Below are 72089 nucleotides of genomic sequence, written 5' to 3' on the forward strand. Positions count from 1 at the left end.
TATAAATGCACGCATATGTATGTATATACATGTGCATACATGCATGGAAAATGTATATGTATTTTATGTGTGTATATACAGAGTAAATAATAAAGCAAACGGGGCAAAATGTTATTAATAAATCTGCCCTAAAAAGGTGTATAGGTGTTTCTGTAATATTCTCACAATTTCAAAAATTGTTTTCAGGTAAAAAATAATAATTTTAACTATTTTCTTAATTGATTTACAAAAGCGTATGTTGATTTTGATACTATTAATATTTACATTAAATGTTATATATATTTGACACTCACCGAGGCAGTTAGAAAGCTGTTAAAAAGTTATCTCTGGGGAGTGAAACATTGGATTTTTTTTCCTTTTCTATAATTTCCAAGCCTCTATAATCAATCAGTGTAAACGTCACATTCAGAAAATAAAAAAATAAAAAAGTATATCACACTTAACTCAGGCTGCTTACCTTCAAGGATAACGTCCTTCTTTAAAGCACTAATACATTTTCTAATTCAAGATCGTCCATTAAGTAGTTATTAAAACTTTTAAATTCTTACCATCTTTTTGACATATGATTAAAGAACAGAGTAAAAATGCAATTTTAATGTTTATTATGTACAAGAAACTAGCAAGGTTTTAAAAAATGTCTTACAGTCCCTACCATAACCCTACAAAAGAGGAGTATGAAAATCAGTCAGCATCTCTGACAAGAAAGCTGCACTTTGGAGAGGTTCCATCATTTGTTCAAGGGCACGCATCTGGTCAAGGGCGGACCTGAGACCCAAATCCAAGTTCGTCTGTCCTCCGAAACCCACATTAAACGTCCTGCCTCCTCTCTACAGGTGCTTTGTTGCATATATCAGAGAATGCCTTCAAAAGCTACAGAACTAGTTGATGACTTCGAAAATGAAATTTCAAACCTAATACCCACTCTCTGGATAGCTTAATTTTTAACCTCATATAATCAGACAACTGCCCAATTTTCCACCTCAATTGTATGTGAACAATAATTGCTAATATTTGCTGAGCATCCGCTTTGTGCCAAGCTCTGCTCTAGATGCCATGTACTTTTCAATCGTCCTCACACCCACTGAAGTGAAGTAGGCATGGTTAGTATCGTGTCTTAGAGGAGAAAGCTGGGGCACAGAGAAATGAAATGCTCAAGGTCATCCTTAGTAAAGCGAGCCAAAATTATAACCTACAGTGTCACTCCAGACCCCAGGCTCATAACTGGCTCATAACCACTTGGATATGCTTCCTTCCAAAGCTACTCATGCTTAATATTTGAAACTTATAACGGTAAATACCACTTATATTGCCATTAATTCAGGTTAACTGGTTGAAAGTCCTGCTATAAAGAGGCTGAATTTCAAACTACCTTAAATTCCGAAACCAAATTGCAGCCACACCCCAACTTGTAGCCAGTAGTACAGTGTATAAGCTTTATATTATTCTTGATGCCAAAATTGTGAAAGGCAGAAACAATTTAAACTCCCAGTACTCAAGAGTGACTGAGTCCAAAATAAGTTCTGTTATTGAATTGAATACCACTAAGTCAATTTCACAGTATCACACCCCTTTTTTCTCAAAGGCAGCACTGCACAGTGAAGGGACCAACTTAGCTCTTCCACAGTAAGCCTGGACAAATTTATTTCTCCAAGTTCTCTGTTAATAAGTTAGAGAGTTTGTTCTGAAAAGGAGATGGTGTATATAAATGTCCTGACATACAATAGGTAATCCGTAGAAATAGCTTTTATTGCTCCTCATTTTATAGCTGTTTCAATTGACTGTGTTTTGGATATTCTGGGTCCAACCACCTGCCGACTAGGTACAATTCTTTGGTTTTTTTTGCCTCCTAATGATAAAATCCCCTTAGATCCCATGGTCTAGAACTAAATTTCAGTCTAGTATAATCTTGCCCCACCGCCACTCCCACAACTTTCTAGCACAGGGCAAGTACACAATCTTAGTATGTGATGAGTATCTAAACTAGGGGTCACAAATTCAGATGACTACAGGAACTGTGCAGATGATTAATAAGAATATAAAAGAAGGGATGGGAATTTTAAGAGTGGCGGTTTTGTTTCCTGTGGGAATCCCAAGTTGTGTTCCAAATCTTGAATTTTTCACGAGTAGGAATTCCAGATTTGTATGTGACATTTCTCCATTTTCAGAACACGCAAGAAAAACCACTCCCCCCACCCCACCCCTCCACACACAGTCTGCAGCACATGTATATACACACAGAGCAAGGATGCATAGTAACATGACCTCGTGTATACTCATACACCTCATCTCTTTCCTTAGATGTTTTACTTCTAAACAGACACATAGCAGGTGGCTTTTACGGCAATATTTGTCAGACCAATTATCCTCTGGTCATCCTTCATATCTAGAATATAAACCACCATGAGATGTGGCTTCAGCAGCAATGGCAGGGCCTTTGTACGTACTGGTGTCATAATTTTAATCCTAGCATGGGCAGCAACAGAAAACATTACAATGGGTCCAAGCTGGTAGAGCAAAGGAAAAAATGGTGTATCAGTTTATTGGAACACTTATGAAGACAACCCAAGGGATATACTTAGAAGTGTGGGGGCTTCCAAGTAAGAACTTTCAGGTGAGGGTAGAGCTGGATGTTCTGTGTAAAGGACACAACATCACTTTAAAATATGCAAAAGTCATGATATACTATTACATGCATATGTAGTAAAATACTAATGCATGGACAAAAACGCACATAAATTTCAGGTTAGTAGTTTAACAGAGGTAAAGTGATCCGAGAAAGGTTTTAAGGGGATTTGTCATTATCTTTGATGATTTGCTGCTGAAAAGTAGCCAAAAGATTCAAAGCAAATACAGAAATATAAAATTGGTGAAAGCTGGTGAAAACATCGTAATGAACAATAAAAGGAGAAAGAAAACACCATTCTGTGGTCACTACAGCCAATCTCATCCCCACACTACTGTGGGATGGGAAACACATTATGCGAATGTTAAACTTCATTTTTATCAGCACTTGCAATGCACTTTTTGGATTTAAGAGTTCTAAGATGGAAAAAATAGTTTACATATTTAAATAGCTTAAACATTATTTGCTGGGAACATACTCATTTACTACCTCAACTAAAAGCACAGATCCTAAGTACTCTGTATCGGCAGCTGTTTCCTCATATTGTATTGCAATGCAAACATAAGGATGAACACAAATTTTGCAAACCTTTAAGTATACATTTGGTATGCTCACCTTCCTGAAATTCCCATTCCACCCACCATTTATCTTAAAAAGGAACCACTTTATCCAATTATAAATTAAAATTCTTATTAAGGCATTTCCTTATTGCATAATGTAAGGTCTTGGTATGAAACCATGATTTCTTAAGACACAAATTGTCCTCTTGACAAATTCCATAGGAGAAGGCATCTCAAAGTACAAGATGATTTTTCCCTTAGAGAAATGAGAACTCAATAATTGGTAAGTTAAACATGATCGTTCAACTTTAAAAAGAAAATCTAAATTTTGTTTCAGTCTTCATTTTATAAAACTTGATGGCAAAGTACACAAAAGCACCCTAAGAAACACTTTGCAACAAAGCTTTTGATTCATTTATCTTTGACTTTTTAAATGAAATATTTCCCTAAATTCAATTCGAAGGAACTTGATACACATCCTCATACATTTATCTACATACTATACATTTAAGGATATAGACTTTGGATTAAAACAGCACACAAAAGAAAAGCAAGTTTGCCCTCCACTACTACATTAAAACTCCTATCTTTCTTTACTTCTTGCAACAAGAATGTACTAAAATGAGGAATTCTTATTGCTCAGGAATGTAAGATTTCAATTACTCGCAATTTTGACTCCCCATAATTTTTTTGAGACCTTAGGTGTCAATCATTTCAATCAGAATATATTTTTCCTCAAAGTTCTTAAGTGTGTTAGTATCCTTTGTTCTTTGTAGAACTATAAACAATCAAGAATTCTGACCGTGCATTATCAAAATTCACACTTGATTTAAATCATTAAAGAACCATATAGAAGAGTGAGGTCACACTGTTCCTCAGCTCTGAAGGTTACATAAACCCTTTCCATTAATTTCTATAGCTTCCTTGTTATAACACATTAATAAATTTGCTTACTAATGGTCATGTTGGTTTTGTTCAAGAGCTGAGACTGTTAATGGGTGTTCATTTCTCCTCACTTAAGAGATAAAGTCTTAGTCTGAAAATTTTGAAAACCAAGTTTTCAAAGAACAATCAGTAAATACTGCAAATTACCATACTAATTTCCTGTGGAGAGTATTTGACTTGGACCAGGGCATATTTCCTTTGTGTATCAGATTACAACAGTTAAGAGCATGTGCTCTAGCGCCAGCCCATCCAGACCCAACTCCTGCCCGTTACTAAAAACTAAAAACCTGAGCATGTTTATTAATCTGTCACCCTGCATTCCCATACAATGGAGGTAAGAACAATACCTATTTCATAAGATCAGGGAGATGATTAATAGCTGGCACGTGGTGATAAACATCTTGAAAACCATCGCACACTTCGAAAAGTATGAGCAAAATAAATTTCTTAGGTAGGTAAAGATAATCACTTTGGGTATTAGCCAAGTGGTACTTAAAACTAACCTCCATAAAATTTCTCAAATTGTTTTTGTACAGACAGCTCACACTTATTTACAAGTTAAAACTCTTACTGGTGTTCTAAAAATCCTAACTTTACAAAGATAGCTCTTGCATTAAGCAATACCTAAAGGTGACTCCTGCAACTTATTTTTAAAGAATATACAAAGAATTCTGAAAATGCAGCTTCCCTATATTACAGGACTTAAGTCTTGCTTAAACCTATTTTGCACCTGGCTTTGGCATTTAAAAACCTATAAAGCAGCTGCTGGAGGCAGATTAAAATGAACAGAGAGCTTAAAAACAAATGACCATGCCAGGTCTCCACCCCAGACCAAAAGTCAGTATCTCTAAAGAAACTGTTCAAGCATCATTATTTTAAGCCCATCACAAGTTAATGTAACAGTTGCATACAACTAAAAATAAATAAAATGAAGTTATTTTGATAGTTCCTTGCACTTTCTTTAAAGATGGATGGATATTATACATAGGAACTGGGAAAAAAATTTTTTAAGAAATGTGGTAATAGGAGGGCATCCATAACTAGAAAGAGAATTATGTGGCCAATCGAGCTTTAAATTATTATAAAATGTTCATAAACTTATGGTAAAGAGATTGTAAAAATAAAGGTATTTTGCTGTCACTTATGCTTGGTTTTCAATAAATCAGAGAAATGATTAAGAATAGGATACAAAGTTCTTTGTAATTTATGATTATGCTTAAAGAGCACTAATATTATAGGGAAATAGATGCTGCTGGATGTGTTTTTTTTTAAATATAATATAATGTATTTTCCAAATTCGTTAAAATGCACACATTATTTCTACAATCAGAAACATAAGAAGATAAAATTTTCTTTCTCTTAATGATGGATGTTCAAACTTCTTTGCACCAATCTCCAACAGGCTGGGCACTGCCAAGAGGCCACACTGTTCCTGCCTGGAAGCACAGCTTCTAACCATGGGCTATTACATGCAGAACTAACAAACCAGTTCCCAATTCCCTATTAAAAGCACTTACCTTCTAAGTCTCTAAATCGAGACTGCTGTTAGAACTCAAGTCCCAGTCAATGAGTGGCTATTGTTACTTGACAGAACATTAACAACCATCATTATCTGTTGAAATCAAATTCCTTTTTGTTGTTTTTTGAAAAGGAAAATGACACTTCACCACATTTTAAATCAGTTTATTTATTCACGCAACAATTTAATTTTTTTTGAAAGCTAGAAAATAAAGATCATTTATTTACTTTCTCATTTTGTTTTTCCATACGGTAAACATTGGTCTTTCCCTCTCTCACAAAGGTCAATTTTTTTAAATCTCTGCACACACCAAAATCACTGAATAGGAATGTGCAAAGCTCTAGGAAAACCATTACTTGAATGTTTTTAAAGTGGCAGAAGATCACAATTTGGGGGTACACTCTACAACTGTTTTTTGTGTTTTTTTTTTTTTACCGTATTGATAAAACTTGGTTTTGAAGTGGCATATTTTGAATGATTGCAATCCAAGAGTAATTCCCACAACAGATATCAATTTTAGAGTAAGTTGAGCTAAGGTACTTGAAGGAGAAATTAAGAAAATTATTTTTTCTTTGACCAGAATTTCTGAATTTCATATTTTTTCCAAGTGTCATTTAAGGTAAAACACTCAGAATACAATTCGTAAATTTGTTTCTTGTAAATACAAGAATGGGCAAATTTAAGGTACATTAGTTATAGAAAAAATGAAGGTAGGTAGTGCATTCAGTGTCACATATGTACTTAAGGCCTTAGTCACTTGATCGTGATTTCAGCATTAGCAACAGTGTATTACCCTCATCCTTACATACACTAGCAAGCAGGCAAACGAAATTTTCTAAACATGTAAAGAATGGAGACAAACAATTTAATCTATAAATTATTAGTCAATTAATACAGCTGGACTCTTTTAAAGTAACCAACCATTGGTAGTAAAATAATCTGATTACATCTCATACAGCAATTAAAAATAGAAATTAAGTCCCCTATACAATCAGAGCATCTCCTGATATGTAAAGCAGTTAAGTAGCAGCCCATATACATTTTATTTTGCAGATGCTACCCAGACTACAATCTATCTCAAAACCAACCATTACATAATGTATTTTGTAGAATGTCTATCTTAAAATACATTGTATTTCATAGTGTTTATTACCAATATGGAGCAGGGGGATTTCGAGCCTAAACACTAAAACCAAACATATACATGAAATTATTCAACATCAGCCTGTCATACAATCTTATGATAGAAAATTTCACAAACTTATTAAATAGCATCTTATGTTCATTATTTATGTCATGTCAAATTAAAACAATTTTTTTTTCCTAAAAAGTTACCAGATAAGACACCGAGCTAATAAGGAGAGCAGATTTCTAGGTCCAGCTCTGCCTCTACCTACCTGTGAGACATGGGTAAAGTTCTCTTAACTCCCATAAAGGCCTCAGATTCCTCAACTATAAAACAAAGGGGTTAAACAAAATAAATTCTAAGGAGCATTCCCATAAAACGGGATTTTGCTAAATTTTTGAAAACTTCAATTTTTTTAAAAAAAATGATAGCCACAAAATACCAAGCTTGATACTTATCACCAATAATGTAGATTATATAGAGAGCTTTAAGCCAAGGAATTACTGATTCTGCATTTATGGGACAAAAATGCAAGGCTTTTTCTAGCATGCTTTTCCAGTTATCAGAAAGAGGGGGAAATTTTACAATGACTGTAAAGCATACAACAGTGGAAACATACCTGCAGTAGCATGCTAGTAATGGATAGGTGTTACTTGTGTTTTTTTAGTAACTTTTGCACATAAGCAAGAGGTTTTATAAAAGATACCACAGAGCCAATGACACAACACATGTGATCTAACAAATCAAAACATACTTAAAATGAAAAGGCAACCAACATTTCACTCATTAAAAAATGTATACACAGACCTGGGCCTAACATACTTCACTGGATCAGACCAAGTCACAAAGTCCAATTTCCCTTTCAGATAGATGTGTATCTTTTACAAAACCAACACCTATTTTCCAGGATCAAAATTCACTTGTATTATACCGTATTCAGTTTAAAAAAAAAAAAAAAAAAAACTGAATACATTTTCTATGGTTCCAAAATTTTCTATGCTAGTACAAATGAAACAAAGATGTAAGACTAAGTGCAGGAAAGTATCAGACCCTGTAATGCATATTTATACTGAAAACGTGTTTCACACGGTTAACACATTTGCAAAGGATAAAGTCATTTTTTACAAAGATTCCCTAGGCTTGCTCGGTAATACAAAATTTCCATAATGGAAATTTAAATGTCAAATTGGGCAGGAAAAAACACCGACTTTTAACTGTTATTATGAAATGTTATAAAGGAATTATCAGGCTGGTTAAAAAGCACTTGATTAGAACAACCAAGGAGAATGAGTCTTCCTTGAAAAGTTACTAAAAGAACCTATTAAAAAGGGGGTAAATTAAACACAATAGAGCCATAAGGCATACACATAAACTGACAAAAATTACAGCACTTTTATTCTCACGGTATTTGCTTATATTATCTTGAAGACAAACTGATTATGATCTTCCAAAATACCAAAAGTAGCTTGAAAGTTTTATCAGTTCCTTTCCTTACAGAATGAGCACTTTTACCTACAAATACTGTAATATCTGAAAGGGCAAATGCAAGATAAAATTGTGCATTATATTATAAATTTCAAATTATCAGAGTGGACTCCCTGGTATCCCCATGTGATGGCACGACAGACACAAACAAGCTATTGAGCAAGAATCTGTTAACAGTTTTATTTTGTTGTTGTTGTTAAATACCATGGGACAGGATTGTAAGGATGAAAAAAACTCAGTCAACAACTGCCTCACAAGGGATAAGAAAAATTCTGCCATGATATTAGCAAAGGTAAAGGAGAAAATTTACACTGTAAGAGGCACCATTTCCCCACAGAATACCTCTTGGCATTTCCTGAATGAGTGGGATTAGCAATCTAAATAAATCATATTTCAAGAGGTAACAGCAACAGATAAAATTTAAAGGGATTATTAAAATAACATTTACAAGACTCTGAACAATTCTTGAACTCTTATTAAAACCACAAAGAAAGAACAATTCTTTATTTATGAATTTCGTAAAGGACTGAATGTGCAACTGACATCTGCTAGTGATGATCTGGTAATATACAATTTGTCCATTAGCCGAACAGTTTGTTTTTACTGTGTTTTCTAACTGTATGAGATCATTAAAGGCAAAGCCTATGACGCTGTACACACAAAAGAAATGGTCACCGTGGGCCATACTACCAATGAAATGGTAGGTAAACAAATCTTTTTCTGGTCAAGAGAAAAAAAAAGAAATAGCATTCTGCATGCTTCACTCTACAAGATAAATTTCCCTAAAAAGAATCCAATGAAAATGGCTGCAATTACAACAAGAAGTGAAGGAAGAGGACTGGTGACATTATCTCTGAAGGATGTAGTTGAGGTTGATCCAGGTTTATCCGAATGTGCTACCTTTCTGAGCCTTAAGCCTTCATCCTAGAAAGAAAAAAATATGAACAAAGAGGTTTTAAAAACAATTAGGCATATAATAAAACTAAGCTAAAAATCTATAGGCAGAAAGCAGATCTGCATGCATATGGTTGGAGATGGGGATAGGGATTAATTGGTAACTGTCTTATATAAGAACACTTTCTAGGGTGATACAAATATTCTAAAACTGGATTCTAGTGATGGCTGCACAATTCTATAAATTGACTAAAAATCAATGAATTATATGCTCACAATGAGTGTCTTCATAGAAAATATGTTATATCTCAATAATGATGACGTTAAAAACCAGAGCTGAGAAATATACTCGTAAAACACTGAAAAATCAGATATGCCTACATTTATATAGAAGGAAAAATCCCATTAAGTACAATTAAAGAAGAGTTCCATGCATGCACTTACTTCCAAGGTGGCCCAAAGTATTTTTACACTGGTTGCCACCTGTCCAAGCCCCATCAGCCAAAGATCACCAGAAACAAACCTGTAGTCTGACAGCTTTACTGACTCATTACAACCAGGGAACCCACACACAAGAGGCAGAGGGAGCATCTCACCAAAGGAAAAGATAGGACTTTATAGGATTTTGGGAAAGGAGGAAATTCGGGATTAAATTTAAATAATGCAGTTCCTTGACATGCTCAAAGTAAAGCAGGAGGTCTGTTTGTAAAACATTCAGCGTTGGGTCTGAACTGCAAAGAAGACACAAAATCCTGGTTTTTTTTAGAAACTACAAATTACAACAGATGTTGGAATGTTGTATACAGAAACACCTCATCTGAAGTTCTGCACCTGGACTAAAAAAGGGAGGCTGCTTCTCTGCGCCAAAGTGACTCAAATGTTCCATACCGGAGTGGGCTGCTTCATTCTTACTGATATAATGGTTTCATGTAGCAAAGTTTCTGACTGTCTATGATTTTAGGGAACAATGTTTCTAAGTAAGAAAGCAGTAGGAGGTTGTTATGACACTTTACCAGCTGCAGTATGACCCTAGGAAAAATACTGATTATCTGTTATCTGTTAGCTAGGTAGTTTGCTTTATTTGTGTCCAACAGCCCAACCAGTTGAATGGCAGGGCACATTTTTACTTCCTCAGTGCAAGCTAATTTTTATTTCCTCACACTGATTCTTCTAGTGTGCTTATTAATACCAAGTAAAAGAGTCCCTCTAATGTTACAGCGCTTTATTTGCATTACTGGATTTTCTGAGGGTTTTATGAGTCTTTTCGGTCTTATGCTAATCAGTTCTGTGTGCAGAGAGCAGTGATTCTAAAGCAAGAACTTCAAAAAATACTTCTAGTGACTGATTCACTAGGTCTAGAGAGGGCCTGACCAAGTATATTTTTATAAAGCTCTCTGGGGAGATTCAGATAGACAAGAGGATTAAGAACCAGACGGGCAGTCATCAGACATGCTCAAAAAAGTTGATCTGGCAACAAATTATGATGGGTCTTATGTATAAAATGTTAAAGGGCCTGAAATTGATTCTATAAGCCAATGGCCTTTTAACTTTTAAACAGCAGAATGCTTTTTTAACAACTTGGAGAACATCAGCCTATAAAGAGTAGAGACCAGGAGTGAAGTCTCACTCACCTATCTCCCTGTTCACTCTTCCTATTTTCCAGCCCTGCTCTACTTTTATCACTTCCTACCATTTCCACTTCTCCGCTCTCTGCCAAGAAATAAAGTGTTTTTTCTGAACAAATACACTGAGCATGTTAAGGAGGACATCTTTCATCAAAAAACACACTGTGCAAATCAACCAATAAAGTAAAAATAACAAAAAATTGCATCCTTTAAAATCCATGGTGTGTGGGTGTAAAAAGGAGATATTCTTTCTACTGGGGGCAGGGGACCTTTGAGGGGGTATTAGGAATATGAAGAGATAGCCAGAAAAATTATTTCAGAACAGATCAATTCAAAATATAGGGCCTTTGATTCAGAGTGTAGTTCCTATGTACATTTAAGACAGAATAACTAAATGTAGATTAAGTCCCATAACTGAGATTCTTTACCTATATATATTTTTTATCCACACTGATACAAAAAACTCAGCCTTAAAAAGCATTTAAAGGTATTCAGATACTGATACCTGTCAAACTCTAATTATTAATAACTTACACACATATTCAAATTAGTCCCCAATTTGCCAGTCCATCCTTCCATCTGTCCATCCACTCATACATACATATAAGTGACTACTGTATGTGTGTGCTATGAATGCAAAGATGAATGAACACAGTCCTTACCCCCAAGGAAACCACTGCCCACTAGAGGGAGAAACACTTCCAACAAATTAGAGGCATTGGTGAAAACAAAGGAGACAGCATTCCAAAACAATTTTTCTTTTCTTTTTGCGGGGAATAGTGTCCTACAAAAGGTTATACTGAAAAGATGACAAGAACCAAGAACCAAGAGATGAATGTGCATGTATGTAGGTGCTATCAGAGTAGGGAAAAGAATTCAAGGCAACAGAGAGAATTTAAGCTAAAGCAAAAGAGAGTGATAAAACCGAAAGGCTTCTTCAGGATACTATAGCCAACACTGTCCAATACAAATGTAATATGATCTTCAAATGTGAGCTAAATGTGTAATTTTTAAATTTTCTAAAAGCACATTAAAAAGGTAGAAAATTGGCAAAATTAATTTTAACATATAACCAAAACATTATTTCAATATGTAACAACACAAAAAAAGATACTCTACTCTTTTTGTACTAAGTCTAAGAAATCAGTGTTTATTTTACACTTGCAGCACATTTCAATTCAAACTAACCACATTTCAAGTGCTCAGTAGCACCATATTACTAGTGGCTGGCTACCCTATGGGGTAGTACCATTCTAGGCAGTTCATATGACTAGGGCACAGAATGTGAAGGGTGCAAACAAGAGAGGAAGCTAGCAATGCCACAAGCCACATCACAATTAACTAGGATGTAGCTAGGGAAAAAACCTGCAGGCAATAAGAAGCCATAGTAAAACTGTAAAAAGAGGTTGAGGGTAGGGAGCAAAGGACATAACATAAATCAACTGGGGAAAATGAGAAAGAATAGACCTATCTTTGGTAGATACATTTAAAAACTGATAAACAAAATAGCCCAGTAATATTCACATATCCTATGCCTCTATTTAAATCAACTAATTTTCAAAAAACAACTTACTCTCAGGTGTCGATTTTCTTCTGATAGCTTCATCATTTCTCCCTGAAGTCTTTTACACTCTTCCATGAGTTTCCTTGTTTCAGTATCATTGAGTGAAACACTATGCGGTTTTGGCATGGGTCCATCTTGTTTTGATGCATTCAGTGGAACAGCTTTGCTAGGTTCCATATCATTCTGTATTACAAAGACAGTGGGAATTTTTTAACTGACCAAATTTTACAGATTTTAAACATTTAAACTACACATCCTTTTCAAAAAAATTTTCTTGAAAGTTTTGACAATTTTCGATTTCACTAATAAGAAATTTTTTAATACAAAGTGTTATGGTCATCTGTGAACAATTTTAGAAGGGCTAAATCAGCAATTAGATAAGCAAAATAAGCCTATTTCCTTCTCTTTCCCATAACCCTTTGCACTTACCTCTACCAAAGCACTTATCATATATCATAATAATGTATTTTTGATGTTTTTTCCTATAATACTTCAAAAGCTGGATAGCAAGAGTCATTTCTCTTTGTATTTACCCCTTAACCCAGCATACTGGCCAACAGTTATTCAATGAAAGTATGCTAAATGACTGATGCCAACCAAAATCCAAATATGAAGGTCATTTTCAGTGCTCTGATCCTGCAATTAAATGAGGTTCCAGGAGGGTAGGGGGGATATTATCATAATCCTTCCAATAAAATTAGGAGACTACTTGAGAAAAACATTTAAAATAAAATCTAATTTCTAGAACAGGAAAAAAATAACTGAAGGATATAAACACTGAAGGGGAGGGGAGATAATGAACAGAAATATAAAAAAAAAAAAGACCTCAAACTCAAATATAAATGATTCTTTCAAATAATTAGTATCACTGTTTGCTTTAATTCATGAAATTCATGCATGGTACTGAGACACTTTTAAAAACCACACGCCCCCAAAATTTTAATTCTTACCAACACTTTACTCATTTGAAACTAGTGGCAAAAGCATGGAAACAAATAGCCAGGGCAGCACCTAATTACTTGTGAGCCTGTGGTCTAAAGTGCCTCAGTATTCTTTCATCCTAACATCATTTATCCCATTACATATAACAGTATTAGTGTAACAGGTCATTATTTTAATTAAAATTTTACTTGCTAAAAACTTTTTATATTAAAAAAAAAAAACTGCTTTATTCAGATGTAAACTTCTAGCAAAAACATTTCCAAATCAACTTTATGGCATTCCAAAGTACTCAATATTTTAATTACAGATTATATACCTTTTACATCATCCAGTTCCCAAATTTATATAAAGTGTAAACACTTTGTTCAAGGGGCAAAACCAGTCATTTTCTTAGGGAGGGGATGTGATTTGATCATTATGCCTAAATCCACATAAAAATTAATTTTATAAGGTTCTAAGGTACAGCACTATATATTTGACCTGTCAACCTTCAGATTTTTTCCATTTTTCTTTAGAAGCTTAACTTTGTGAAGTTTTTGAGAAGTCTACTTCAATTTTCTTCTCTGAGTTTTTTTCTTGCCAACTCTTTTTCTTCACCTTTCATCCTATCCTCCCATCCCCAAACAATCCCATGGCTATCATTAAAAATCTATTTCAGATATATTTTGCTCTCCATCAATAGTTTCCTATTTTTTTCCTTAATACTAATTAGATTTCAAAATGATTTTTCAAGTGTGTCAAATTTCAACCTAGAACCAATCCAACTCCTCAAAATGAGGGTGGTACATTGTCTTCCTCTGTAAAAACAAAGGCAATAGTCAACAATATGACAACTGCAGAACCCTTTAGGTTTTGGTTAAGAATTGCAGGGAAAAATATGCTCATACCAAAAAGTTGACTAAGAAATTAGGAGATACGTGAGGCCACTAAGTGAAAAGAAAAAACTAAAATGAGGAAACATCAAACTGTTCAAAATTGAATTTTTATTTTTAAATAAATTCTTGAAATTCCAGAAAATTTAGAATTATGAGGGGAGGAGAAGAAATTACTTCCCATTGTCTCATCAACCCAACTTTTATGTTATCTTCCAATATTTTAAGTATTCATATTTTATAAAATCAGCATACGTTAACATTTTTATCTTTATATGTATCTTTTAACTATCACTTTAAATCACACAATGTCATTAAATATTCTATTCTGTACCTCACTAAAATTATTAAAACATTTCGCTCTTGTTAGACATCTGATTAGGTAGCTAGCTCCCCACTCTTTGGGATTTAAGCAACATGTCAATGAATATCTCTTACAGTGGCAGAACTAGATTTAATTGAAATTTTTCTTAAGGTTGTAATACCACTTTTAAAACAAAAGTTTTAATTTGTGGAGCATAAACAGAAGACTAGAATGAAAAAGATACAGTGAAGCTTAAATGCATTTCAAAAGTGAGCCAAATCATGAAACAAGTTACATGGAGCACAGTTATATTACATACTGTTTAGGCCCCCTAAAAACGGGTCAACATACATAAGAGATGCAAAGAAATCTAATTTATTTATATATAATTAAAGCATAAGCATGTATAACCTAACTCAGCTGAGGGTTAAAAAAAGGGGGGATGAAGGGACTGAGTCACTCATGTATTAACAATCTGAAGAGCCTTATGGGAAACACTAAGGCTGCTGTGACCTTAAGCACATGCTTCCAACCAGGAGCTCCATTAGTGAGGTTTGGCTCCCGGAAAACAGCTTGTTCCTTGAGAGTTGCTTCAGACTGGTCCAGAAAAAGGAGACTGGTTGTTCTGAGAACCGTGAAACAAGCAAACTAGAAGGATTCAACATGCTGTGACTCTTAGAAAATTGATGAATAGTAACATTACATTAAGATTATAGTTAACACTGCAACTTAGAATAAACTGAAAGATCAGGGCCATGATATCAATTAAGAAAATATACCATACCTTGTTCTATTTCCACTATTTCATATTATTTAGCCTATCTGCAGTAATCCCTCTCCATATATGAGTTGAATTTACTTCTGTATTCTTTTTAAACAATCTTCGGAATTTCAATTCCAACATTCTATGTTATTCCTATTAGGGGTAATTAGACAGAGAGCTAGGGATTGGAAATAGAAAGGGAAAAGTAAAATATAAGGCAAAGCAGATTTTTGCAATGAAGCCTTGGGAAGGTTGGAGGAGCTAAAGAACGTATATATGGGGCTACATTCTTGTGACAATACCGGGAAGGGATTAACATATAAATAGAAAACTAAAAGAGCTATGGCATGAAATTGCCAGAGGCATAATTAAGCCTTAACCTATGAAAAGGTATTATTTGAATGTTAGTGAAGATTTATTTTCACTCTAAAACAAGCAATTTACTGTTTCTCTCAGATCATCATTCTCAGAATAACTGAAGTCACAAACTCAAAAAGTATTAGATATTTAGATAAGAGGTCATTTTTTTTAATCCCGCTCTGAAAAGCCAAATCATAAGCATAAGCGACCTGTTTAAACTGTGGGGTTCTTGAAGTTTCCAGCAAGCAAGAAGTGGTAAAGGGAATCATACAGTAACCATTATATCATCATTCTCATAGGTCACCATTATCTTACTGCTGTGTTGTCACTGTACTTGAGTGAATGCTAAGTATGTACATGTATACATGCATACACACACGCACGCACACAAAAACATTAATAAATTCAAATATGACTTAAGGGCTTATACCACAAACTCTCCAACCCTGGGGTCATAGTAAATAACCAACGATGACAGTTAAAGGGGTTATTAATATTTGTATTTGATAACAAAACATGAAATAGTAATTTCACCTATCTTTTTTTAAATATATATAAACACAAATACTTGCCTGGAAATCAATGTTTGCCAGCTTCTACCTTTACTGCTATGCCTGCGGGTCTATTCAGACATATTCCTAACTCCCTCTTTAGAGTATGCTCTCAAAGTCTCAGTGACAGAATAAATTATACCAATTTCATTACAATGTTCAAACTTACATTTGTCCTCAATGTTGAGATTTTGTTACATATTAAATGGTTTTTTTAGAACAGAAAAGTTTATGTGCATGATTTTTAAGTGATATATGGCTCTACTGTAATTCTGAACATAGTTGAAAATTTCAATTCTTTTTATTTCACATGACACTCACAATACCACATATGTGCTAGGCAACTACATTAACATAACCAGTTAACACTAGTAGACTCCTATGTCTGTTAGCTTCCTAAAACAAACCTTCTGCTTCTCCTGTTTGAACACATTGAGTCCCCTGGGGTCATTCTTCATGTTATAACTGGCAGGAGTTGCAACTGTGCTGTTGATGCTGCTCATTGAAGTGACAGCCGGAGCAGTCCCTGGTGAAGTTATACCCTGAGGTGGCATGGGAAACATATTCTCAGATTCGCACCAAACTCTGAGTTCTCCTGCACGGTACTGGGAATGACTAACACAGAAATCATTAGACTCTAAAACATTTACATTTTATTCTACATAAAAGTGTTATATATAAGAAATGATACTAATAAATAATAGCTCTATTAAAGCAAAAAGTACCAAATTTCTCAACTTTTTATATTATTTCCCAAACAAAATTAGCTATGATCATCTTGCATTATGTTCACAAATTAAATATAAACCTAATTAAATTTATGCTAGCCTCATTTTTGAAAATCTTGTAACTTTGTTATTCTTAATTTTTGTTACTAATCAACTCTTGTCAATATCTGAACAAGCACTTCATATTTTCTTAACTTTGATAACTCAACCTGAACAAATAAATAAACCTTTTTCCCCTTGAGGTTCAAAACCTACATTTGTAAACCTTTCTTGTACTAAACACCACCCTCCCCAAAACACACACAAACACACACACACTTCTCCCAGGACCAATAAACAAATTTAAAGATGCTTGTAACATTCCAATATGCCATTGTCTCCATCGTTCTCTTACTACCTTCCTGAATTCCTCTAATACAGATAAAAATATTACACGAAAATGCTGAGACAGACTCTAAAATAATACTTATTGATATCCAGATCATTCCATATAACTAAGAGAACTCTATCTTACTTAACAGTGCACTGTCCCCAACCTGTTGTCTCAATAAAAAAAAAAAATGTATATTTAATCATAAAGTTTCTATACATAAGACTCCTGAAATCCCCTGTTCTTGACAGCCCTTCATTCTTAAGATGAATCATTATTTTTTCCTAGAAAATAGGTCATTAATATTTGTTATATGTAGGGTATAAATGAAACCCAACACATTTTAAAAATCTGGAAAATATCAAGAAGAGTTGAGACCTCAAAAAATAGAATTTTAAAATAATTTTTAAAAACTGCAGTACTAAAGATTAAAGTATTTTTCTTTCAAAAAAATTTAATTGAACACAAAAAGTTGAATGTGATAAAACAAGTTAAAATCACATTCACTCCTGAATAAACACTAACCTCTAACTGTACATTAAATTTCATAATACCAGGTTTATAATAACTAAAAAGAGCTAATAATTCAGAAAAACCCACTCGGTAAAATATAGTCAATGCTTTAGTATCATCTGCCCACAACTATCAACAACCCAGGAATGTGCTGAATGGCTCTCAGTATTCACACTAAACACAACTCAGCCAAACTCCATGGGCCATTAATATAATAAAATATATTCAGTCAAAGACCTGCTGTTGTTCCCAAGGCTGGGGAGACCACGCGTTTTAGTGTGCCTAACGGCAGTGTTAGCTAATACCTGTTGTCCAGGAATAATTATTAAGTAGTACCCTCCTTTAATTCTAAAAGAACAACGTTTCTGGATCCTAGGTTACTCTATCTGTGATCCAAATTAGACAGCTATTTCCCAAAAAGAAGCCCATGTTCTAATGGTTCAAATAAATTAAAATTGTTGTCATGAAAAATAACTTCTTTAAACTACAAAAATAAAAACATAAGACTCAACCACTATACTTCTAAAGCTGGCACCATTCTTACCTTACAAGATTGACCACAAAACGTCAACCATTTTCTTATTTGTATAATTAGTATAAGGTACTACAAGAATTAAAGAAACCAAATAGTAACATATCTTTTTCTCACTGTTTTTAGAACATGTAAATGTCCAAGAACACCATACTTAAAAAGATTCAGATCCTAAAACAGATGAGGAATACTTACATTATGTACTTAAATCAAATATCTGTCTACTTTTTTGGGGGGAGGGGGTAGAGGGGAGTACCAATGAGGAGCTGTAGGCAGGGGTTTGAGAGTGGGATAGGGTGCTTAACATAAAAAAAAATTTTTTTAAAAATCAACGTCAGAAAGTCTGCCTGCTATACCAACTTTGAGAACAAAGTATCAACAACTATAATAGCTACTATGCGATCCATTAGCTGTGGGTACTAACCAAATTTTTCTAAATGGACTACTAAAGATCATAAATTCTGATAAACAACTCTTTAAATTGTGCTTCAATTAATATACTTTTTACAACATAGTAACAAATTTAAAAAAGGTCAAATGATCTTAAGTAATTCATTATAAAGCAATCATAATTAAAAACTAAAAAAATCGATTTCGTACTCTATACTTTTAAACATGTATTACCAACATAGTTTACATAATATTTTTTGTTAATATCCCACATTTAGAAATTCATTTTCCTTGAATAAGGGAATATCACACCTTTAATCAATTTGTGTAAGTCAGAATCCGGCTTCGTACAGCATTTTATCAATTTATCAGTCAACAAATTTTATCAAGACAAAACACTATTCAATAATGCCCTAACTTCCTAACCGGTAAGTTTCACACTAAACTGAAGATAAACATACAGAAAAGGGATATTAAGTAATCTTGTAATTTTATCTATGCTAGATAAATGCTAAATGATTTCTATCAAAATTTCTAGCTGGGTGCTAAAAGAAACCAGGATGTCAAAAATACTATGGTTTTTAAGCAGTTTTATCAACTTCAACTACAGACAACACTGAACTGGAAATGGCAAGATACAATTATCAACAGGGTCTAATTTCCACATGAATAAAGTATTTACAAAAAAAGTATTGTATATGTGTGTGTGTGTGTGTATATACACATATATATAAGTTTTCATCCTTAATTATAATAAACAAAAACTTTTATTATATATTTGTACTATTATAAACACTTCAGATTTGGCTACATTGAAGTTTCATATTTTCTAAAAAGGATGAGTTGCAACATTAAACTGATGACTTAATAGAAAGTCACATAATTAACAACTCAGAACTGGGTCTGTGCAAGGTTGCATTCAATTTAAATACATATTAAGATTTCTTGTAGAATCTCTATGTTAACAGCACCACAAGAATGAGTTTAAGCAGCGCTTCCAAAAGTATATTTTATAGAATACCAGGTATTACATGAGAAATTACATTATATTAAGTAAAAAAGAAATGCTGGTTTGAATAATATTTTCTTTATTCAGGGCCTCTGATATGCAAATATGCAATGTGCTTATTTACTGGGAAACAGAGTATTTAGAGCATTTTTCTCCTAATTCATTTGACCACAGAACCCTTCTAACCCAAAATATTTTGGAAAATACTACCTTATAAAAACACAGCTTTGTTTCATCCCTTCCTTTTTTTATGCACGTGACTCGATTAAGGCTACCTTTAAGTTACATATACTTTTTTTTATATATTTGTATTATATAAATTTGAAATACATACTGAAATATTAAAGGTCTCATTTTATGTGCAAAACTTAAAAGGTAAATTCCAAACACTTAAAAATATCCGTCAAGAAGTATAATGGAAAGCCAACAAACCACATACATGAGTTGCTATATCGAAACAGCACTGCAGCTCGTTCACAGAATAATACCTCTGCCCGTTCTTCTCAGGGCTAGTGTTGGATTTTACACTTTTTAACTTATCCAAGATATTCAAGAACATATCCCAAATATAAAATGCAACCACAAGAAATAAAAAAGATACACGTTATCCTATGTGATGATGCCATAATTTTACCATTAAAATTTTGCCATTTGAAGAAGTGCCTTCGAAGGACAATCAGGCCTCTATTCTAATCTTAACCAAAAGAGTGGTTTGGTAGAAATTCTGAGAATTCATTCTTACTCCAGTGCCCAGATAATGGTCTTAAATACCATCTTTCACTTAATGGAGCCAGAGCTTCTTGAAGAAATGGCTGATTCCAGGTCTTGGTCTGGAAATATCTTGCCATATTAGGCCACTCAAGAAAATTACCAAAGACTAAGGTAAAAAGGATTCGAAAACCAATTTGAAGAGGTTCCTACTAGCCAATTTAAGTACCAATAATGATAATAACTGCAAGGAACTTAAATACAGATATGTTTAAGCCCATTAGTTTATAACGATACAGAAAAGAGAATGGAAAGAGGAAGGAAGAAGGAAGAGAGGCTGACTCATATCAGAGGAACTCTTGTGACCAACTCACTTTTTGAAAGCCTAAAACTAAAGAGAAAGACTTAGGCATTTATTGTGCCTTTATAAACTCTACTATTGAATGAATAACCAAGTATTAGATGAGCACAAGCTTCTCTCTACACAAGTACTCTAATATAAGACAGAAGTGACAGAAATGTCACCATTATGAAACTTTAAATGAATTAATGGAGCTCAACCAGATTTTTTTTTCAATTTCGATTTTACTGACATTTTGGGCCTGATAATTGTTTGTTATAGGGGTTTGTCCTATGCATTGCATTGGAAGCGGTACCGGTCCTTTCCCCACTAGCCACCTGTAGCACCCCACCCCTCCCAGTTGTGACAACCAAAAATGTCCAGACATTGACAAATATCCCCTGGGGGGCAAATCACCCCTGGTGAGACCCACTCATCTACACATTGCACACCAGTGGCTGCTAACTTCACATAAAAAAGTAACCAGATATTATGTGCCTCATTAATAGAATATATCGCCACCTAACAAAGCAGTCTTGCCTCTCCCCACCAGCAAAAATAAATCTCAATTTAATCAAGCTCCTATTTCCATTTACAGGAAATACCGAAGACAGAAGAAAAATTAAATGACACAAAGATGCAATCAGCGAAATCTAGTCTATTAGGAAAAGTCTATAGAATAAACTCAGTTTCTTTAAGACATAATTTACAAGAGAAAAACAGGAAATCTATATATTAAGAGATTTAAGAAACATCACCTAATAGCAGTATGTGGACTTTATTTTTATCTCAATTCCAATAAACTGCAAAAAAATTTTAAATGCATTTGTGAGACTAATTTAAATACTACCTAGTCTGATTAATAATATATTAAGCTTGTAAAAGCCTAATGATAGTATTATCATTAATTTTTTTCCCCTTTTCTTAAAGTCCTTATATTTGAATGATTTATACTGAAATAGTTACAGATGTACCTGTATTACATCTGGGATTTGCCTTAAAACAAAGTGAGATGGGATATGGTAAGGTTTATATGAAATAAGATTAACCTTAAACTGGTAATTGTTAAACCTGGTCACAGGTTCACAAGGGGTTCACTGTCCTGTCTACTTTTCTGTTTAAATTTCTTCAAAATACAATGTTAAAAAAAACTCATCATCTTTGGGAAATAGTCCCCATGACAATCGGTCACTACCACAAGTCCAAGTAATTAAATTGATGCAAATATGTTTTGCAGCTACTTCATCTAGGCTCAGAATCAGATATTCTCTAGAGTGCCCTGAAATTACTGAACAGACTTCAGGTTACTAACAATGTCTGCTCTGAAAAGATTCCAGGACCAAACTACTGCTCATGTTCCATGGTATGGGACTCTGGGGACTCCATTCAGTGTTTCTTCAAGCCTTTCCAAAACCACTTTCTTGGATCACTGTGGGTTCTACCTGTATGTAGATATACCTGTTACCCTCCTCTATGACGTGTAAAATGGCTAGGCTCAACTATCATAGACATATCATTTCTAACAACTTCTGATTTGGTTTCCAAAGCAGTAAAAGCTACTCTTGTCTTGATCAGCATTATCAAATACTTGGGTTCCAGCTCCTTTCAAACTATAATCTCAAATTGTCTGCTCTATGTTTATTAAATTATTATAATAAAATGACATGAATATTGAGAAAATATCCAAATATGTTTTTAAAATAAGTCAACTTTTATTCTGTGAAATTTCACTTTTTGGAGTATTTCCGAAGGAAACAAAAACACTGTCAAATAAGTATCTGCACTCCCCTGTTCACATAACAGCATTATCTATAAAAGCCAAAACATGAAAATACCTAAGTGATCATCGATGAATAAAATAGATAAAGAAGTTCCGGTATACATACACAATGGAATATTATTCAACCAGAAAACAAGGAAGGAAATCTTGCCATTTGCAAATAATATAGATGGACCCTGAGGATTTTACGCTAAACAAAATAAGTCAAGACACAGAGAAAGACAAATACCGTATGATCTCATTATATGTGGAATCCTAAAACAAGCAAGCAAACAAACAGAAAAAGCGATTAAATGTGTGGTTACCAGTGATAAGATAAATAAGAACGGGAGTGTAATGAACAACATAACAATAGTTAACACTGTTGTATGGCATAGCTGAAAACAAAGTAAATCCTAAGCATTCTCAACAAAAGGAAGAAACATTTTTCTTTTTTTCCTTTTTTTTTTTTTTGCATCTGTACAAGATGATAGATGTTAACTAAATTTATGGCAATCATTTCGCAATATACATTACAAATCATTATGCTTAAATTTATACAGTGCTACATGTCAATTATATCTCAAACTGGAAAAAATAATTAGTTAACCCAGATAATATACTGTCATATTTTCTTGGTTCCAATAAAGAGCTTTGCAAGCTATTGGTTTCCCGCCAACCTAAGCAAAAGAGAAAGCAAATTCCAAAGGGAGCATAAACATGCCATGGAACCCTCACTTTCCATTAAGTATACATGCACTCACATTTTTTTGTTTTTGGCAAGTTTCTCCAAATCCCTTTAAAAAGGCACTTAAAAAAACAATAAATAATTTGATCAACATATAATTACCATTCAGAGACTTTTTCATTTCAACTTATCTTGAAAGAGTAACAATAACTGAGCCCATGTATTTAATCTGCAAGTTCAATTTTCAATAGGGGAAAGAGTCTCCAGATCAAAGAGATAGTCATGTCATACTGTAACTTTATTGTGACAAACATATTATTTCATATAGTGTCACCAAAAAAAAAAAAAAAAAAACCCTACTTACCTTTCAAGTTCTTCCTAAACCATAGAAAGATTCAAATTTGCATTCCAAAAGGAGAATATGAAAAGTGACCGCAACTCATTCTATACAAAGACTATTTTTAAAACTACACACATATATTCTTCAGTCCTCTAAATTATATTTACCTCACATTAATCAAAGAGCAACATAAAATTCACTAAAGAATAAATCAGATAGATTTTGGCCAAAATCAATGCTGAGCAAAATACCTGGGAACAGCCAAACTTGGATTAAACTGCTTATCCATGTAAATTAAATCTTTTATTCCTGGATTGATGGTATATATAATTGCCAAAAAGTAGTTTGTCTGTTATTTAATTATATTTATGTATACACCTGTCTCATTCTAAAAAATAACTTGAAGTAGTTTAAGTGGCAAAATTTAGTAGAATCAAATGATTCTTCTACATTATCCAACTTCTACCTAAAAGTATTCTTCTTCTTGAACAAACATGTTATAAAATAAGTATAACAAGTATCTTTAAAAAACTTAATCACTGGGTCTTACAAAGGAGACCCCACAGGTAGAAACATTAGTATAAACCCCACAGGTAGAAACAAAAAGAAAAATTAATTTCAAGCAACTGAGAACTTGTTAACAGCTTCAAATTTTCTTACATTTTCCTACTTACCAATTTATCATTTTCGTTGGGCATTTCAAAAACACATCTCAATTTAGAATCCATTAAATCATCAGGTTTTGCCTCTTTCCACTAAAAAGACAAAATCGAACATGAGATAAAAGAGGTAGGACCATGACAAACAGGTTTCACCTCAAAAGTCACCTAAAGGATTAGTGTAGCTGCTTGGAGTAGAAATGGTGTCTCTGGCTTGGCCAGGATGCAATGCTGCACTCTGAACTTGTCAGCCTGCCATAGTTATTTGGTAATGCCACAGAATTTTTTATATAATTCTAAAAAGGGCTACTATCATCATCCATTAAAATCACACTGACATCTCTACAAAGATTACAGGATTTTCCTAGTAGCATTTCCAAATTGTTTCTTTGAAATACTTCTCCCATCCTTGAAATAAAGTTAGGATTATCGGTAATTAACAGATTTATAGACTTTTTAAAATTAGGTTTCTCAATTGAGAATTAAACAAATCCCACAGTTTAAACAAAATTACCCAAAATAAATTCTGTTCACTTGACTTCCATACTTACCACAGCTTCCATATCTGAAGTGTTTGGTGGAGCAAAAATTGTTTGTACCATAAACTTGTGTTTGCTTTTTTCATTGGGATCATAGTCAAAAGGCTGTAGCATTACTGAAAATTTAAAAAGGACATATTACACAGTCTTCTGCGTTTGCTTCTTGTTCTTATCATCTCATTCACTAATATGCAAATTTAAAGAAAATCAAGAAGGGTTCAAGGAACCAAACACTGGATTATTTATATTAAGGATCCAGAATCAACTTTATGTTTTCTATTATTTTTAAACTGTCCACCTTTGTGATTCTCTGAGTATTTAACCACCCACAAAATAAATGGCTATTTAAAAAAAAATAAATATTAAGTTTAAGCTTGGAAATTTCCAAAACTTTGCCAACATTAACTATTCTAATGCCTGAAAGCATTGATTAAATCTAGTTGTCAATTAAAACTAGTCATAAATTTAAGCTTCATTTTAATAGTGATAGTATCTCTTGAAATTAAACTAGCATATTTAAAGGAGAAATTTTAAGTAACTTAAAAACTCACTACCATGTATTAATGTTTCAATATAACTGATTTTTTTAAAAATAAATTTTAAATAAACACCCATTCAGGAAGAGTTTATCAATCTGTTTAAATCTGGTTCTAAAACAAAGTATACAAGGAAATCATACAGCCTCATGATTTCCAGAATTTTTCTAGCAGTTAATAACTACATTCAAATTTTCTCTAATCATTCATTCAGTAGCCTATAAAGAGGGTTTTTATAGGACTCATGTGGTTAATAAATCATGCTAAATTATGTAATATAAATCTATTAATGAATCAGCAATTATACAAAATATGTATATAATATTGTAGAAATCATTCACCTGTTAATACTTAGATTTCTGATATACAAACACACACACACACACACACACACCTGTCAACATGTTCAAAAAGACAAATGCAATAAGCAAATGAGAAATATCAACTACATAAGAAAATATTATTTCTAAGATATGTCTGATAAGTCCATCAACTTCTATCATAGTTAAAAAAAAAAAATTTTTAAAGCCAAATACAAAGCAGCCAAAAATTAATAGGATAAATGCCCACGATCCAGATAAAGCACAATAAATTTCCTTCACTGAGCATTCATTATAGGCTAATCAGTAGGAAATGGATAAAAACTTAAAACATGGTTGTGACTTTTTGGTGGTTATACCCCAAGGTTGCAAACCATATAACAAGAGAAAGATAATATTAAAATATAAATACATATGTACAGATTAGAAGAGTAAATCCATAAAACTTAAGTGCTAAAAGGAGAAAGAGGAAAAAATGAGTATGAAAGTACAAAGTCAATTAGGGAAAACTGCTTGAGGAAGTGTAGTTTGAATGACGCCTTACATGGAAAGGCACTACACTAAAAATTGGAGGAGCTAAGTTCTAATGAGAGGAGAGGACTCTGAGGGTATGCTATGCAAATAATAATTATAGTGTATCTAGAGTTTTTAGAAAATCAGGTGCTCAATACAAGGGGTTGATGTGCGATAAAGTGCTTTTTGAAAAGTACACATTTTCTTAAACATTAATACAGTAAAACTTCAGCAATCTAGAACCCTCAAAGAAATTATTCCAAGTAGAAATAATTCTATCTTCTTCCAATTTAGCTAAAGGCCTGATGATTTAAAGAAAAACTTCCAGAATGCATGTACTCATTGCTTACTGTTTCAACAGCGAGAATGCATGTTCTCATTGCTTTATCTTATTTCTCATCCATTTTTCCCATGAACTGACGATTTGGACAAACAAATATGAAGGTATTCCTCCCAGGCTACCGAATCCCAAAACTCACTAAAACTATCTTTTCTAGGCCCTCCTAACTCTGAGTTTTTTGACTAGAGCTACTAAGGGACGATTCAGGGTCATCAAAAACTCTACAGTCTGTCCTCTAACTGCCTCTGCAGTCAGGTTCTACTTCTAAATACTTTTTATAGGTCTGTCCTAGGTTCTTACTCTTTGTATAATTTGCTATTTTTAACCTGCTATGGGCTTGAAAACCAGAAAACTGATACAGAATTATTATATCTTAGGAATACCAATCAGGAGCATTCAGGAATATATATATACACTTTTTTTTTTTAAGGTTCACATGTCTAGGCCACACCCCTAGAGATTCTGACTTGTGAGAGATCCATGTGTGTTTCTGCTCCATGTGTTATTACTATACACAGTGAGAGTTGAGAACTACCGCTAGAAAGTAAGAGTAAATGGCTTTTGTGTGAGGCCTGAGAGGTTCACCCACAATTAAAATATATTCTCATACTTGCTTCCTATTTCTCAGCTACATTTGATGATATCTTTAGAGAGTAAATCTCATGAAGTCTGAGGGAAGAAAGAAACATTTTACAGAGGGCATTAACTATGGCAATAGCAGACTTCACCACAAGAGTAATATATGAAAGAAATCAAGTATATACTCTTTGACTACAAGTAAACACAAAAGGGAGTAATAAAACTAAAGTTTTTCAAGTGCAGGGAACTGTTGGTATTTACAATGAAAAGCAGAAACACTCATCTAATTTTATACAATCAGCAAAAAAGAGGCACTGTATATTTTAAGTAAAAGATTTAGTATACTTCTATAGCTGCAGGCAATATGTTACAATAGCTAGAGATCCAAGTAAGAATGATCAATCACAACAATGACATAATATTTCAAAGATAAAATAATAAGGGCAGAGAATGTGGTAGTGAGCTGTAGAATAGATTAAAAATTCGAAATTGACAGTTGCTTATAAATCAACCACATAACACCCAATCATAACATAAGGGCGAGAAATTATCTGCAACGGTTTGCATACAGTAAGAGAAGAGAAGGACATCATTAAAGGCAAAGCCAGAATCATTTAAAAGCTTTTCTCTCCCTCCAGATGAAGCCCTATTAATTAAAACCAAATTAAACATAATCATAAAATGTCAAAAGTCAAAATTGCATAAATTCAGAATATGATTTTTCTACCTGAAACAGTCACAGTCAACCCTGGGTCAATAATTCCACTGTTGGGTCTCACACAGTACCGACGAGGTGCTGTAGTCTTCACTTTGAAACATACTTTTCTATCCGATGGATTTCGCAATTTAAGATTTGTAGTGACTACATCTGTGAAGGGGCCTGCAAAGTTTAGAAACCAAACATAAACAAAAAAATTTTTAATTGGATTCTCACACACACAAAAAGCAAAATTCAAAATTAAATTACGACCTCAATTTTCTTTAAAGTATGTATTAAAGTCTGTGCACAAAAATATGTCAAATGATTAATAATAGTACTTTTCCCCAAGTGGTAGACTTAGAAATGAGTTTTACTTTCTTCTTCAGTCCTTACTGTATTTTACAAAATCTATACATGAGCTTGTATTACTTCTAGCAAATTAAAGTATTTCAAAGCTTCAATTTATGAAATTAGTCCACAGTTAAATTTACAGTAGGTGAATATCACATAATTGAAAAGATTAGGATTTTCCAATGGTCTTAAATCACTGCCAATCTTCAAATTCATTTTACTAAACTAACTTCAAAAATCTCTACATCTGAAGATACTACATCCAACAAAAACAGTGCTGCTCTTGCTTTACCCCAATTAGGTTTGATTCATTCACTCACATATTTAGTGTTATTATGACCAGTGTTTCAAGTGCTCTAGATACAATGTTTTTAGGCTTGGTTCTGCAACCAAACAACATAAAATGGAAAGACAACCCAAAAGAAGGTGATCCAGTCCTGCCTGAATTAAGTAAGTCCGAACCATTTTTTTTAAGTCAGGGAAAGGAAATATGATAAGCATTTTTGCTCTTGGCTAAAGAAAAGCCTAAAGACAGAATATACAGATTAATTTAGACAATAAATGTCTGTTAATTTGGAGACAAAAGACAAACTTAAAGATATGTTCCAATGGGAAGTGATAACCATACTTCTAACTAACCCGAATGCAATTTTAAATGGCTTTTAAAACAACTGGTTTTAAGTTGTCATTTTTTTAAAAAGCTACAAGACTAAAATCAAAGACAACTATTATACAGGTTATCTTTGTTTTGTTTAAATAAACCATGTCTTTTAAAACTTTTTAAAAAAAACAAACAGATCTGCCTAATGAAATGATAAGAAAAATAGATTTCTAATCAAAGACCATTAAAAAGTACTTATTTCAAGTCCTAGGAAGTGAAATTATTTTATCATATGATTAAAATTTTTGAGTTATAAAATATTTTCTAACAAAGAAGAGGAACTTGGATGAGAGAACAGAGATCGAAATAAAGAGATTAGGAGAAAACATAAAGGCAGAGAACCAGTTACAGAAAAGAAAATTTTTTAATGTCAAATAGCCATTTAAATCAACTGGTATGCAAGTCATGACGGGGGGAGTATATAGGCAACGTATATATGAAGTACAATCTTTCTAACAGCTTGCTTGTAATTACATGGTCAAGTTAATCATTCAATCAGAATACTATTTTACACCCTTTGCTTCTTCAATCCCAATTGCTTGCTTTTTGTTGAGCAGCTTATTAACAACTCCACCATACATTGGCATATGAAAGTAAAGGAGAAAACTCCAATCTGTCCATTTGCCATGAGTCCACAAAATGACTAGCTTTCAACACATTTTAAACTACTGATAAAACTAGGAGTAAGACATAATAGATTCCATTTAATAGTCTCAAAGTCTATAAATTGCTAAAGATAACTGAAAATGTGCAAATTTTTATAAGACTATTTCAATTACGATATTACAAAAGAAACATTTCAAAAATTTTTAATTTTGAGCAACCTGTATTTTCATACCATAATGTTTAATTTTTAAATTTTAAATTGAATTTTTCTAACTCTCCCCAACTTTAGACAATACCAATTATCCAAAATAAGGTAAAATAACAGATTTTTGAAACTGATTTAGAAAATAAAATGTGTCAATTTTTAACAAAACATGAATCCGGAAATAATACTTAAACATTATATTGCCTAGCAGGGCTTATAAATCTTCAGTAATAGATTGTGGTCCTTCTAGATATAAAAATGCGAACTACCCAGAGTTGAATAGGTCACAACAAAAAACTCCAATTTAAAACAAAATTTTTAACTGGATACATTAATCTTATCAGTACAATGTAAAATAACCTATAATAAACCCACCTAACAAATTAAATTGAGATTTTCTGCTCCACTGTGTCCCTCTAACCAAGCCTCTCAATAAAGGTTGCTCCCAGCAGACAGTTCAGAGTCTGAGCCCATCTTCCTGGTTAAAATGGAAAAGGAGCAAGTACTGAAAATCATTAATTAGCATAAGAATTACCAGATTTAATAGCTCTAAGGGTCCTTCAAAGAAACGACTGGTCCACTCTTGTGGGTCATAGAACCCTTTGAGAATCTGATGAAAGCAATAAACTACTCCAGAAAAACATACATAGGTGAATATTCCCAATAATTTTACACTGAATTTGGAGGGGTGGCGGAGTCGGGGGTGAGGGGTAAAGGTGAGATAGGGAGATTAGGTTGTGGGCGTGAGGGAGACATGGACCACTGAAGCCTGCAGGTTAAAAAGACCTAGTAAAATCTAACTTTACAGACCCTCGAAAACAAAGGGAAGATATAAATTTTATAATTGATTTGCTAAAAAACAATCCTAAATCCCAGGTCCCTGTTAGGTATTTCTGCCTGACATTACAACTGAGTGGTGTTATTGTTGAGGGGGGAAAAGAGGAACAAAATGTTAGTTCTGCAATGCCAGGGCAGACCCATACAATGAAGTACTACACCCCAATCCCATCGAATTTTCAAATACCCCTCCAAAAATTCGTATTGATGAAAAATCTTTTTCAGAAATACATCTACTTTGTAAAACAGAAAAAAAATTGTTCTTTCCTCTAATACTTTAAAAAGTGAGTTGACCATTACAGAAATTATTCTACCGGCAGCAGAATCACTCATGATACCTGAATCACAACATATCTGTGCCCTTATTTCAAAATGTTAAAGAAAACCAGTCAGCCTTCTATTCAGATAACTCTTGCCTTACTTCTCTTAAATACAAGCTTATCTGTTAATAAATTGGTAGAGATTACAAGCATCTGGCTAACTTTACTCTATCTTCCAGCACAGTCATGCCCAAACATTTACACAATGAAATGTGTATCTCATCACAAATTTACTTTCTATTTTATTTCTTCTTCATATTATAGTTAGGAAATTATATTGAAATTTTAAGTATGTACTCTGGCAGATAATTTTATATGAATTTCATTTTGGGATGGTAAAGAATACAAAATATAAAATATTTAAATGAGATATTGTGTTAAAAAACCAATAATCTCCTGTTTTTTAATTGACTACTTAGCCTCTGCAATGCTTAGGTGGTTAAACCATAAGAAAAACATGTAAATGGTTACGATAAAAGCCAGGATAGGGGTTAACTAACTTAAGAAAAGAAGGAGGTAGTGCTGGGAGAGGGAGGTAGTACTGAGAGAGGGAGATAGTACTAGGAGCTGGCCAAGTTCTATTTCTTGTCATGAGCAGTAATTACATGAGCAATTACTTTTGATAATTCCTTAAATTGTACATATTTTTCCTTTATGCGAAACAATAAAAGTTTTTATATTTTTAGAAAAGTTGATCTTTGATGTAACCTTTAAAATAAAACAGAGAAAGTGTGGAAAGCAGGGATTTTTTCCCATTTTATTGAGATGAAAAGCAGTTTTGATGAGTGAACATTTGAAGCAATTTATATAGAAAATAAATATTCATGTTTTGAGAATTTATAAAACTCAATCCCTATAAATGAAGAAAATCTTGTCATTCGCCAAGTATAATTTCTTAATTTAACAGTCAGAAACAATTATTGCATTTTAAGATTAAAGTATACCAGTCACCAACTATAAGTACCACCTAATATATACTTTCTATGTTAGAGATGAAATTATACTGTTTATATGTAATAATATTCCATTTAAAACAAGAAAAGTCCACATAATTCAAGTTACACTTATCGGCACTCTTTTACTGGGGAAAAGAACTACAATCCAACTAACTCTACCTTTTATTACATGGGTTGTCCTCCTTTAGTCTCCCTTTTAAACAGCTGTATTTCCTGTCACTAAGTATTCTGACCTAACTCTACTACAATTATCATTGCCAGTAAACCAAAATCCTATTCCCAGTCCCAAATCCTAACAGACAGAAATGTAACATACACAAACATGGCCTCTGTGTAATAGCATTTGGAAACATGTTTGAACCTGAAATTTAAAAAAAAAAAAAAGAAAAAAAGAAAAAGTTTAGGGCAGCTCACCCAGAAGGATGTCTCAGTGGGACCGGCCTGACTCCTCTGCTAAAAATATATTTCTGGCAAAAAATGCCCTTTGTATTCAAGCTGTATATCTAAATTCTAGCATTCAGAGCAATGATTTCCTATTAAATAGTGAGATCTTTATTCTCCAAACCTCTAAACAGCTAAAAGCAGAACCACTCTGACTAAACAATTTAAACGGTTATCATCCATCCATGTTTTGATGTGAATTGCTATTAAAGTTTTCTTGAAATGCCAAGCCTAGTTGCAAAGAAAACTGACTTGGGGGAGAGAAAGAAAGAAAGCAGCTTTCCTCTAAACGTTTTGAAAAATTTCACAGAGAAATTGAAATAACTGTATAGTGGACAATCAAATACCCATTTACCTAGATTCTACAACATTTCGTTCTATTTACTTTGAGATATAACATCTATTTATCCATCTGTCCATTCATCTATCCATCTTATCTTTGATAGGTTCTAACATAAGTTGACAACATCACTACACTCACTTCTAAACATCTTAGCAAGCCTATCAACTTGAGTTCAATATTTGCTTACTGTGAAGAGAATCAATTTTTTATTCAAGATAAGTAGTAGTATGTAACATGCAGCATTTCCAAAACACAAAAGTCCTCGGAGATGCAGCTTAAGACTAAACAGGCAATGCACGTGAACATTAATTCATGAACTCTGTTACATCCATCTAAGCTAGCTACCCACAGGCCTATAGGGAGACAAGTCTCAATGGGTCTCTAGTATTTCTGCATGTTTTGAAAGTGGAGGCATCAGAGGCTTTTATTCAGACTATCTTTTCAAGGACACATTAGTGAACAGTCTTGGAAGATAATGTCTCCCTCATGAGGAGAAAGGATAGGTTTCTTTACTGCCCAGTATAATAAAGATAAGCTTCCTCTGGAAAAAAGGTCAGGCAGGTTTCAATACAGCCCATTACGAAAGATTCAGGTCCCCTAAACTCAAGGTTTCTCAGCTATGACACAAACCCACTATGTGGGCAGCATCCACCTGAACTGAATCCCTTTGCCTTGCCACCATGGAATTTGAGGGGTCAAAAGGAAATCGACATAAATACGAAGCTCAGGCTGCTTGTAATACCCATGAAAATAATATCTTTGTCTCTAAACCTAGGAGTCTCATGTCTTCTACCAACATCCATAAAACTGTAGTAGGCTGTATTTTCAGACCCTTCACTTGATAAGGTCTTTCTGAATGTTTGGCTATTAGACAGTCTGAGTCAGTGACCTTTGCTAATTAATACCGGAAAGTGCAATGCATCAAATCATGAATCTCTGAGGAGAAACATGGCTGACAGTACAATTCACATAATCTATACCTCCCTCACAGCACATCTTGCTTTCTTTTATTATGTATGTGCATGTCTTACCTCACCTAACTAAATATAAGCTACTTTAGAAGAAACATTCAATTCATCCCTGAATGAAATGGAGAAATAGCACAAGCCTTAAGTCATAGTAGTTGCTAACATACTTGTTTAATGAATATACACTAAAGTATGGATGAATAGTCACATGGATGCTTTTTAATCAACATGCAGCAACAAAAAATATTAAAAGTATGCATGTTTTGTTTCAAATGCTATCACTCTAGGTCTCCATAAATCATTTATTCCAACATTGTATTTTTACTCCTTCATCCTATCTAAACTGAAATAGAATAGGTAAAAATCCTAATGAAGACTAGATGCTCAGCTCAATTACATAAAAATGTAGTGTAGCAATGCAAATGATGACTACTTCAAAGTTTTCACAAGTTTTAGCAAATTAACAGCTATATAATAATTTTCCAGTTACATAGGGTTGAACAGTATCATGCTTAGAATAATCATGCATATGAAGTATACAGAATAACTAAGAATTTCAACAGTAATAGGAGCGTGGCAGCAGCAGTAATAGTAAAAATAGTGATAACAACAACGTAAGTTTTTACGATAGCTCGCCTTTACTGAGCACACCATGTACCAGTAACTCTATGAATTTTGTCATTTAATCCTCATAACAAGCCTTTAAGGTAGATACTTTGATTATGTATTATCTACATTTTACAATGAGTCAACTCAGAAGTTAAAACACTTTCCTAGGGTCATACAACTACAAAGCAATAAAAGTGGACAAATCAGGTTTGACTCCAGAGCCTAAACACTCATAAATTCTATGTAATTTATACAAACTACCTAGCTATATTTATTTCCAAATTCACAAGCAGTCCAGGTACAGTTCTGCAACATTAAGCATAAAACTGTAGTCAAATTAGTAATCAATAAGATTTTTAAATGGATATTGTATTCCCCTTGGTCCCAAAGATCACTGATGAACATTTCCTGAAACGAGTATCAAAGACTGAGAAAAAATTTTATCTCTACATCGAAGAAAGCCCTAACATTTTCATTATAATTTTTTTTTAAAGCCTACAGCACCTGGTCTCCCATCCAAGTACTAACCAGGCCCAACCCTACTTAGCTTCCGAGATCAGACAAGATCAGGCATGTTCTGGGTGGCATGGCTATAGACTCATTACAAATTTTTTAAATGAAGTCACCTTAATTTACCTTTTCTGTATTTTTTCCCAAACACTTGAAATCTTAAGACTTTACTTTTTAAAATCTAGATATGGTAATATGGGAGGAAATAAAAGAGAAATGGATATTTTGGGAGAACTTGAAATAAACATTTTAGCACCATTTATAAATCTAAAAATCCTGTTAGAGTAGAAGTAAATTAGAACATGAAAAAATGATCACGATTACATGAACTAAAAAAATCACCTGATATAAATGTGCAGTCACATAGAGAAAACATAAAATGTATCCAATGTTAACAGTAGTAGGTACATAGTAGCCAAGGTGGTAAATATTAAGTACTGATTTTATAATCAGAAGGGACTCTCAAATGTGTACACATATTAGCTTAAATTGCTCATAAAGCCTTTTATTGGTAAAGTCCTAAGGGAAAAAAACCAAAATGATTCGGAAAAATATATCTTCCAAGGATGGTATTACTAAGAATTTGGCAGTGAAAATTCAGAAGACAAGACCAAGCAATTCATCTTGCCCTACACGTTACAAGAGTAAGTAAAATTTTTTCACAGAGAAAACAAACTAAACAGAAAACACTTATGATGTAAAGCAGCGGTCCCCAAACTTTTTGGCACCTGGGACCAGTGCTCCTATGAGAATCTAATGCCTGATGATCTGAGGTGGAGCTAAAGTGGTGATGCTAGTGCTAGGGAGCAACTGCAAATGCAGAGGAAGCTTCACTGGCTCACTGGCCACTCACTTCCAGCTGTGCAGCCCAGTTCCTAACAGGCAGGCCATAGACCAGCACCAGTCCAAGGCCTGGGGACTGGAGACCCCTGATTTAAAGGTATGGCAGTCACTCCAATTCCCGTCAAACTATCCAAGTACTGAAATAAAAATAAATATATACATATATAGAAATATATATGGAGAGACATATATGGACATATACAGCTACAAAATAAAAAACTGAAAATGCAGGGCCATTAAGAGACCTATCAAATTATACTGCAAACTATATTTTAAAATCCTCATATTAATGATTCTTTTAAAATCTATATTTTCTAAAATGGTAACAAATCATATTCTTAAAAAGCTAAAATACATATAACTAAACTTCATTCATTTAAATCTGAACTCTGAAACAGTACCAAGTGTTCATAATAACTCTATTTATAAAGAACATCCCAAAAGCCAGAGAAAAGCAGTTAAACAAACTATGGCATATTAATAACATATAAGTCATCAAAACTGACATCTATGTGGACGTTTCTTCTATAAATAAGACATTGGTCTAGATTACTTTAATAAAATGAAATATATGCTACAATCAAATCATAAAGTTGAACTTATCATCACAAATCATGAAGTCCAACCTAGTTTAAGCAAGGAATTTTATTATGGAGAATAAAATCATACTTAAGAGATTATAAAGATATAAGCAATCTCAATGACACAGGAAATGAAGCATAGCTGGCCTCACTAAAAGAGATTGCATTCAAAAGAAACCAATTCCTGGGACCACAAGATCTCTTGCCTGCTTTTCTCTCCCTCTTCTCTCTCAGCTAGTTGCTTCCACTTGCACACTGCCTACATCAGTCATTGTCTCCAAGCTTAGGTAACCTTAAAGGCCTAAAGCCTCAAATAACTATAGTTGTGTTTAAAGGGGAGTCATTACAATTTTGACTGGTCAATCATCAGCATATATACTGGCTGGCCTTGGGTTAGGTACCCACCACTGAGCCAATTAGCACTGTCTGGGGGTAGAGGGGTCCTATAAATTTATTTGCTGTTTAGACCTACCTGTCTCTGGCAGAGTCCATTCTCAGAGAAATAAATACCCCCAAACAGACCTACCATACTTCTCACAAGAGTCCAACAATAAGTGCTCAATGAAACTTAACGCATGTGTATATAGTTATAATTTGTGAACTGTCACTGAATGGCTATAAATTAGATTTACTTTCAGATAAACATGGTTTCCTACTTGTCTTTATATGCCTTGATCTGTGAACTGTTCTACATGGTTACCAACATTAGACCTGCTTTCTATTTACCTTTATATAACTTGCCTTATTTAAAAAAAAAAAAGACTTCAGACTGTATAAAGGGCTAAGTTATTAATGAAAACTAAATATAGATAGGAAGGACAAATGAATAAATACAGGAAGAACAAATGAAATCAAAGGCATCAAGTCTAATGACAAAATAACATTTTTCTCATAAAAAGCACTGAATGTTCATTGTAGAAACCTTGGAAAGCACAGAAAAATAAAAATATAAAAACAAAAGACATCTGAATCCTAAAGCAGAGTTAATGATTGCTAACATTATTTTCTTTCCGATCTTTACTCATGCACATATTACCATAAAAGGGCTCATATTTATGCAACTTTTCAGTGGAAAGGTAAGGCTGTCATCACCAACTTTGCATCACTAAAAGTGAGACAACCAGACATTTATCTATACCTGATGTAACACAATTCCATCTATGAAGTATTTTTACCAAAACATATTGAAACCTGAATCAAGCTCTAAAATTTAACTCCAAATTTATAAGAAATACATGTCAGGAATATTAGAAATATGGGACAGTCTCCTGGACAACAACCTGATTTTTTCACCAAGTAAATGACATGAATAAAAAAAGAGGTGGGAGAAGACACTGTTTCATATTAAGACGACTTGGATACCAATGCATAGATTGAATAAACCCAACTAAAAATCTGAAGTATACTAGGGGAAATTTCAAGAGATTAAATATTAGATGATATTAAAGAAGTATTTTTGGTTTTATTAAATGATAACGGTGTTGTGATTATATTTTTTAAATACCTTTTTTTGTTTATTAGAAATGCAAACTCAAGTATGTAGGCTTGAAATGTCATAATATCCAGAATTTCTTTAAAATATTTCAGCAAACGAAAAAGCAAATATGATAAAAATAAAATGCTAATATTAAACTAGGTATATAAAGTTATTAAAGTATATAAATGTTTATGTTTTTATAGACGTTTTCGTAAGAAATTTTAAACTTTTTATCGAGTAATTTGAGTCATATTTCTGTTATAATAAACCCAGTAAACAAGCATTTGCAAATGACAGGACCCCCTGACATTTTTTTCCCCACAGATTTTTTTCTTTAGTATACAAAACAGTATACATTTTGTGGTCTGCACACTATAATAAAACAGCAAATCTTTAATTTTCTTTTAAATTTTTTATGGTTGAAGTAAAGCGAGACCCATCCTATCCACTCTGAAAGGCAGATGCAATTTCACTGAATGATCATCCAAGACACAAAATCAACAAGAAAGAGATCAGGAAGGGTCTCTGAGAATATAAAAGGGTGCTTGCTAACAGACTAGACTCCTCTCACAGACCAGCGCTGCATGGTTAAGAAAAGTTTTAAAGAAAACTTAAAAGGTAAATTAGTACAGTAAACCAACAACAAAATTACCAACGCTAACAATGACAAAACACCAAACTTGGAAGGACTTAATCCAGGTTTCCCAATTCTTTATGTGTCTTTTTCTGTTTATTAGAAAAATGTTTTCTTTTTGTACTCAACTGTCATACATATTCACAAACATTTAGGGCCAGAACACCACCCAAGAAATCACCTAGTCGCACCTCAAATTAAAAGGTAAAGCACAAAGAATGAACAATTTATCTATGGCTAGTCAGCTCTTAACAAAATATCCTATCCCTTTCTGGAACTACAAAATTTTTTAAAACACAACTACCTAAACAAAGGCAGATGAAAAACCCTACTGAGAGACATTCAAGACTAAGAACATGGGAATTACAGGAGAAATCATCTGAGTCTTATTAATGCAATCAAAGTTTACTGGGCAATCATCCCATGCCCAATCTTGTTACTATGGACATAAAAATAAAATAAATGGCTATGTAATTCACAGTACAGTTTGGGAGAGAAAAACAGGTAAGCATAAATACTATGTAATGTGGTTAGTACTGTTATCACAGGTAAGCACAAGCTTTGATAGTGGCATGAAGATGGCAATGGCCAACTTAGACTGAGAGAATCAAAGACTTCACAAGAAGTGATTCTTAAACTGGAGACTGCTTGACAGAAATGAGCAAAAACAATGTTCTGAAAAAAGTATATGCAAAGTCTTGCAACAACTTAAAGTATTTGGGAAAATGGTATTATATAACCAAAACTATGGGTAGAAGAGAAATGGTGTGGTAGGCAGCCAATTTTGAACTTTTTCAAGTACATAATGGGAAAATAATGTGGGTTCTTTAACCAAGTGAACAACAATATCAGGATTACATTTTCAAAGGGTAGTTCTAGCAGCAGCATGGAAAACAGTCTGAAGACAGGACACTAAACATAAAAGAGATCAGTCTGCTGACTAGTAGATAACAATCACCTGAAGAAATTTTCCAAAGTCCAGACATTTCCCTGAGTAACACATCCCTCTAACCAAATGCCAACCAGTCACCACTTCATTAATATCTAAAAGGAGCTAAACATAGCTAACATATTTAATGAGATCAAGATCTTCCTCCTGCCATTCTCCCCACCCCCAAATAAAACAAACGCATTTGGTCCTCATCCAGACAACCAACGTTTCTTAGCTCACTGCATAACATCGCCATTCCTCCGGTTATGTAAGCTAAAAACAACAGACATCCAAGATAACCTCTATTCTCAGTGATCCTATCAATAGACCACTAGGTCACATTGGGTTGATCCTCTTTAACTTTTCATCATCTCCAATACCATTCCCTCAGTCCAAGTTGTCACCTCTTACCTGGACTGCCTAATTCATCTCTATCTCCCCTCTAATATTACTTCATATTGCTAACAGAATTTTACAGATATAGATATATACTGATATGCAGATGGATACTTTTTAAATACAAATATGATGTCACTCCATTCCCTTGATCTCTACCATTCCCCCCACTTAAAACCCCTCGGTGGGTGAGAATAAAAAACTCTTTACTTGACCTACTAAACAAGCAGAACACTCATCTTGGCTGTTTCCACTACTGTCATACTGACTCTTTCAGCTTTGCAAATAACATGAGGTATTATTTTACATGTTAAATGACATGTAAATGTTTCATGTTCCCTCCTGCCACAGGATCTTTGTACATGCTGCTCCTACTATATTTCCTTTCTTCCTCACCCAGATAATTTCTACTTCTTGAAAAATCTTAAGTCCAACTGTGACAACCTTCCTTGACCACTACCTAGGCTCTTCATAGCTACATTTGCTGCTTCTGATTATCTAGTTAGTGTCTATTCCAAGAGAAGTGCCTCATGAAAACAAATGTTATTTTTTAACTCAAAACTGTAGTTTTAACACTTATTCACCATGCATAACATATAGCAGAAACTCAAATCTTTCCTGTATAATTGAATAAATTAAAACAAATAAAATTAAAAGTACAGATGTATTAAAGGGGACAGGTTAATTATTAGATGTGCAAAGTCATTCTGGTGTGAGTAATGATGATGCCACTAAAAAATAAAACATATGGAAAGAGCAGGCATGGGTAGTAAAAAAATCAGTTTGGTATGAGTTTGAGATGTCTGAATAATACTGAAATCCAGATAGTCAATAAGTAATTAGTATGTATTCCAAAACTGACTATAAAGTCTCAATCAAAAGGCAGATTTGGGCGTAACAACATTTCCAAAGAGAAGAAAAGCCCTCAAAACAGTTAGACTGAACAAGGAAAGTCCACAGAGATAAAATTGAAACCAAACCAGAATCTCAGGAACACCACAGCATTTAAGGGAAAAAAGGCCATAAATGATACAATAAATGGAACAAAGAGGAATATCAGAAGATAACTGAATCAAAGAAGTAAAAAGGAATAAATTTTTAAAAAGAGGAAGTGTCAACAATGTCAAGTGCTAAAGAGAGGTCAAATGAGATAAAAATTGAAAATGATCAGTGCAATTAGCAATCAATAAGTAGTTAAGGACAGAAACAGTAGTACTACAGTGGACAGGAGGTAAGGAACTGAAGAGCCAGAGAACATGGACTATTTTTCCAAGAAGCTGACTGCAAAGGAAATGAAGGTCAGAGAGGAACATGTACCAAAAGAAGTTAGGGGTCAAGGAAGTATTTTGTTTGCTTGTGAAATGAAAGACTGAGGTGTATTTATATATTTAAAAGAAGCAGCCAGTGGCTGAAAGGGAGTGGGAAAATATCTGATGGAACATGGTTTAGGTATGATTCATGGGGGTTTTACCTTAACCAGCAAGACTAGCAGGAACAAACAAGCTTAGATATGAGGTTTTCTTTCTCAGGGAAGAAAGTATAGATGTGTACAAATGAACAAGTGTTACAAGCGGAGACAGCACATCGTGAAAGGGCTTGTATGGCATACTTAAAAAAAATTTTTTTTAAATCAGGCTTTTATCCAGTGGGCAATCTAGAGCTATTTGAAAGCTTTTAAGGAATGAATAAGACATCCATGTTTGGGGGATGGAAGTGGGGGACCACCCAGACGTTTGAGGTAGCCACTGTGAAATAGGAGCTGATCTGAAATACCTAAAAATGTGCCAGATATCCAAGAACAAGGAATATTCTATCTTCACTTCTTCTTCGTAGTGATGTACTGCTATTCAAAGATGCTCTGGCTGACACATCACAGGGCCCTCAGGGAGCTTAATTTTCTTTATTACTGTTATGGGCCACCTTCAAAACAATGATTTTGATCTATTTTCCTCTTCCTCTGATCACTAGGGGGAAAAAATATATTTGCAATTTATTTTAGTATTTTCTAGACTTTCTTCTTCAAACTTTCCTCCAAAACTATGAATAGGCAGGAAAAATAAAACATTATATAATATGAAATAAAAAATTTTATAACTAAAAATTTTAATTATAAAAAAATAATAGTCCCTCACATGCAGTAACAATTTTCAAATCTGAATTCTAGGTCAAATTACTGTCAGGTTTTAAACAACAGAATTTGAAAAGATCTACTTCTTTTTCTTTATTAATGTTAATGAAAGAGATATTTAGAATCTACTACATCATTATAAAAGCACTTTCACACATTAACAATTATATAAAACAAATTTTGAATATCACATATGTAGAAAATGAATTAAACTAGTATCTGCATCTCCACAATTGTACTAAGTGTAGATAATTCATATCACAATTATGTTATGTACATAACAGAAAAACTCGTCCCCTCGTCGTCGTCCCGTCCCCCCCCCTCCCGTCTCAGAATGATTAAATGACATTTCTCTTTAAGGAAACTGTCAGTCTAATGTAGAGTCAAAATAACTCAAATAAACATATGAATATATGACATTTTGCAAAACTATCCTTTAACAGACTTACTTAAATTAAAAATTATAAGTGATTTAGGGCAAGTCAGAGTGAAATGACTTTTTATATCATCATCAGACCACAAATAAGGAGAGTGTTGATTCTAAATGAATCTCCTCACTTAGTGGTGAGCTGTGCACTGGAATAGAGAGGATTCCATCAAAGTAAACTTTACCTTTGACTAAAAGAATAACATTAAGGAGAAAGGACTCAAATGACACCAAATGTCACCTCCTAATTCATCCTGTCCCTCCTCTTTAAATTGAAGCTCACAGCAAACCATTGGGTATCTTAAGTATAAGCCCTCTCTCATACCAGTGGTAGAGCAACCTCCCCTTGCTCAATTCTACTCTTCTCCAACTAGAAAACAAGCTTCTTCCTAGAAAGTTTCATTAAGGAATGCGCGGGGGCAGAGAGGAACAGGTTTTTTTCCTCATACTTGTTTTGCCTGTTATAACATCTTTATGCCTTTTCTGTCTCTTCCACTAGTCTCTCAGTTTTTCAAGGGCAAAGATAAAACCTATCCCATTTTACTGCTAAATTGTACGCTTTCCCCATTAAACCACAAACTGTAAATCTTTTCTCCACCTTGCTTAGCACTGAAGAATCTCCAAATATAAGCTGGTACCTGGTGAATGAATTCCTCATTGTTGAATATTCTTAATACAGGGATAGCTCGAAGCTTTCAGTAAGTGTTAGCTAAATAAATGACCCAATTGAATGTGTCCTTATAAACTTTTCAATGAAACACTTTGCCAATTTTAAAAGGAAGCCACTGATGTCCAAACTTTAAAAATGGGCCTTGTTAAATGCTTTTACCACAACCCCAGAACCGCCTGTTCTGTAATAATGACTAATAATTATTCGATACCTAAAATAAGTGAATATATGGATGTCATCGTGCAGCGTTTTCGGTTAACTGGCTTCTCCACTATTATTAGTCCTTAACAACGGCAACATTAAGCTTCAAACTCGATATTTCCTGAGCTAAAACTAGTTTTTAAAGGCTTCTAAGCAATACACACATATTTATCCAGTAAATTTCCTCTGTTAACTAAGCTTGTCAAAAAGTAATGCCAAAATACACACCATAAAGATGTACATTAAATTCCTCCAATCTAAGATGTGGCTATTTGAGTTAGGTAATTTCATGATCACCCACAAGTTTTTTTTTTCTTTAAGCTAAAACTATGTAATTCATGCCACACACATACACTTGAGACAATAAAATACATTTAGTGCCCCTCAAGTATTTCATGATTGTCTTAAAACCAAATCCTTACCTAACAAGCAGCCCATTTAAATACACTACAAGCTTACAAAATAAAGGAATTATATTACTCTCACGTAATACCAGAATACAGTATTTTAAAATTCTTAATTTAAAACTTTTCCTATGGAAAATAATATAACTTTTTCTTTTGGACTCGATCTTGTACCACAATGAAGGATTTAATTTTTTTAAGGAATGGACATCCACAAAAACTGTTCTCATCGTGGCTACTGAAACTGAAATACACAATAATAAATCCTCCAAAGCGGGATTCACTTTAAACTTAACCGAAGATTGGAAGGAATCTGCTTCCTACTCGGCATCTTCGCACTTTTATTATTCCTAAAAAGAAACCTGTTCAGTTTAACTCTTTACCCTAAAGTACCCTACATATTGGAAAGCAAATGGGCCAAACAGCCCCTTGAATTCCTCAAGGATCACCAAGTCAGATCATTTATCAGAGCCATTGCTGCAAAATAAATCAACAGCGCTCCAGAGCTGAGTGACACCTTATCAGCCTTATTGTGGGGTGCGGGGCAGGGAGGGGGTGGAAAACCGCAAACGTAAAGGCAAAAGTCACAAACACTGAAGATTCCACAGCAAAAGAGCTAAATTAAAGGCTAAACAAGAGCAAACACCAAGTCTGCCCTACGCGGAAGGTAAGCTAAAATGTCATATCAGAGGACCAGGAAGAAGTCTACTATTAACCTACTACTATCAATTCTCCGACTGACGCAGAGCTTTCCTGCCCGCACGCTCTTGGGTCTCTGCCAACACAACAGCGTAAGTCATAACCAGAAGATTCATAGGCTTCTCCGCCTCCCTAGCGCTCGAAGTACCCGAAAGCCAATTTATAAACGGGACAAAAAGCTAGGGAGCGGCATCCTTGGCGAGGGCCGAGGACGGGCTCCACCCAGGCGAACAGAGGCAGTGGAGGCCATGGAGTGGTTCTCTCGGAACCTAGTCCAAGGGCCGCCGCGCCGCTGCCTTGCCTCCCTCCCACCGCCTCTGACAACGGGTGAGAGCGACGGACGTACTTGCGCCAGCCCCACAGCTTCCTTTTTCCACCGCAGACCAGAACGCAAGCTCTAAGGTCACCGCCCACCCACGCCCTCCCAGACAACGCCCGACGGCCCTCGGGGGCCAAGGACAAGTGCCAGGCGCGGGCAGCAGCGCGGGCAGCAGCAGGAGGCGCCCCCGCGGGACCGCAAGATGGCGGCGGCGGAGCCAGGGCCGGGCCCCTCCGCCGCCCCGGGGCCGGCGCGCGCACCGAGTGCGAGCGGGCGCGGGAGGGAGCGGGCCCGGGTGCTGGGCAGGCAGGCCGAGGGCCGAAGCGAGGCGCCGCCGGAGAATGAAAGTCCTGGGGTGTGGGGGAGGGGACGCTCACTCGGGCCCCGGCCGCCAACATTCCCTCCACACCCACCGCCCGCCCCAAATCAAGTCCTCCGCCCGCCCCACTCCAGTCAGGGGCTGCCTTGTTCCTGCCTACCTTTGAATTTGAGGTCTGTGGGCGGGTCGAGAACCAAGATCTGCTCGTGCTTCGCCATGGCCCCAGAGGCGGACGCCATCGGAGAGACAGCGCAGAGCGGGGGCGCGCCCGCGGCGGCGGTTTGCTGGCTGGGGGCGGGGGACGGCGGCGCCGGCTAGGCCGACTTCTATGATGGGACCAGCTCACAGTTCCCGCACCCCGAGACCTGCCGCTCTGTCGCCGGGTCCGTGGGCCGCCCGCTAGGTCAGCAGCTCCGGGTCTCACAACTGACTCAACCTCACACCAGCCGCCGCGGCCACGCGCACTGCGATCCTTGGCGCCCCACGTGACAGCTTCTGCGTGCCTGCGTGCGCGCCCCAGCGGCAGGAGTCCCTAGCGCTCGTACCGCCCTCGAGTACTGCCTTACGCGGCGCGGGCTACTGCGCCTGCGCGCTCCTGGCTTCGTAGCTGCTGGTAGCACAACCCAGCTGTCAAGGGAACGGGTGTGGATAGGGGGCGGAGCTAAGCCCGTGAGACTGACGCGGTGCGCATAGCCAGGCAGGAGGGCACAATCCTCGGTCACGTTTAGCTCCTCTTACGAAACTGGAGAACCCGCTGTGGTAATGCATCACCATCTTCCAAGTGGGAATGCCTAACAGAAGGAAGGGCTAATCCGACTCATTAGACACAAGTCCCAGCATGCTCCTTGCAGGGGCGGAGCTGCCGCCCAGGATCTGGTCTTTTGTGGCACTGCGCGATGCTTGCTGGGAATTGTAGTAAAGGCAGTCTGTGGGCGGGAAGGAGGGTGAAGTGCGTTGAAAGTCTATAGGGTTGAGCACGCTGACACTCGTTTTGGCTCTCAGGGAGCTTCTCATCTACGCTTAAAAAGAAAAACAAAGTCTTCTGGAGACTGACGCGAGGTACCCTGTTTGGAAATGAAAAATATGCTCCGTGGAAAACATACAGGGGTCTGTCGGTTTGCTCTCTAATTCTATCCGTCCCTCTATTAGGAGAGGTAAATTCTATGTCGTATTCTAATCCAACCTCTCCTGCTTCCTGAATTCTGCCCAGTGATGTAAAAGCAGTTGAGAAAATGCTCATCTAAGAAGCAAACGCGTCGTTGGGGAACTCTAACAAAGCACAAGTGTAAAGCTAGAAATGAAAGTCAAAATCTACAGTGTTCAGTTGCTGTAGTCTATTCTTCAGTTCTTATTACTGATAGGCCCAAACCAAAACACTTGTCACAGTCACAGATTGGAAATGAATTCCAAACTGCATCTTTTACGGTGGCATGTAGCAAAGTGAGCCAAATAAGAAAAATCCCAGCAACAAAGTTGCTAACAAATCTTTAAGCCATTGCCAAGGTTAATGCGGACAGAACATTAAATGAAACAAATGAATGTGCTATAAATAAACCTTTATAGTACTTCTTGAATTTAAATCCCTAGGAAGCACCAGGAAACAAAAGACAAACTGCTGCTGGCTGCTACCTTGAAGGAGCAGCCCAGATTTGTCTAGAAAACAAATGAGACAAATGAAACAATAGTCTAGGCACAGGCACAAAGTCCAAGTTTTCACGTGCAATCCAGGTATCAGGTCCATCCAGGAATAGCTCTCTGGACTAGCTAGCCTAGCATTCACATACAATTGTGCAACACAAGAGAGATGTATCTTCAGCCATGAAAAACCTGAGATGGGAGTGCTTCAGTAGTTCAGAAAAAAGCATATGCTAAAGTTACCTTTCCTTCAATTTCTTTTTATTCACAAAATTTATTTTTTAATTTTAATTATCATTAAAGGAGCTTCTCCTTTAAAAATTGTATGTTTATCAAAAGAGATCTTAAGGTTTAAAAAAAAGTTGAAGTTGATAGTCACGCCACAAGAAGGTGTCCCACATAATTTTAGTTATGAACTGACACCCCTAAAACTGACACAAACTCCAGTTTTTTGCTTGCCTAGGAACTCTTATCCATGGGCAAATTATCCTTGGCTGAATGGCTCCTCCACAGCTAGATGGGCACTACTTTTAGGAAATATATGGGAATCTCCAGTGTGTTAACAAGCAATTAGCAGATGTTGCATTTTAAGGAAGTTCCCAGTCACTCCCCATTCCCCAAGAGTTCAATAGGAAGCTGGAACTGGATGTATTCTAGATTCCTAGTCATTAAGAAACCTCTGCCCGTTTAAGTCATTACCTTTGGAAACATTGTTTTTCTCTTCTAAATGTTGCTTCAAAAATTATATAGCTATAGTCTTAAAATCTATATGAATTTAAATATATGGTAGTCTAAGAATACATGAAATGTCTGTGGAATAATTCTGCTATTCCTATTTTAGAGCATTGCATTAATAATGACTCTGAGTCCTCCTGAATCAGCTACCCCTCATTAAATAGTGCATTATTTCAGTAGTTTGTGCTTTGGTGTTTATTAGTACATTTATTCTAACAGTGCAAAGAACTTTATTGACAACTTCACATGCTACTCAAAACTTTAAAACAGCAAGTGTTAATATATTGTTAAATATGAAAATGAAAACACAAATGAGAACATCTCACATCAGTAACAGAGTTAAACTATAGAAAGTTACCCAATTTTTCATTCTGTTCATTTCTGTTCTTCTTGAAGTCACAATAAAATGACAACCAAGAGTGATTAAGGCAATGACTTAAAATGTAACTGACTTTTAAGGATTGGAGAACCATGTGGCCTAATATTCATTGCTCATTTCACATTGATAAAGGCAGCACATAAAGTTCTCCTGCGGTATTAGCAAAATAATATACTCAAGCATATTTCTCTAGATCCCAAGTTTTCCTGAATCTAAGAGGCCTTGAATATTACTTCGACCTACTTAAATAACTAATAATAGTCACCTTTGGACAGATTATCTCTTATGAGTTTGGCAAGGATAAAAAAAAAAAAAAACGGAAGTTTCCAGTACAAATGGTAACAAAGTACACCATCTTCTCCATAGTCAAACATGTTAAACCTTACTATAGAGGTACTCTATAATTATGAATATGTTTATGATCAATTCTCTGTGTAATTCAATTCAGTAAACATTTAAATGAGCACATTTTCAATAATAAATATTGAGGCAGTAAAGTGTATTGAATAAGAGTGAGGGTTTCAATCCAAACTGCCAATTTCAAGTCCTATTCTCCACTCTGTGGTCTTAACAACTTATTTCACCTCACTGTGCCTGTTCCACATCTGTAAATTGGGGAGAATGATAATACCTATATCTGAAGTTTGTTATGAGAATTAAATGAGTCAATAGATGTGACATGTTTAGAATAGTGTCTGGTTCTAGGACTGTTACCTTATTAATGTTAAATGTTAAATCATTACTGTATGTGGGGCACAGTGGTAGGTGACACAGTGGTGAGCCACTAGGCATGGTCTCTGCTCTTATAGGCTTACATCCAAGCAGGAAAGACAAATGTGAACACTCCTTTGCAGCTGGGATTCTTTTCTTGAAATCAAGTTCAAACAGTGAGTTACACTCACGTGATATTGGAAAGTTGGAAGTGAGAAAGAGGCCAGGTTACTGGGCCTTCGACTGTTTTTCTGCTTAGACAAAAGCAGAGAGACCTGATGATTTCTGCCCAGCATTTCAGTGTGCATGTACTAGCTTCCTCGATATCAAGAGGCAGGTAGTTGTTGCAGGGTCAGCAGAGCCCTGGGACGGAGGTAAGAGGTGCAGCTTTAGAGGTGGCAGCTGCTTTGGTGGGGCAGTTCAGTCTTGTCCTGGGAATCATTCTTTCTCTAGAGACTGCTCCTACACCCCTCCTCAAAATTGTATATGCACCTAATTCCCTTTATTGTATTGCTTTATGCTTCCAATATTAGAGTGCTGCGAAGAGCCAGGTGTCAGGGAAGCCAAGAGTGGACCAAGAAGGTCAATGTTATAGAAATATGCTAAGTTATCCTATAAGGCAAGGACTGGAAACATTTCTCCTGACAGAGTAACAGGATGCTGGGGTAAAACGTGAATGAAATAGAGTAACTGCACAAAGAGCTCTTTCTAAGGCAGATAGATATGCTAGAGAGTGATAAGCAACTGATTTTTGTACAAGGCCAGCATGTACCACAAAGATGCAAAGCTTAAATAAACGTGGATATATTGGTGATGTTTATTGTAGCATATTTGTCAAACTTCTGTGAGAAATATAGATTCCAAGAGAAGGCAGATAGAAGCTTCACCAGATAAAATCAAGTTCGGAAGAAGAGTTACAAAAAAAGACTAATCCTGGGGACTTTTGTTTGACCATTTAAAGCAGTTAAAACTCTAAGATTAATCAATCATTTTTGTATGTGAAAAATAATCTGAACAATATGTGTTTTCTCAATTGATCTTTTATACTGTAAAAGCAATATGTGCTTATTGTGACAAGTGGCACAATCCAAAAGCAAATGAATTAAGTTTCCTCCTAAACTTCCCAATTTCCACTCCACTGAGAATAACCAGTACCAACTGCCTGGGTTGTGTATCACTCCCCAATTTTATTCATACTTTGAAAACATAGCTAGTTTGATTTGGAGTTTCTTTCTTTTTCTTTCTTTCTTTTTTTTTTTTTTACAAGAATTCTAACACATTACTCTGCAATTGCTTTATGCACTTAACAATATATCTGGATATCTGACCAGGTCAATTGACATAGGTCTAACTCAGTCTTCTAATTACTGAATCCATAGAATAGATTACCCTCTATGGTACCATTTGTTCCCTATTGATGAATGTATAAATTGATCTAGGCTTTTTATCACAACTAATAGCACTGCAATAAACATCTTTATACACGTATCCTTATCATAGGATGTTTTATTTCCACAGGGAGATCCCCAGTGATGGGACTGCTGGATCAAAGATTTCCTGTTTCAATACATACTGCATACTGTTTATCCAAAGAGTTATTGTAGTTCACATTTCCATCAGGAATGTATAAAGGTGTCCATCTCCCCCATCTTCACCAAGCGCTAAATCTCACCCCACACCAGCAGCAGCAGAGGGCTACATATAAGAATCCTTAAATTATTTGGATCAACAGTTTTGGCCTCCAAAGTTGTACATTTTTATTAAATCCATCCTTATTCATTCAATTTATTTTCTCCTCTTGCTCATTCCATTTTCCTTCTTTAGATTGCAAAGCTTAGAGTACCTGTAAGCAATCACATTCTCTGCAGCTAATGTTTTTTCTCCCACAAATACAGTTATTCTTAAAGGAAACCAAACAAGAAATTTAAAGATACTTATGAACATTTAATCTATATTTGATTCCTTGCCTAACTTCTCATAGTCTCTGAACTCAAAAGCTTCTTAAACACCCATAACAAAACCTTGAGGAGATGTGGGTGAAGGACACAGATTTGGACATCAGACAGGCTGGACTTCAGGCTCCATCACTTTTTGCCCAGTTGTACATTTATACGCTATGGTTTTATCTATAAAATGGCAACAATACAACCTATATTTAGTATCATTTACAAATACTAAATGATATAATGTGAATAAAGTGCTTAGCATAGTGCTTGGCAAATAGTAAGCTTTTAAAAAATGATTGTTACATGATAGTGCACAATATTTGGTATCTCCTTTGAAATATAAGCCATATATATGTAAGTCGTCAGGCATTTTAAACCACAACCAAATGTTATCTTCTTAATGAGATACTTCATAAACAGAAGATAATTTTCTAAGTTTTTCTGAAAATAATGAACACTGTGGTTTTTTGTAGTTATTTATTCTAATTATTGGTTGATGACCTGTTCTTGGCCAAGTCCTAGGGTAGACACAAAAAAGACTAATACTTCATTTCACTCGTGAAGAAGTTGATGTTCTAAATGGATTTAAACAAGCATAATCCAATGGGTGATGTGCTATAAGAGAAGCAACTGAAAAAAATTATGGAAGACTAGGAACAGGAGTGATTACTCTGAGGGAGTTGATAAATGCTTTGCAGATATCTATTTCAAGATCATGGCATTTTTTTATGTGCTGGTACATATAAACACACACGTGTGTGCACATGCGCGCGCACACACACACACACACTTATCTTTCTAAGATGTACTACTAGAAAATTTAATTTATTTTCCCGAAGGGTTTTTGTTTGTGTTTTTTGTTTTGTTTCATTTTGTTTTGTGGTTAAGAACAAAAATATTTGATGTTCATAGCACAATATGCACAATAGCCAAAAGCTGGAAGCAACCCAGGTGTCCATCAACAGATGCGTGGAGACCAAATGTGGTAGAAACACACACTAGAATATTATTCAGCCTTAAAAAGGAAATTATGACACATGCCACAATATGAGTGAATCTTGAAGACATTATGCTAAATGAAATAAACCATACACAAAAGAATAAATACTGTAGAATTCCACTTATATAAGGTACCTAAAGCAATCAAACTCATAAAGACAGAAAGTAGAATGATGGTTACCCGGGCCCAGGAGGAGGGAGAATGGAAGAGTTAGTGTTTATGGTTACAGAGTTTTAGTCTGTGAAGATGAAAAAGTTCTGTGGATGGATATTGGTGATGGTTGCACATTAAGAATGTACTTAATGCCACTGAACTGTACACTTAAAAATAGTTAAAATGTTAAATTTTATATTAGGTTATTTTACCACAATAAAGTAAAAGAATAAAAACATTTGTTTTGTTTAGCACAGTTAATAATTTCGTTCTGCGACAGTGCTTTGCTGTCTCCTTCCATCTTGACAGCTCCTCTTACCTCACTTATCCTGGCCTTTTTGAGAAATAACTTGGGGATCAGAGGTTAGGCTCACTCAAATCTGGGGTCACTTCCTGGCTCTATCACTTATGTAGGGATAATGAAAATATTTACCTCACAGGGTTGTTGTGAAAACTAAATGATGTAATACTTACAAATATCTGAACACAGTGCTTGGCACTTGTAAGTGCTCAATAAATGTCACCATTATTGTTTACTTCATAATTGCTCATTCATAGGCAAGCAAGAACCTCCATTTCTGGCTCCCTTTTTAAGAAGCAGCATAACTTGGGATAATCAGGATTATAAATTTACCTGAAGAAAATCATAAATCATAAAACTGAATTGCCACTGGAGACTCAGTGGCACAACCTGACAAATAGTTACTTCCAAAGGAATTCTCTTTGGGCATCCTGTTGAACTTGATGCTAGTACTGTCATATAAGTCTGGACTATATTTCATCAGCATATTAAGTAAGTTCTTAACCATTGCATTAAAAAAAGAATATGAATTCATTTGGGGATCACTTTTTTATTGCAGAGATAAGTAAGTACCTGTGGCCCTAAACCAGTGGTTTAAGCCTAGGGACCAAATGAAGACTGGGTGACACCATGATTAAAAAGATACTCAATCTAGTGAGACCCAACCAGTTGCCACTCAGGAACCTGAAAAGTTCAGTTTGAACATGGATATGATGAGTTCGCTCACCACAACCAGAGCACCTGTGAGGTGGGGTGGGAGTGGGGGGCATGGAGTCAACAGTTCACTCAGGTCAGTCAAGAGGCATGCCAGGATTCCACTGATTCATTCATATGGAGAGTTTGTGCCATGAAGTGTGTAGCATGGTGTGATAAAGTGTTCAACATTGTTAATGTTCTTAGTACTTAGTACAATGTTCTTAGTACTTTCTTAGTACAATGGCTTCAGCCACTGCCAGTTTGTAATATGTCTGAAAAAAACTGAAATATTTAATTTTATTTCAGTGCAATTACGTAGCCATGAAGAGAAATTCATTGAAGGTATTCATTGGGCTGCTTTCTCAGATGGAGGAAATTTCTTTGGAATTAAAAGACTCTGAGAAATTTTATTTTTCATGGCCTCAGTGGGTCACAGGTTTTTACCTCCTTACAGTTATGATGAAAATACTCAAACCCTTGAAAATACATGCACATTGCCTATTTCCTTTTTCACATTTTATTTATCTCCTCTCCTCTCCTCTTTCTTTAAATGCTTAATCCACCAATGCTGGAGCAAGCTGGCAAGAATAAAAGTCACACAAACATCAGGGCCCAACTCCAGAATTATAAGATCAATCTCCTCCTCTAACCTGTCTCACCTTCCAAGTTTCCTCCAAAACATTTGCAACTGCACTCTGTGGTCAGAGACAGGAGTCGGCATTAGGACTGACCCATCAGGCTGCTCCTTGACCAGTTTCTTTGATTTGACACAGCCTGGATGAATAAATTGAGTACATGGCAACTGGGATATAATTGTTCTTGTTTGAAATTTAGTCGAAGAGCAATAGAATCACAGATTTTGAATAATTGTAAAACTAAAGAATGGAAATGAAGTCACAATTCAGTTTCTATGGTTGCATATAAACTACAATCCAGATAATGTGTGGTTCATCACACATCAATCTTACCAGTATGGTTCATTTTCAGAAGAACATCACTATAAATTACACAAATCTTCAGTCTCTAAAGAATCATATTTTTATTGTCTTTATTACAAATGGTCAGTGATTAACATGAGGTCTCTAACTTAATATAAACTCCCTGAGAGCAGGGACCTCATTTTGTTCAGTGCTATCTCTCCAGCATCTAGAACAAAGTCTAGGATTCAGAAGCTTTTCAACATATATTTATTGTTTTCTAATTTTTATTTTGAATTAATTTTAGACTTACAGAAATGCTACAAAAAGAGTTGAGAGAGCTCCTCTATACTATCCCCACTGCCTTCCGTAAAGATAATATCTTACATAACCGTAGAAATATTATTGAAAACAGGAAAATAATATTGATTCAATATTATTAATTAACCCATAAACCTTCTAAGACTTCCTCCAGTTTGCCCACTAATATCCTTTGATTGGTCCAAGATACAATCCAGGATCTCACCTTGCATTTAGTCTCCTCCAACCTGTGACGGCTCCTCAGTCGGTTTTGTCTTTCAAGACCTTGATGTTTTGAAGGGTACTGACCAGTTTTTTATACAATGCCCCACATTTAGGGTTTATCTGATGTTTAGTCCTGACTGGGTTGAGATTACATACTTTTAGCAAGGATACTGCAGAAGTCATGTCCGGCCGTCCTTGATGTATCAATGTGTGAGATGTACGTGATGCCATGATAACTGCTCATGTGGTGAAGGTGGTGTCTGCCAGATTTCTCCACTATAAAGTTACTATTTTTTCCTTATGGTAAGTGTCCTGTGACAACATACTTTGAGATTATACAAATGCCCTGTTTCTAATCAGACTTTCACTCACTAATTTTAGTATCTATCAATGATTATTCCTATAACAATTATTGCAGAGGTGTTTGCCTAGGAATAATTATCTATTTTCATCATTCCTTCTATATTTATTATAGGAATATACTGTAAGAAACAGGTATCTTTTCTCCTCTATTTATTTATCTATCTATCTATCTATCTATCTATCTATTTATTTATGTAAGTATGAACTCATGGAAATTTATTATAATCTACTACTATCATTTTTTTGTTGTTCACCTTTCACATTTGATCATTGGGAGCCTTTTCAGGTTGGCTCCTGAATTTCCTTGACATGCCTCTATCATTTTTTGAGCACTTTCTTACTTTAGGTACCACAAGATGTCTCAGGATTATTCTGTATTTTCCCGGACAGATCCCTGAGGGTCCTGGTCTCTTTAACTTAATAATGGTATTTTGAAACCAAAATTAGCCTCGAAATGTGCTCATGCTAGTGGAGTGTCATCACCTTTCAGTGGACAAAGCTATGAAATACATATGCTAAAATATACATATGTATATTTAGTTCAAATCCATATCTATATATGTATATGTATGTGTAACCAGTAAGTTCATGCTGATTTTTCCATTCCAATCCAACATCAGAGAGTTCCTGCTAGCTTTCTCCACCCTTTCCCATTTGTAAGTCCTTTCTCCAATAGTAAGAGACCTAACTCTTGTTATAATAAACTTATTTATTTGTTCAGTCCTAGAATTTATATAAAATAATCTCAGAATTGCCAACCCATATCCATGAGAAAAACGAATTCGCTGACTAGAGTACAATATTTGTGAACAGTTCATTTTGTCTTTTACTTTATAGTATATGGTCAAAATACTGTTTTCAAAAGTTACATAGGCTAGTGCTCTTCTTCCCCACCCCCTTCACTGCAGTTATATTATTGACTTGTAATACAATTCAATTCATTTTTTACTGTTTGTATTCCATTTTACCCCTCTCCTTTGCTTCAATTAATGATTTTTGGAATATGGGAAGCATTAACATGGTTCTAGTACTAAAAAATAGACTTTTGTCTCCTTTGGCACAAATGAGTGGATTATGTATACTTTCTTTTCTAACCCTCATTTTTACTTGAAGAGTAGACTACAATATTCCTTTTTTCTCTTTGCTTTTTTTGACTTGATATATCCTGGAAATCATTCCATATCAGTTCATGGGGCACTTCTTTGTGCTTTTGTACAGTTGCATAGTACTTCACTGCGTGGTTGTTATTTAACTACAGTTGACTCTTGAACAATGTGGGAGCTAGAGAAACCAATTCTTGTGCACTCAAAAATCCGCGTATAACTTTTGACTCCCCAAAAACTTAACTACTATTGACCAGAAGCCTTACCGATAACATAAAAAGTTGATTAACACATATTTTGTATAGCATATATGTTTATTGCATTCTTACAAAAAGCCAGCTAGAGAAAAGAAAAACATAAAGAAGAGAAAATACATTTACAGTATTTATTGGAAAAAGATTTTCATGTAAGTGGACTCTCACAGTTCAAACCTGTGTTGTTCAAGGGTCAACTATACTTTCCTATGTCTGAGCATTTAGGCTATTTCTAATATTATGCAATAATTAACCAATGCTTCAATGAATAACCTTGGGTGTGTGTGTGTGTATTCACTTTGTTGGAGGTGTATGTGCAGGTTAGATTCCTAGGGATTTTTAGATTAAAAGGCAAGTGTAGGTGTCATTTTTGATATTGAGGAATTTCCTTCCATTTTGCTTTATTTTTTCTCCACCAGAAGCTATGTGTTTCAAAGACTACTCTATCGAAACAAGCATATTTTAAATTTTCCTGTCAATTGACCATATCCTGAACTCCAGACACTATTTTACTAGTTTCAGACTTAGGGAGGACCTAGTCTTATTGTCAGCAGATTTGGATCAAACTTGGCCCCCATTCTAACTCCTGTTGTCTCCTTTCCCTGCAGTTTTTAAACTTATCTGTCTTTGCTCACCACAAGCCTTGCAGTGGGGTAACTATAAGTCTGAAGACGAGAGGCTCACCTTGAGATTTTCATCTCTTCTGTCTTTTGTTATCTACCCCTAAATGTGACTATAATACAACTGCTCATCTATTTTTACCTTGCACCCATTTATGGAGTTGACAATTCTGTAAACCCAGCTTGAGCTCTTTCCTCTTCTTTCAGCTGGTGGGACAGAACCTCCATATAGTCATGGGGATGAGCTGGGGAAGGGCAGTGGGGCAACCACCATGGGTGACATAGGCTTTGGCTACCCGTTCATGTTTACTTGTGCTCTCTTTTCCTGTTTGGGCTCAATCCCAAATGTATCATGCTCATTTCATGATGAACTGCTGTGAGGCCTGTCTGGCTTTACAACTTGGTGAGTCTGACAGAAATCCTTATGACAGCTCATAGGGAGCAGTCGTAGGTGCATAGTTACTTGGTGCCCTGGTAGCAAATCAGGATCTGTTTTTCAAAAGGTCTCAGATTCTCTACTGCAGATAATATGGTCATGCTCCAGAACACCATAACTTGCCATCAACATCTACAGGGTGCTACTGTCTTTTCCCACCACCTACACCTCCAACATTATGGACTCTACTGGATCTTATGGGCCATTTAGCAAGGCTCAAAGCCCCACTCAAACCTGGCAAACTTCCTTCCGTGTCATCTGAGCTGGAGAGGTATTCCCAGTGTGGAATGTGTTACATCCAGAAACCAAAGAGATCTACCAGACGCTGCAATTTTTTCTCGTGGTAGAAAATGCAAGAACAAGAATTTAGAGGCGTCTTGGCATACCTCTGATCACTGGACCTCGGAAAATTTTCCTGAAGTGGCAAGTTTCTGAATCTCTACCATCCACCCAAGGCCTCTGGTATACTAGCCCATCTTGCTGTCCTGCCCAATCAGCACGATGTCATTGATGTAACAGATCACCACGATGTTCCACAGAATGTCCAGACAGCCTCATGTCTTCATACTATATCATAACGGCGGGGCGGGGGAGGGGGAGAGGGAGGTGGTAGTTCACAATGCCCTGGGGGGAAACAGTAAATGAATATTGTTGTCTGTTCAACATGAATAAAAATCGTTTCTCGTCAGAATAGAAATTAACACATTTGTCAAATTAATGGCCACAGGTCATGTACTTGAGGCCTTATTAATCTGCTTTAGCAAAACCACTGCTCTATTCAGCAACTGCAATAAGGCTACAGCTTGGTTAAGCTTGAGATGGTCTACCATTCAGTTTCTGCAGGTGCCAGATTGTCTAGTTAAAAGGATACATGGTAGGAGGGGCCACTACCTGTATGTTTGCAGGCTTTAATAGAGTCACTAATCACTATGATGCAATATTGCTTTAATTTACTATTTTTACCCAGGGAATGCAGACAGTTTACAGGCTGGTACTTAGCCTTCTCCACTCAGATAGCCCTTACCACACAAGCCAAGGACCCACCCAAAGAGGGTGCTACTCTAACTGCCAGTTACATAATCAGGGCCTAAGAACTGACCACTAAGTGGCCATAAGGAGACCCACTGTAAGCCAAGCTTTAATCAGGACTGTTAGGTTGGGGCAGGGAGAGGAACATGCACAAGGTTACATTTCAGATCTCCAAGTATTCATATTGATCAAGACTCTGTGTTCAACAATCCTTGAAAAATCTGGATTTCCCTTTCCTCAGTGTATAGTGAATGATCCAAGTAAGTAGCCAGAGGTCTGTTTGGGGTAGTCCTGAGAGAATCACCACAGTATTTATTTGCTATGGTGTTGCTGCCTCCTTCCTCCTCAGTCAATGGGTCTGAATGTGAAAATTGGCTTAGGTTTGGGAACTGAGCAAGGGACCATGAATTTTTATTGGAACAATTCTCCTTGACTCACTGCTCCTCTCTTCTTACATTTCTGCACATACTCTTTCTTTCACCCATCCAAGGTGAAAGTCCAGATTATCTCTTACTTTAATTCTCAGAAATGCCTTCTGCATAAAAGCCATCTTATGGTCTCTTATTTTACTCAAGCTTTTTGTTTCCCTTCCAATGAATTTGTTAATCAATATTAATAGGCCATTTTTCATATGAGTCACATATTTGCCTTCTTGTTTAGAACACTGGCGTGGGAGCTAAAAAGAAACACAATAAAATATAGAATTGATTTTTGCATGCAATGCTTTATAGATTATTAAAAAATAATTAACTTTCCAAATTGCTCAATCTTATGAATGAAAATAATTAAAATATTTGTGTGAATAATAGTCTCACAGTTGGGCAGAATATAAACTTCTTAGGCCACTAAAGAAAAAAAACATCATACTAAAAATGTGTATTTCATGTGCAGAAACATATTACCCTTAAGTATATCCTAACACTGACTTATCATTGCTACTCTATGTTTACATACCTTTTGAAAAATATTTTATTCATGAGTATATTAGATTCCTGAGGCTGCTGTAACAAATTACCACAGACTATTGCTTAAAACAACAGATATTTATTTTCCCACATTTTTGGAGGTCAGGTCTAAAATCAAGGCGTGGGCAGTACTGTGCTCCATCTGGAGGCTCTAGAGGAGAATCTGTTCTTTGCTTCTTTCAGCTTCTGGTCGCTGCCGGCAGTCCTTAACTTGTGGCCACCTCTGCCTCTGTCTTCACATTGCCTTTTCCTCTGCATGTATGTGTCAAGTCTTCTTATCTCTCTTGGATGTGGACACTTGTGATGGCATTTAGTGTTCACCCAGATAATCCAGGATTATCTCCTCATTATAACATCCTAAACTTAAGCACATTTGCGAAGGCCTTTTTCCAAATAAGGTAACATTTAGAGGTTCCTGGGTTTAGGACCTGGTATCTCTGAGGCCATCATTCAACCCACTACAGTTGGTACTAATAATCTTCAGATCAGCTTAAGAACCTAGGTAAAATATCTTTGACAAATAACCCAACATAGAGAAATGTAATAATATAAGGAAGTGCCTATATAACCACCACTAATTAAATATATAAAAAACATTTAATCAACAGATTGTTTTACACAAAGTGAAAATGATTCCTTTTCTAATTCTCATAAAAATAACTGAGGTACTGTAAAAAGTTATATTCTACCTAAATTATGTGTAAATTTGCTAGTGATTACCATACAAATCTAGGTATCACTCTCTATTTTTTGATAATAGGGTTGAAAATTATCATAAGTTGAGGTGCAAAGGATTCCAAAGTCAGATTCAGACCAAATCCTCAACTTTTTTCCTCACAAATCAATAAACATTGTTTTGTCTTTTATCAAGGGCTGGCAAACCCCATTATGGGATTAAATATTTGTATGTTTGTTTGTTTGTTTATGATGGACTTCTTAGCCACCCATCCAATTATCTCATTTATAGTGAGATTGGTAAGCATCATCTAGTTACAGCTATCAGTTTCTAAAAATTTCATAAGCAATACAATTTCAGATTTCTGATGGAGCCCAATGACCTACTTAGAAAAGAAATAGCAAGGGTATTGCTAGGGTAGCACACAAATGCTAAGATCTTATTTATTCTGACCATGGTCTTTGAAGTCAGGGTGCTCCAACTCTGTACCTTATCTCTGCCGCCTTCACAGGTGGTTGTTGCAGGTGACAACATCCTTCCCTTTCCACACCTTCCCTACATCATCTCACCTGAACCCATCTTGTCTCCATGGCCAGTAACCAGATTCTGACTTTTATGCCCATTGATCACCCTTATTTTTGCAATCCCCTCCTGATTTCTTAGGTCTCATCCTCAGTACATCATTTTCAGCTTTGTTGGCTTCTCTGAGATGAGAAAGACCTCTACTCTAAGCCCCTGACCTTCAGGAATTCCTCATTCTCCAGCTGGTCAGCTGAACTCCTATTCCTCCCGGAGAGGAGACATTTGGGCAAATTTCACTTGAATTGTTGAAAAAGCATCTAATCTCTATCCAAGGGTATCAACTAGAATTATCAAGATTTGGTGTCTAAGCAAGTGTATAAAATATAGAAGAATCCTAAGAATTAGAAATTAATTTATTAATTTTAATTAAAAACAGAAGAATTTTCAGTTTTATATGTACTTCTAAACGATTTTCCTAGAGGACAACCTATGGCCTCTGAATATTCATTGCATTCAAAACAGTTTATCTATCAGCTGTGAATAGAGCTCACTCCTGACATATGCACCAATCTTTCACCTTCACTTTCACCTATATCAGTAATAAACTTATGTACTATATGAAGATGAACGATGGCAGCTGGCATCCACTTTACACGACTATCAAATTTTATTTTAGCATTTTTTTAATCTTATGTATATATATGAAAATGGCAATCCAAAATGAAGTGGGATATAATTTGGATTTAAAAACACTTTTTAAAAGCCCTCAGACGCCAAAACAGAGAATTTAAAAGCAAGTATCTTTATCATAAGTAATTTCAAGCTCACAGGAAGATATCAAATTTATTAGGAAACAAACATGGGGAGGAAAACATCAAAATCTTTTAATGTTGAATTGTTTTATTAAGATACTGCCCCAGTTATTTGGCTGTTTCTAACAGAATGACAATGCACTACACTGTATCCATTGTTAACTGGTATAATTTAAAAGAAATCTTCTTTAAAGCCTTCTCTGGAAGGTGACTACCTCATCTGCCATTGTCAAACTAAGAATTTATTAGCTAACTGGTGACTTCCTCCTGGATCTTCCTAATATCAGTGACTATTGATCAATGAGACATTAGACTTGCATTTAGCTTTGCCTTTCAAACACCAAGGCTTTGTGACTTTCCTGGGGCACAGGAGAGAGAAGCAGTCCTTCCCTTCCTTATCAAGCTCTATCAGTAAGATGGCCCTCCAGAGGCCAAATACCCTTTAGGGGCATTTAATAAAAACAGCAATAAGGCCCACAGATATGTTCTGACCTAGAACAATCCTGCTCTTCTCTGTTCTTCTCCATGTCAGATCTCACTCTTACTTGCAATAGCCATTCTAAGCTAAAGAAGATGACACTCAACTTGAGTGCATTAAAATAATATACTTCTAATCAATATGTAGTAGAATGATCGATCACATTTTCCTCCAGTTTTTGCAATTCACCTTTCTTCATCTCTGTCATTGCCTCTCTTTTCGACGCTAATCACACTGAAATTCTCTAGGCAACAAGATATTATACCTTTCAAATATTTGCTGAATATGATTTATTTAAAATGAACATTTCTGCCACAAAAAGACAAAAGTGTTAAGCACTCAAGGAATATTCTCTGTAGATCCCTACTATTAATCAAGTGGCTCATAGAGAAAAATAAATTTTAAAAACATCACTTAAAAGATCAGACCCCAAAACTGTCTGACCTTATTTATATTCTTTACATCTTTCTGAGCATCTACTTCTTAAGTGTTTGGTATTCTTTTTTGATTCATATTAAATATGTCATCTTTAGTGGAACTTACATATTATCATAAGATAATTTGTCATTTGAATAAAACAGAGTATTACTTAGTTCTAAGGGCATACAGTTATAGACTTAAGGAAATCAGATTGGATTAAAATGAAATGAGAGGAATTTAAAAGGAATTTGATAAGTGCACAGCTTCTTCTTATCAGGTTGGGGTTTTCATGGGAATTGCTAAGTGGGAATAAAGGCGATTCTGACCATATTCTTAGTGTGATCTAACACAGGGGTATCAGATGTGACCCTCTGTCGTGATATGCTTGTCTGCTTAGTGCCCTTCTTTCCACCCACTCTGCATGTAAACCTGCTTAGCAATATGGTTTAATGGCACTGACCATACTACAGGGGTGCAAAGTGACCCAAGTCTGACCAATCAGAGCACCCTATCTCTCCCAAATACAAAGGTTCAGGAATTACACATGACCCAGTCCATCAGAGTCTTTCCAGGGACTTTCGTTGGAGTTATAAGGAAATAGGCTCGTTTTTTATCTGTGATAATGAGCCATGGAAGCAGTAGATGATAAAATCAAGATGAGCAGCAAAGCTGAGAGGTGGAAAACATCAGCATCCTAATGATGTTGCTCAAACCTCCACATTAACTGAAGTATTTTGTCCCCTTAGAATGTCCAGTTTCTGGATCCAATCCACTCTCCATTTTTGCTGGAGTCAGTTTGAGTTGGGTTTCTGTCACTTGCCACCAAAAAAGTAATATATCATCTACCCTGTGACAACTATAATCACTTAGGCAGTTCATCTCCAAACAGAAGAACCACTGTTTTAGTCTCTAAGATTATTTGTAATATAAAGCTGAGAGGGCCCAGAATATACAACTAGAATACAGAACTTTGGGTTAAGTTCAGCATTCAGAGACTCTGCCAGAACTTCCTTGACCTTGGGCCATTATGCTCACTCTCCCTTACTATGACTTCCCAGATTTTGTTTTTCTAGAATTTGAGGCCTCCAAAGTATTCTAATTATTTTTTTTCATAATATAAGTAAGCAGGATAAAAATAGAATGAAAGAAAAAATATTCATACACAGAAATAACAAATAATAACATTTTATGCTTTTTATTCAACTTTTAAATAAAATAGGCATCATTCTGTTTTTAGTTAGTGTTTTTACCTTTAATTCTTTTTTTTTTTTTTAATTTCTCAGTAAATTTGGAAGAGCAAACCATTCCTTTCCTCATTCTTCACAATTCCTGGTCTCAGTATTGACTGGGAGAAGGAACGACCTCCATAAATTAAGTTCAGAAATCTGACCAGACCATTAAGAGACATGTCACCAAGACCCCCACATTTACGTTCCAGGAAAATTCAGTAGATTGTAGCTTTTTAAAATTAATTAGACAAAAATGCCATTAGACCAAAATGACCCTAATACCTTGGTGACTTAATTAAGCCTGTATTGCCTCAAGATTAAAAAAACAAAACCCAAGGATAACCAATCACAAATAGCCAACTAAACTTTGAGCTCTAGTCAGTCAAATAATCTCCTTGCTTTGCTTCTACACCCTTTCTATATACATCTTTCCCCTAACTTGTCAGCAGAATGCTCTTGACTACTTCCAATTTGGAACTACCCAAACTGGAATCAATTTTTGCTCAAATAAACTTTCAGATTTTTAATATATCTCAATTTATTTATTAACACCCTATAAATATGACTCAGCAATAAACCTATTGTCTTATTCCTGTCAGGAATGCAAGGACAATTTAAGAGAAAAAGGATGAAGTAAGGATGCTCCCTACATAATAATGTAAAGTCTTAACTCCATTGGAAAAGCCACAGCCTTGCAAATTATTGGGACAGTCAGGAAGAGGTTCACATAGTGGGAAAGTCCTCATGGAGTTAAACAATTCAGTCACTGAGAAGTGACTATATCTTGGAAGTGCATGCATTTGTTCAACAGTTATTTTCTGGATTATCAGAAAAATATGGGCAAACTAGGGGGGATTCATATTAGTGGGAGATGTCAAAGGAGATGGACCCACCCAAGCCCTGGCCTCTTGTATAGAACTTGGATCATGAAATCCGCCACAGGCCAAGTGGCCCTACCTTCCTGGCAGTGGTATTTCAAACTGAGTAGCTGAGACATAGGAAGGAAAAGCTGAGGAGAAGGTGACCAATTGTAGAATAAGAAAACTCTTGTGGGTTCCTAGAAAAGTAGATGGAAATTAGATAAGGATGGTGCTGTCTTGAAGAGTAATTGTTCTTAGAGCAAGACACAATCACATTTAGGGACCACAGAGTATACTGGATGGGGGAGGGAAGGAGAGGGTTTAATCGTTGGATGATTTTCCTATAGGCCTCAGCCTATAACTACTGAATCTGATTTTTCAAGCACAAAGGCCTAACAATCTAAATGTTTAACAAGCACCCCATGTGGTTTTTATGACCACCAGTCTGAGAAACTATGATTTAATAAAATTCCCAAACCACTTTTAGTTTGCTCACCCATTCCTGCAAGGAGAGAGCAGAAGAGAAGTCTGCAGACACTGTGTTCCCAATTATCTAGCCTGATTAAGGAGGAGCAAGAAGTCAGTGGAATGCCATCTGCCCTGAGGCACAAGGGCTTGGACCCCCACACTCTTGAGATTTCTTTCAAAGCCTCACTGCCATCTGAGTCCTTGACATTAATTCTTGGTCTATGCTTGAAGGCCCGTGCTAAACAGAGACAGCAGGCCACTCTGGCACACTCTTCTCTTTGGCCTTTGGAGAAGGGTCCATTTTCACTTTTGGAGCTGACTCCATAGAGCCCTGAGGCAGTATTTCTTAGAGTACCACCCCCAGTTTTTCTGATATGCTACTGGGCCTCCTAAGTTTCCCTTAGAAATTATTTTCTTTGTAATGCACCTTCAGACCCAGTCTCTGAGCCCCATCTTAAGCTGTTATGGGCTAAATTATATCCCTCCCAAAATTCATGTATTGAAGCCTCAGCCCTCAGTACCTCCAAATGTGATTGGATTTGAAGAAATGGTCTTTAAGCTAAAATGAGACTGTTAGGGTGGGCCCTAATCCAATCAGACTGGTTTCCTTGTGAGAAGAGGAAGTTTGGATGAATAGACACACCAGGGATGTGAGTGCACAGACAAGCAACTTTTTTGAAGAAAAACAGTGAGAAGGTACTGTATGCAAACCAGGAGAAGGGCCTCAGGAAAAACCAACCCTGCCGACACTTTGAACTTGGACTTTCAGCCTCCAGAACTGCAAGTAGTATATTTCTGTTGTTTAAACCCCCTAGTCTGTGGTATTGTGTCATGGAAGCCCTAGCAGACTTACACAAAAGCTGAAGTTCACTGAGCTGCCTGCACCTCTGTTATACTGCTGTGTTCCACAAAGGTTCTTAGCAGCCCTAAATCTCATTGGCAGTGCTATTTCCCTACATTCTCGCTGGCTGTACTATCAACATCTGGTTGACTTTTGTGTATATTTCTCTATCGGTGGACACTTTTTATGTTTATTACCAAATTGTTCTTACTCTAATATGAACTGACTGTGGCTTTTGCCTATTTTTCTATTTTTCCTACTGATTTGTAAGAGTACTTTCTGTAGTGAATATATTGAATCTCAAGTCATCCATTATGCAAATATTTTTTCTTTTTTTTTTTGTTTCCTGTTAAGATTGTTTATATTTTGGCATGAGAAAGCTTAACTTTTTTACATGTTTAAATCTATTTAATTGTAAATCTATTTAATTGTAGAAAATCCCTTTCCATCCATGAATCAGATAAATGTTTAACTAAATCTTCAATTTTTTAATGATTCCATATTTCATTTTTTATTCTTTAATCCAATTTTTACTTATTTGGTGTCTGGTATGGGAAAAGGATATAAATTGATCCCCCCCCTCCCAAATATCCAAATTTTGCCATTTAAGTTTTGAAAAATAACCTACTCACATTCCATCAAAATGAAATGTTTTTTCTTTTTCATATATTACTACTTACAAAGTCTGATTCTTGATGTTTCATTGCTCTCTTATTCTTTCATAAATACCATTCTTGGCATCAATATACTTACTATACAATTACTATACTAATTTATTTTACTATCTGATAGGGCAAATTTCTTTTTATTCTCATTTAGGACTTTTTCCTACCTATGATTCTCGGGGAATCTTTAAGTATTTTGTCATAGTCTCTCAATGATGTCATTGAGCTATGGGCTGTGATTACATTACATCTGCTAAATTAAGTGGGAAGTGTAAGGCCAGCGCTCCCGGAAAAGGGCCCAGGGGCAGGTCCCCGCCCCTAGCTCCCGCCTTCTAGCCACCTGATGACCATAGACCAATCCGCCGGTGCCAGGACTACACGCTGTGGCGCCAAGCCACTGCTCCAGTGAAAGAGCCCCAGGTTGTGCTTCTGCTTTTTTTGAATCTTCCTCTTCCTGGACACGACCCTTAAAACGGTACCTCGACCCCGCCCGGGTGAGACTTCTCTGGCCCCTTTCCTAGGGACCAGAGAACCTCGCCAGTGACCACTTGCCTTTCAATAAAGGATGCCTGTTAATCATGAGTCAGACTCTTGCCCGGCTGAACCTTACAGAAAGAATCAACATCTTTCAATATTTTTCTCCAATGGGAAAAGTGAACTGTGTCTCACTTTATTCAGAATTTCTTGTTGGATACCTCTTAAAACTTTTAGATTTAGTCTTAGTAATCCCTACTGTTCTTCTAAGGACTGTTTTCAGATATTTTATTTTTTGTCACTATTGTGACTGAGACCTTTTTCCATAATGATTCTCAATTATTTGTCAGTGAGCCAAAAAAAAAAAGTATTGCCTTTTGGATATTACTCTGAATACTGCCACTTTGTTGAATTCTCTTATCAATTCAAAAAAGTTTTCCATTGATTCTTATTAAGGCTCTAGTTAAATTATCATCATTCAAAGCCTATATGATTATCTTGAATTTTCCTTCTCATTAGAAATGCTTCTTATTTCTCCTTTGTGTTAAATATTAGAGATGATAACAATTTCTTGCCTTGTTTAAGTGCATGATTCTTTCTTGATTAACAAAATAGAACATCCATATTCAAACTGTCTGCCAGAGAATATAACTTTGACCTGGCTACTGTTTGACTATTATCCCAAAGGTCGAGAGGAATGGTGCTTATTGTGGGTAGTTTAAAGAATATGAATCAGTTCTCTAGTAGTTTAGATTTTATCCCTGGATCAAACAGGATCATCAGAGAGCCTCACAGTTTACTCTGCATTTTCTTGGTCCTATAAAATTGTCTTTGCAGAATTGTGCTTTGCCTTCCTCCCTGTCTTACATTAGGAATAGTGTAAAATCACTTGAAAGGTCTATTACAAATACTGTAAAGAATTTTCCTCACTTAGTAACTTAAATATAAAGAGAACCCCAAGATAGAAATGTCTTCAATATGTCCTAGGAAAAAAACATTGGTGTAATTTACTCATGTTAGCTTTCAAGCTCCTTGGTCCTTCAAAAAGCGTTGTGGGGCTCACTAAGTTGTCCAAATGGGGCTCTGGTAGCAGGGAGTTTGGGTTAATTCATTGAAGTCTGGGCCTAAATGTCTAAGCAGACAGATTCATATTAAAACCAGGTTTGTTCAATATGGGAAATAGGAACAAATCTCAGTGAAAATGTCAGCGGAAGGTCTCTCTGCAGAGGAAAAGAACAGCTATATGAATCATTAGTAAAAGTCCAGATATATGAAAATACAACATAAGCTGCATACTTGTATGCCTTGAACCTGGAATCCACTCATTGGAAAGTAAGTCCTTTATGATTACAGCTTTGGCTTCCACGGAAGGTTATTACCAGAGATAGCCATATGAAATTGCCTCTGAACTTATTAGAAAAAATATTGTCGAGAACGTTATCCATTTTTCAAAATCTCACACTTAAGGTCCCAGATAAAAAATTTTCATTCAAGAATTTAGTTACAGGAAAGCTTTGACTCCTTTTTCAAATTCCGATGCTTGCTCCTTTCAGGGATTGCGTTTCCCTTTCCTTCCTCCACTTTTCCATTGCTAAGAAGCTCAGAGCAAAATTTGCCACTCAATCGGAGCAATGATATCAGTCTTCAGAGATGACTTATTATTTATTTTCATGTTTCTGATTTCCTCTTACTAATTTATTGGCTATATCATTAAACTTTTTGTAGGTCATTCCAAATAATTTTTTAAAAAGGCAAAGTTTGTATGGTATTTTGTTTCCTGTTGCTAGGTGGCTATTTTTAATGGCTCAAATAAGATCTATGAGGTCTATATAAAGGAGAGTCAGGTTAGACACATGATGAAAGTCGTTGGAGCAGTCTCACTCCTGTAGTTAGCCCAAGGTGGGGACTGCAACTCAACTGGATAAATGAAGGAGCTAGGTGGGTTTTTCAGCAGTGGACTGGGGAATGCATGCCCAATCTAATGGAGGTAGAAGCCACTCAGCCCCTAAAATTAGTTTGGTTTCTTGAAGTAATGCAAGCCCAGATTTTACAATTTTTCAGGAAAAGCGAGAATTTAATATTTTAAAGACAATCCTGGTTTTTGAAATGTCGACAACTAGTTCACATTCTTTAAAACACTCTGAACCAGCAGAAGGTAGGATGGCACTGACAGTGAACAGGTGGAGAAATGGGGAGTTGTTGTTCCATGGGTGTAAAGTTGCAGTTATACAACACAAATAAGCTCTAGAGATCTGCTGCACAATGCAGTGCCTATAGTTAACGATACAGCATTGTGCACTTAAAAACTGGTAAAGATATTAGATCTCATGCTAAGGGCTCTTACACGAATGAAACAGACACACCGGAAAACTCCTGAAGGTGACGGCCATATTAATTACCTTGATCATGGCAATGGTATCATGGCTATATGCATATGTCCAAACTCATCAAACTGTATATATGCAATTATTTGTATACTTATTTTTAAAAACACAAAACTCTAGTAGTCTTCCCTTATTTGTGGATTTGCTTTCTGCAGTTTCAGTTATCTTGGTCTGAAAATATTAGATGGACTATTCCAAAAATAAATAATTCACAGGTTTTAAATTATAAAAACTTAACAAGTCATTAAGTTTTGACTGTTCTGAGTAGTATGACGAAATCTTGTACCGTTCCCCTTTGTCCCACCAGGGACATGAATCATCTTTGTCCAGCATCTCCACCCTGTATACTCTCTTCACCTGTTCGTCACCTAGTTATCAGATCGACTGTCATAATATTGTAGTGCTTGTATTCAAGTAACTCTAATGTTACTTAATAATGGCCCCAAAGTACAAGAGTAGTGATGCTGGCAATTCGGATATGCCAAAGAGAAATCTTTAAGTGAAAAGGTATGTATGTATAGGAAAAAGCAGTGTATACAGGGCCTGCTACTACCTGCAGTTTCAGGCATCCACTCAGGGTTTTGCAGCATATCCACTGTGGATAAGATGCTAGATTAAGCCACCACTTGTGGCCCAGACCTGGGCCTTTGGGCTCTGAGACATCTGTGTACAGGTATCAGAAACCCAGTTACCAAGGCGGCAAAGCAAGTACTTTGCCACCAGGACGTTGATGTCACAATGCCACCAAGGATCACACTGAGTTAAACCTGATTAATAAAGCTTTTGGCTTAAGGAACTAGACGCTTTGAGCTCTGTCCCCGATTTTGTAAGCATGGAGTAGTAGAAAGAGGCCTGGACTTGGAATCTGGAAGCATGACCTTGGTCTCAGCAAGGCCACTAACAAATCCCATACAAGTCCATGAAATTTCCTGAGGTCTCCATAGCACTCCCCACACAATAAGAAAGTTAGACATGATATGTGAATCTTTCAAATTCTTTGTTTCCAAAAGTATCTTAATAGAAAGCCCAAAGATATGTGAGCATGAAAGAAGTTTCCATTCACTTTAAATCATGTATGTGCTTCTACAGAAGAACTGTCAAAATTTCCAGTGTTGCCCCTGACCCTGAGGTGAATTTTCGAGGGTGAGTAGGAAAAAAAAAAAAAATCGAGATTGATAAATAAGGGACAGCTTGACTTCTAATCTCCACCAAAGGAAATTCTAATATTATACTTTTTTGTCAACAAAATACATGGTCACAATATGCTTCAGTGCTTTGACTACTTTTTGAAATGGGCAGAGGTTATAATTTACAAGTAAGCACCATTTGAACATACACGCTTTTTATATCTCTTCTTTTTATATAAATAAAAAATCACAAGCTATAAACAGCTGAATCTTAACAACACTTTCAGAATACACGATTACTTTAATTCCGCAATGATTGTTACAAGTCTTTCCTTAAGGGCACCACAAAATTCACCCACCTTTTCTTCTTTTTTGTAAAACTGAAAGGTTGGGATGGAAATGATGTCGAGGTCTTTCACTAGCTCCTCACACTCATCAATGTCCACTTCCAGGAACAGTATGTCCTCATGCTTCACAGACAGAGAATAGAAAAGGGGCTTGATGGTCCTGCAAGGCCCGCACCATGTGGCTGAGAAGTCTACCGCCACCAGCCTCTCCCCAGCCTCCTTGAGTGCAGACTCAAAGTCCTCTTTGCTCAGGATCGCTTTCACCATGTTGTCCTCCAAGAGCCCCATTGTTTTTTCTGCTGGGATGTTACCTTCTACAGGCTGAATGGTTTCTTCTGAGGACATGGGGGTGTCACCCTCTTTGGGCTGGACGGTTTCTTCTGAGGACATGGGGGTGTCACCCTCTTTGGGCTGGACGGTTTCTTCTGAGGACATGGGGGTGTCACCCTCTTTGGGCTGGATGGTTTTTTCTGAGGACTTGGGGGTGTCATCCACCTTAGGCTGGATGGTTTCTTCTGAGGACTTGGAGGTGTCGCCCTCCTTGAGCTGAATGGTTTCTTCTGAGGACTTGGAAATGTCGCCCTTCTTGGGCTGGATGCTTTTTTCTGAGGATTTGGGGGTGTCACCCAGCTTGGGTGAGATGGTTTTTGCTGAGGACTGGGAGGTGTCACCCTCCTTGTGCTGAATGGTTTCTTCTGAGGATTTGGGGGTGTCACCCTGTTTCGGTGGGATGGTTTTTGCTGAGTACTGGGGGATGCCACCCAGCTTCGTAGGAATGGTTTTTGCTGAGGACTGGGGCGCGTCACCCAGCTTGGGTGGAATGGCTTTTGTTGAGGAATTAGGAGTGTCACCCAGCTTGGGTGGGATGGTTTGTGCTGAGGACTTGGGGATGTCACCCTGCTTGGGTGGGATAATTTTAGCTGAAGACTTGGAGGTGTCACCCAGCTTGGGAAGGATGGGTTTTTTTGAAGAATTGGGGTTGTCACTCTGCTTGGGAGGGATGGTTTTTGCTGATGACTTGGGGAAGCCAATCTGCTTGGATGAAATGGTTCTTGCTGCGGAATTAGGGGTGTTACCCTCTTTAGGCAGGATGGTTTGTCCTGGGGAACCAGGGGTGTCGCTTTGCTTCGGAGGGATGGTTTTTCCCAAGGAATTAGCAGTGTTACCCTCTTTGGGAAGGATGACTTTTCCTGGGGATCTGAGGGTGTCACCCTGCTTGGGCAGGATGGTTTTTGTTGAGGAATTGGGGTTCTCACCTTCCTTGTGCTGCATGGTTTTTGCTGAGAAACTGGAGTTATCACTGCCATGCTCAGGAAGGAGTGTGTCCGCAGGCAGTGAAACTTTGGATTCCTCTGCAGGTACATGTTGTATTTTGCTGACATCATGGGCAAAGGCCTTCTCCTGGGTGTGTGCTGAGACCAGGAGAGTCACATGGTTGGGCAGAACCTGTAATAGTGGTGCCTCTGAAAAAAAAAAAGCAAATAAAATAAAAAGGCAAAAGAAAACACACACACACAAAAAATTGATCATATACTCTAAAGAAGATTGGTAACATGCTTAGAGCTCATTAATGTAGTCTTATAAATGATCACATTTAAATAATCACATTCGACAGGAAGCCAAGCAGCATGGAATTTCATGTATCCTTTATGCAGATTTTTTTAAACTACAACTCTCTCAGCTTAGTCTGACACTGCTGTCTATTCCCTAAGCATGTAGGTCTCTTAAGGCAACACTCTTTTCTCCCTCTTACCATTAGGACTCCCTTCATGTGTTTCTGCTTGTTCGTCTGGTCTCATTTCCAGTTCTTCCAGGGCTCCAGCTTTACCACTTTCCATTTCTGGTTCTTTATCTATATTCGTTCCTACTTCATAGATGCCTTATAGCAAAGAAGAGGCCACACCCTCCAACTTTTTCCAATCTGTCCAACCTAACATCATAAAATGAATGACAACTTATTTGTAGATGGTACTTACAGACTGTGTTCCCTCTCTGTACTCACAACAGTAATATTTAAGTATTTCATGACAACCTCAGTTATGGTGGCCACACTGAACATGAGCCTACACCCAGAGCCTGATATGCATTCACAAGCATTATTTCCTATAAGATAACAAACCACTGAGGTAAGTGCCATTATGATCTCCACTTTACAAATGAGAAAATTTAGCCTTAGAAAAGTTGTGTAACTCACTCAAGGTCACCAAACAAATATGCAGGGTAGGTTTTAAGCCTGCACTCTGAGTCCTGCACTCTGAGTCCTGCACTGTGCTCTACAGTTTGCCAGAAGCCCTGTCCAGGATGGTAACTTGAAATCAACCTTCCTACAACCTCTCTCTAGGATTCTCCAGCTCCAGCTTTCTCTTTATGACTCACCCACCATAACCATCTATGAAGTGTCTCCTCCTAACCACATTACTCTCCTTTGTAAAGTACCACCCAACTGTCATATGCTTTGTTTGAACTACTTGGGTGGGAGTAGATTG

General features: G+C 36.0%; 2 protein-coding genes across 3 annotated transcripts in view; both read right to left on the minus strand.

Moving 5' to 3' along the window:
* Positions 1–6067: 6067 nt before the first annotated feature.
* On the minus strand, positions 6068–45010 carry VAPA (VAMP associated protein A). 2 transcript variants are annotated; one of them, XM_016119893.2, is made up of 7 exons: positions 44693–45010; positions 27724–27876; positions 24721–24824; positions 24185–24265; positions 16541–16675; positions 12351–12524; positions 6068–9182 (listed from the first exon to the last, which is right to left on the minus strand). In XM_016119893.2, exons 1-7 carry the CDS (start codon positions 44769–44771, stop codon positions 9024–9026), a joined length of 885 nt encoding a protein of 294 aa, XP_015975379.1. In that variant the 5' UTR covers positions 44772–45010; the 3' UTR covers positions 6068–9023. The 2 variants fall into 2 exon arrangements, with proteins under 2 accessions (XP_015975379.1, XP_015975380.1); XM_016119894.2 differs by lacking the exon at positions 16541–16675 and having other exon boundaries at positions 8414–9182; positions 44693–45002.
* Positions 45011–69552: 24542 nt separating this feature from the next.
* The window catches only part of TXNDC2 (thioredoxin domain containing 2), a 13488-nt gene continuing 10951 nt past the window's right edge, over positions 69553–72089 (minus strand). The window contains exons 2-4 of the mRNA XM_036229023.1: positions 71357–71482; positions 70005–71066; positions 69553–69914 (exon numbers count right to left, since the gene is read on the minus strand). Of these exons, the coding sequence (XP_036084916.1) occupies positions 69553–69914; positions 70005–71066; positions 71357–71482 (1550 nt within the window). The remainder of the gene's footprint in view (positions 69915–70004; positions 71067–71356; positions 71483–72089) is intronic.

The sequence above is a fragment of the Rousettus aegyptiacus genome, unplaced genomic scaffold (genome assembly GCF_014176215.1).
Source record: "Rousettus aegyptiacus isolate mRouAeg1 unplaced genomic scaffold, mRouAeg1.p scaffold_m13_p_12, whole genome shotgun sequence".
NCBI classification, from domain to species: Eukaryota; Metazoa; Chordata; class Mammalia; order Chiroptera; family Pteropodidae; genus Rousettus; species Rousettus aegyptiacus.

Coding starts and splice junctions, on each gene's coding strand:
- VAPA (XM_016119893.2), bottom strand. CDS start 44,771: ATGGCGTCCGCCTCTGGGGCCATGGCGAAGCACGAGCAGATCTTGGTT. Junction 27,877..44,692: donor CACAGACCTCAAATTCAAAG/GTAGGCAGGAAC, acceptor TAAACTTTGCAG/GCCCCTTCACAGATGTAGTC. Junction 24,266..24,720: donor CTTCAGATATGGAAGCTGTG/GTAAGTATGGAA, acceptor TTGTCTTTTTAG/TGGAAAGAGGCAAAACCTGA.